Source organism: Conger conger, chromosome 10 (genome assembly GCF_963514075.1).
Source record: "Conger conger chromosome 10, fConCon1.1, whole genome shotgun sequence".
NCBI classification, from domain to species: Eukaryota; Metazoa; Chordata; class Actinopteri; order Anguilliformes; family Congridae; genus Conger; species Conger conger.
Window position 1 is genome coordinate 39547193 of NC_083769.1, and position 60948 is coordinate 39608140.

Genomic DNA, 60948 nt, shown 5'->3' on the forward strand with positions numbered 1-60948 from the left:
ATTTTAGCATCACAGTTAAATTAAGATGATTTTAAGAAAACATGACTTTTTTTTCATCATTAATTTCCACAAACATATTTCTATTAATTTATTTCAACACAGTAATTAAGGGATTTTTCCTTTACCTATAAATGAAAAAGAAGACATTTTTCCATTTTTGCCCTTTTTTCACTTTTTGGACATAAAACTATAATCTTCTGTATTTTTATTTTTATCACTGAAACACATTTTTAATAATTAATTTCAACTTTTTTGCAATTCATTAATTTTAGCATCACAGTTAAATTAAGATGATTTTAAGAAAACATGACTTTTTTTTCATCATTAAGTTCCACAAACATATTTCTCTTAATTTATTTCAACACAGTAATTAAGGGATTTTTCTATACCTATAAATAAAAAAAAAGACTTTTTTTTTTTTTCCTCATTAATTTCCACAAACATATTTCTCTTCATTAATTTCAATGCAGCAATTAAAGGATTTTTCCTATACCTATAAAAAAAAAAGACATTTCAAATTTTTGCCCTTTTTTCAGTTTTCGGACATAAGACTATGATCTTCTGTATTTTTATTTTTTCCACTGAAACACATTTTTAATAATTAATTTCAACTTTTTTGCAATTCATTCATTTTAGCATCACAGTTAAATTAAGATGATTTTAAGAAAACATGACTTTTTTTTCATCATTAAGTTCCACAAACATATTTCTCTTAATTTATTTCAACACAGTAATTAAGGGATTTTTCTATACCTATAAATAAAAAAAAAGACTTTTTTTTTTTTTTCCTCATTAATTTCCACAAACATATTTCTCTTCATTAATTTCAATGCAGCAATTAAAGGATTTTTCCTATACCTATAAAAAAAAAAGACATTTCAAATTTTTGCCCTTTTTTCAGTTTTCAGACATAAGACTATGATCTTCTGTATTTTTATTTTTTCCACTGAAACACATTTTTAATAATTAATTTAAACTTTTTTGCAATTCATTCATTTCAGCATCACAGTTAAATTAAGATGATTTTAAGAAAACATGACTTTTTTTTTTCCTCATTAATTTCCACAAACATATTTCTCTTCATTTATTTCAACACAGCAATTAAGGGACTTTTCCTATACCTATAAATGAAAAAAAAGACATTTCAAATGTTTGCCCTTTTTTCACTTTTTGGACATAAAACTATAATTTTCTGTATTTTTCTTTTTTCCACTGAAACACATTTTTAATAATTCATTTGAACTTTTTTCCTATTCATTCATTTTAGCATCACGGTTAAATTAAGATGATTTTAAGAAAACATGACTTTTTTTTCCCTCATTATTTTCCACAAGCAATTAAAGGATTTTTCCGATACCTATAAAAAAAGACATTTCAAATTTTTACCCTTTTTTCAGTTTTTAGACATAAGACTATAATCTTCTGTATTTTTATTTTTTCCACTGAAACACATTTTTAATAATTAATTTCAACTTTTTAGCAATTCATTCATTTTAGCATCACAGTTAAATTAAGATGATTTTAAGAAAACATGACTTTTTTTTTCCTCATTAATTTCCACAAGCAATTAAAGGATTTTTCCTATACCTATATAAAAAATTTAAAAAAAGACATTGCTTCTAGAAGTGATATCTGTTCATGTGGGTGGTGGTCCTAAACCTTCACATATACCTTCATAAACTTCATATTGGTACCTGAGTTCCATGACACCCTCAGAGTTCCTGTCAAAGGGGACAGTGTACAACTGTTCAATCCTGATCTGATGTTTCTGTAGCACTCTTGAAATGGTTGTAGTCCTTACACTGTCAATGTTTGGAAATATGTCGTTGTCTTCGATTATGTTGTTGCATATTTCTCTTAGCCTGATGCTGTTGTTGACAATGACAATCTCAACTATTGCATCCTCCTGTTGAGGCATAAATATTCTACCCCTTCCCCCTGTGTGAGGTAACGGCTGGGTCCTGTAGTGAGTGAAAGACAAATGTGCACTGATACATCTGTTTTTTCTGGAGACTTCTCAAATCACAGTACTGCTGAAATATACACATCAATTGAACTCCTTCAGTCAGAATGCTGTAAATACTGTATAGTACCTGTTGGTTTGCCTGAAAATCCTCACTATTGAAGCCACTGTGGATCTAGGCAAGTTTGGTTGAACCCTCAACCTGCATCCCTCAGGGACAGACCATGATTTACCACATGATCAATGACTGTGCCTCTGATTTTATCAGACACAAATGTTCTTGCTCTTCCGCGACATCTTCTTCCTCTGCTTCTGCCTCTGGCTGCATCCATTTCCCCCAGCAAGCCTAAAGAATGCAAATGCCAATCCAAAGGTGGCCCCTTTTGTATATGTTGTAACGGAGCACAAACAACAAACACCTGGTTGCTCACTGAAATGACAGCCAGGTATTTCAACAGTACATATACAGCAGTAATAGTGGAAAAATCTCTTCAGTGACAACTACATCTATATGCCTATATGCACACACATTTCAATGCAAGTATGGTAATTTTTGTAGGCTGCAAACAAAAAAATTGAATAAACTGAATAAACTTTCTGCTCAAATCAGAATGATCTGTCTTACGTATTTCAAGCATATAGTTTCATTTTTCTGCCAAAATGCAGCATATTTCCTTCCACAATGATCAGAATTTCATTGGGTTTTGACCTGACAGTTAACTGTTTTGAACAGAGTATCTAAATGTCTGCAAAATGTGCTGCATTTGTACAAACTTTTGCTGGTAGTGAACACTCACTGAGAGAGGTATTCATGAATTTTGGAAGAAGTGGTGATTGAATGCCTTTAGTATGAAAGCAATGCAATAATATCCACAGTTTAGTTCACATAGTCTAATGATATGGTGAATGTGTTAAGTGTTTTGAAAAAGTGGACATGGTATTGAAGTGTGAAAACGATTGTAAAAAAACCGTTTTTAAAAAATATGATACACACATATTTCTCTGCATTTATTTCAACATGCCTATTAAATCAGGAAGCTTTCCTATTTATGTAGATACAATTCTAACTCTAACCCTTAATATATGCTTCGAAGTTATCTAATACAACTTGAATGACAAACCAAAAGTATTGTCACGTCAACAAAAGAAACATTTATTTAACAAAATTATTAAATAGACAATATACCAAAATACATAAATCTATCATGATAAGTCCCAAAAGTGAATACATTTTTTCATCAAAATCAAGGAATTACGCATGACTTTTCCCTCATATACAGTACTGTGAAAAAGTCTTAGGCACTTGTATAACATCCTGTACAGATAAGATTCTCTCAAAAATAATTCAATGAAAGGTCCTAAATAAACAAACTATACATTTTACATGAAATTTTAGTAATTTGACAGAATAGTTAAAAACTGAATCAAATCAATATTTTGTGTGACCACCCTTCGGCGTTAAAACGGCATCACTTCTTTGAGATGTTTTTTCTCTGGCTTTTCTCTGTTAAAATTCATTCACAACAGCCTATATAACATCAGTTCAAGAAATCACATTTAAGAAAATCTATTTGAAGTAATTTATTTTGCAAAATGTATTTAATTAAATAAATACCAAAATACATAAAGCTATCCTGCTAGGCCTCAATAGTACAACAAACAAACAAATAAACAAATAAACAAATAAACAAATAAACAAATAAATAAATAAATAAATAAATAAATAAATAAATAAATAAATAAATAAATAAATAAACTTTTCATCATCCAAATCAAGTACTTTCCCTTGCTCCTGACCAAACCCTAAAAATGTCCTCATCCCCAGCACTTAACCTTTACCTAACCCTTACAAGGAAATAGTAAACCTGTTCACTCCAACAATGACGCAGTGTCACCAGCCCTGATTTCATGGGGTGGGGGACAATTGATCAAGTGATGCCTAAGGAACAATGACTCTGAAATAGATGCATAGCCTGCCTAGCACACAGCTTGTTACATTTGTAAGTAAAAAAATTATATATATATATATATATATATATATATATATATATATATATATATATATATATATATATATATACGTATATATATATATATATATATATATATATATATATATATATATATATATATATATAAAATAAAAATAACTCAAGAGTCTAATTAAGAGTACAAATAACTCAAGAATATAAAAAAGTATAATTGCAGTTGTACAGTGTTTATTTTAAATAGAAACTGCTCTGCAATACTATATCAAGTTAATAGATTTCACACTAAAAATGCCCACTTATCACTTACCACTATCCCCACAATGAATGACAATAATAATGTGCCCAGCTGTATGTTGTTAAGCGAATGCATTTCCTACATGTGAACATTTATTGAATTTGAACTTGTATTTGAACTTGAGCTTGAATTGGTAATGATGAGGAGCACTTTGGATTTGCAGAGCAGTGAATATAGAACATATTTACTCCTTATCTTGAGATACTATCATGCATACACACATACATGCAGATTTGGAATTGCTACAAGAAACATCTTTCTATGTCTGTGATTCAGATTTGTTTTGTGTGGCAAAGAGGTTTCTTATCTGGTTCCAAAATGATGTTGCTGAGACAAAGTGTTATTCTGTGGATAATGAATGTCATGTTTTTTCATAGATAGCATTGCTATCTATATAGGCACAACTGCTCTAGACACGTGAACAACAAAAGGCTAGGTGCTGGAATAACAGAAAGCAAGAGGAACAAATAATTTCCAATAATAGTAATAATAATAAATAGGAATAAATATTATGTTATTGTTATTATTACGTTATATCAGCTTCTTATTGTAGTACAGTAGCACTTATCGCACAACAAGAAGGAATATTTTATTGAGAAAATTATCAAAGTGAAGGGATATGTGCAGATAAGGTGCCACTGTAAGAGAATAATGAGACACATGACGTATGGCACAGCGGTCCAGCAGGGATATTTATGTGCTTCTGAAGTAGTCCTCTGAAGAAAAAGAATAACAGCAATCACAGTGCAACAATCCAAGGAATTATACAGGAGCACGACAATAATCATCACATTGTATCCTGTCCAACCTTTTTTCCTCTGAAAAATATTGTATATGGATACAACAACACAACAAAACAATAAAGTAGACATGGTTTATAGATTTACGATGGCAGTAAAACATTTCCACTGTGCCTACTCCCTCTTTTTTCAAAGAAACCTTTTTTTTTTTTTTCCTGGTTCCTGGTTCAGATATCCCAGGTGGCCATTGGCCATTTTGTTGCCATTAGTTTGCGACAAATTAGACCATAAACAGGAACAGGAAAACAAGGCCCACGTATAGCTCCAAAGACAAAATGATGATTTCATTTAACCAGACCACAGGGCTTAACATCCGAAGCAGAATTTTGGGTGCAAGATTTTGTAATTAATTTCACACTCTGACATTTTGACTCCACCTGCAATGCCATATGAAACTGTACCATTTGTTTTTTTTTTTGTATTCAGGCCGGGGAAAAGCAGGATGGGTAGAGACAGGATCACAGCACAGAAAGAGCTACGGCATGGGGGGGGGGGGGGGGGGGGACCGCAAACGGGTCCACAGTTAGAGTGTATTTGGAATATCATTCTTTCACCATGGTACCACGGTAAAACTGCACATACAAAACTAATCAATCTCAGCATGGGCAATCAACATTGGACAGACAGTGAAAGTGATTAGTCATCCCCAAAATCCCGCCGAGTCCACACCTCACGTGACTTACACTGTAAACAACAATAAAGCTCTGGGCTGTGCTCGCTGCCAGACCAGCACAGGCCCCGCATTGTTCAGACGGAGGGTCAAAGTTCAGCTGAAAATGTGACTGCGCCTCATTCGCTCGTCATAAAGCGGTGACAGGATGCGGCCGCACTGCAGATAAGAACGTCAATAGGCTCTTATAAAACAACAGCATCGCCACCCAGATCGTTCTCAGCGGGAAAAAAACGGAATTGATCAACAGAAATACGCAGCATGAGGAAGCCAGTTCCAGTTTCACTCCTTTTCCACGATTTAACATGTCTAGACGGTTTCCACTGACCTCTGACGCTGTATTGTATTTGAGGACCTTCAGTTGAACACTGGTTAACATCATTGTCTCCTCTCCCTATCCCATTTTTACTGCCATCCCCTGAGTCAAATGACAAAAATGCAGTATCATTCCTTACCAAAGTACTGGTCCCTTCCACTCCCCATTGATTCAAAATATGTTTTGGACACGTGACTACTCTCCAGGAAGTAATTTCCAGTATAAATCAATATCATTACACTCAACTATACAAACAACACGTTGATATGCAAATAATTTTATAGTGCACTATTCCCGGCTAAACACTCCCTAACCCTGACAACACTAGTATGGTCACTGGCCGCAGTTAGCACTGATGTGGGCGGGATCAGATCCGACCACGGGCCCCATCTACAGCCACCCACCAACTCTACTCAACCGAGACATGATTCAGCCAGATTCTTAGTTAAGAGGTTTGATTATTTATGCTTATTATCCTTTTTTTCATGGAAGAAAAAAAAAAAACCCAGACATATTAACTAGAGTTAAATTATTGTCATTTTTTTAATCTAATATTGATTTCAGAAACTAAGAAGAGACACAGACTGAAGTCTCTGGTATCCAGGGACTGTTGTGGTGGTGAACGCACTTACAGGACCCCATAATAACAACAAGGAGTGAATTATGAGTGTTGATACTGTATGCAAATTTTACATTTCTTTCGGTATCACTTATTGGAAAGTATGTGCACTTCCTGGTTGTGTAATGAACCAATAAACCTTGCAAGAGTTTCCACAGTAATCCTTATCTTGCAGCAAAGGGCAGTTTCAGTTAAACATGAACCATTTTGCGGACTTACTCACGTTACAGTAAATAATAAACTTTATTTCCACACTTACCCATCCAATACATGCAGCATGTTAATATGTCACTGCAACCTGTTTATTAACATGCTTAATAGAGAGCCTGCTATCAGCATCTGCCAGGATAGAGAGATCAACTGATCAAAGAGCAAATTGACTGGGATGACGGCCATCATCATAAATCAGAGAGATTTACAGTCCTGGAGACAAGATTTACAGTAAACCCACTTCAATGGAGATAAGAAAGATCTGTTTTAAGATTATTTTCCTTATAATAAAAGACATGTGCTTTGTTTGTGTGGAGTCTCCTTGTCAAACACGTTTTTTATTTGGCTCGATCAACTGAGAATATTGATGGGTTTGTTGTCAAAAGTTAAGAGCCCAATCAGCAAATCCATAGCCCAACCATACTGCACATGCAACCATCCCTGCAATGCTCAGCAGTGTTACATAGTAACACAGTGGTTACTGTAACACTGTAAAATTGTAAAAAACTGTAAAAAAAATAAATACATTGAATTGCACTTATGATGACTGTATGTTTAGAACAGCACTTCATGTGTATTTTACTAGTTATGGATGTGTTGCTTTAACTTGTGGAAGAACCTATGTACTTGTAAATCGCCTTGGATTAAAAGCGTCTGCCAAATTACTAAAATGTAAAAAAAAAAAAAATGTATTATTCATTTCAGAAGAGCACGGGTGTAGGGTAAGTCTTCTAAAGCGCAAGAGGCCACCTGCAGCTGGAATTCACTGCAGCCCAAAAACAGAGGGCGCAGTAATGCAGCAGAGGTCTGCACTGCGTACGCAGGCTCAGGTGGACTGCAGGAAGCCAGTGGCCCCTCACTGAGTCACAAAATGGCCGAAGACGCACTGCATAATTTAACTCCAGGCCGGACAGGTCACTGCACTGAGAACACTGCTTTAGCTGGATGTGCCACCATACAGGCCCTCATTAACCTCGTTATTTGTGGACAGGGCCGTGGATGAAGAAGATTGGGGACCAACATATGCAGGGTGGTGGGGGGAGTCTCTCAAGATATTTTGTCGAAGGCCTGAGAATTCTTAGCTGTGACCCCGCTTGTGGCCATGTTATCTTTGTGACAGACAGCTACAGTTGCTAGCTGGTAAGCTGATGTATTCTTCAAGGCTTCAAATTGTATCTATGTGGTCACGCTGGGAACCGTACTTTCCTCTAGGGTCCTCATCATCCCTGTGTTCGATTTGCACTTCATTGTACGTCGATCTGGATAAGAGCATCTGCTAAATGCTTGTACTGTAATGTAATGCATTGTGTTTCCACTGTGGCAAATATTCTAGAGTGCAGAGAAAAGCTGATGCAATTGCATCAAAAGTTATTCTCACATAGTTTCAGTGTAGCAGAGGCCACACTTTCACATAATGAGTAAGATAAACATTTGGCCAATTCCCTTGTTCAGTGAAGAGAAAAACAACCAGAGCAGCCTGGGGGCCAGTGGGATCAATCACATTCTCTCAGGCTGGAGTTATAGGGCACGTAATCAATATCACCTGAGGGGTGCTGTTAAAGAGCTGGCTGGAAAAAGTGAATTATTCTCATTCCATCTGGTGGAAGACTGCTTGTAAAATAAATACAGTGGGCTCCAGACTTATTGGAACGGCACAAAAAATACTTTGTACACGTGGTTCATTTTCCTCATGGCTTGCTCTTCGGGGAAAATAAACTTCATATCAAATATCAAGTCATGAGCTGAGCTGCCAAAGATTAAGGGAGGCCAAGATTAATTGCGGGTTAGTGTTTTGAAGGAGGGCGGGGGGGGGGGGGGGGGGCACATGCTTCCCATTCCCAGTCATGATACATTATTCCTTCCTCCTCCCTCTCCCCCTCCCTCCCTCCCTCCCTCTCGGACAATTTTTTTTTCTCTGCTTATCAGTCATTAACATACAGAGTGCTGAAAAGCCACAGGGTAGAGTCAGGCAGGTGAGACTAGAGAACAGACCATCAAGACAGCAGGATCGCAGCTGCAGCCACACTCCAAAGATTCGCCGTTTCACCTGGGGTCGGAGGTCACCCATAGGAAACACTACAGCCACTGCATCAAGACAGACCATCAACATTCCAGTCCGGGATTGACTCAGTTTGCTACAACTCCAAACTATACTACAAGAGACCAAACAGGGGAATTAGTGTACAATTTACCAATAAGTAACAGGTAAGCGTTTCTCCATTTTCTCCAGCATTGTTGGGATACATGGTACAGGGAACCAATTTTATGTTAAACCTGCTTAGTTTTGTTGCAATGTGTCTAATATGGTTCTTCCATACATATCTTTTTTTAGATCGAAACATTTAAATATATTTAAAGTTACGAAAATGTTACATAGTACATTGCTCTCTGGTAATATACACTCACTGAACACTTTATTAGGTAGGCCTGTACACCAGCTTGTTAATACGAATGTTGTTAATCCAGCTTGGCAGCAACTAAATGCAGAAAAGCATGCGGACATGAGAGCTGTTTGTCAGACCAAATGTCAGAATGGGGAAGAAATGTGATCTAAATGGCTGACTGTGGAATGGTTGTTGGTGCCAGACAGGGTGGATTGTGTATATCAGAAACTGTTCATCTCCTGGGAGTTTCATGCAAAACAGTCTCTTGAGTTTTCAGAGAAAAAAAAACAAAAAGCATCCAGGGAGCAGCAGTGCTACGGGCAAAAAAACACCTTGTTAATGAGAAAGGCCAGTGGAGAAGGGGCGGATTGGTCAAAGCTGACAGGAAGGTGACAGTAACGCAAATAACCACGCATTACAACAGTGGTATGCAGAAGAGTATCTCTGAACACACAATGTGCCAAACCTCTTAAGTGGATAGGCTACAACAGAAGACTAATAAGTCTAAATCAGTGGTCTCCAACCCTGGTCCTGGAGAGCTACAGGGTCTGCTGGTTTTCGTTGTTACTCTGCACTTAACTATAATCAACTGCTCTAATTGATTAATTAACTCACCACACCTGGTTACCTGGGTCTCAACAGGCTGCTGATTTTAAGGTGAAAACAAAAATCAGCAGACCCAGTAGCTTTCCAGGACCAGAGACCCCTGGTCTAAATAATAAGTCTAATAAATACCTAATAAAGTGCTCACTGAGTGTGCAATATAAAATAGTTGATAGGATAGTTGATCACTGAAATATTCAATTATAAATTTAGACAGTACAAAATAACCAACTACACAATTTGATTACAAAACATGTACGGATATGCGTTGGTTATAAATAGTAGAAACCAGATACAGACAGTTTAATATAGTATGCTCAACTTCAGAGCACTCTGCGATGTTAAAAATAAAAGTCCTCCTGAGAGACGTGACCCTGATAACGGAGTCAGTAGGTCTGTGTGTTGCACATGAGCAGAACACATTTAGCAGGTGCAGCTGAAGCAATGGGCAAGACTGTTTATGAATCAGCATGGTGTTTAGAGGCAGGGTCATGCAGTGCTACGGTGACTGAATAACCCTTTTTACAAACACTCCCAGGGAGATGTATGATATGTTTTTCCTGGACCATTTTAGATATTATAGAAGTAACTTTAAGGATATTTAATGAACTATACTGTATCTGTATATGTTGTAGAACTTTCAGAAGGCATTGCTGCAAAAGAGCATGTGTACTTAGCCAACCTACCCGGTGAAAGTAAAGTTTAGTAAATAAATGAAGTATGCAGTGAGATGGAGAAGGCTGTTCTCCTCAGTGAGTGCCCTCCAGTCACAGGAAAATCGAGAGTAGCTCAAACTCTGAATTCTGTTCCAAACTGCTACTGTAGATGCAGGTGCATGATGGGAGGTGGAGTCCTGGGAAACAATTTAAGGAGTAGGGTTTTTGGAATGTTTTTTAATTAATGAATACATTTTTTTAAAAGATATTTTTTAGGCCTTTTTCAGCTTTATTGGACAGTATATAGAGACAGGAAGAATGGGGGCGAAAGAGAGGGAAAGACATGCAACAAATTGTCAGACGGTCGGATTCGAACCGTTGACGTCGCGGCTCGCAATGAGCATGCGGTCAGTACTCCACAGGCTGCGCCACCGATTACCCCACCCCAATACATTTTTTTGTGAGAACCAGTAGCCAGTTACACTAGCATTAGAATGTTCAGTGAGAAGGTGCATCTTTCTGTATACCTTAAAGGATAAAAACATTTTTGGTGGGAATTCCAGTCCGCATGTACTGTACACCCCACACTCCAAGGTCCGTACAGCCGGAATGTTTTCAGAATTAAATCAAAGCTACCCATTGATTTTTCAGCGGCAAACCTTAATTTTGGGCTCACCTGTGACTCCACTGCTGACTTCTTAACTAGCAGCAAACATTTTATTTGATCTTTCTGACCGAAGCAGTGTTTCAGTTGTCAGCAGCGAGTCACATCCAGGAAATACAGGCAAGCCCCTGCCCTCCGGCACTGGTTATTGCTCTGCTTTACTGGCATTGCACACGGTTCTTATCGGCATCAGCCACCCAGCATCTTATCAGCCTGGCGTGGCTGCATCACATCATGTCTGCGAGCACCATTTCGTGAGATAACGGCCTCTATGACTACTCAGATCTGCTCACAAATGACATTCTTGTGAAATGTTTGCAAGAGAAAAACATTTGAACAGACTGTCATTTCTGAGAGATAGCAGTGTCTATGACTGTTCAGATCTGGTCACAAATGACAGTCTTGTGAAATTTTTTGGAAGAAAAAACATTTCAACAAAGTCCCCTGTTAATCTGCCAAGTGCGCATCGGGAGTCACCCTTGTCTTTTCAGAAACACAATGTTACTTGACGGCAATTTATCAGCTGCGTGGGAACAATACGCTGGTATTATTGTTCCTTAAACCCCATTATAAGTGTAAAAAATTACAGTTAGCAACTTGACAATGCCCTGCGGTTTGAATCGGCAACAAACAAAGCCAAAACACTCAGTGAGTACCGCAACAGCAACACAAAAATAAACCTTTTTTTGGTCTGTTTTATAGGTTCTGACATAAAGGAAAAGAGGAGGAGAGGGGGATTTGAAGATGGACCAGACCACGCAAGTGTGGCACACCCAGGCACCCATGAGCCAGGAGGAGGACCTGGACAAGGGTGCGCCCCAGCCAGAGTGCTCCATCTGCTTCAACACCTACGACAACGTCTTCAAGACGCCCAAGCTCCTGGACTGCACGCACACCTTCTGCCTGGAGTGCCTGTCGCGCCTGATGGCGGTGAGCGGGGAGCCTGATGAGAAGAAGATCTCCTGCCCCTTCTGCAGACAGCCCACCTCCGTCCCGGACAACGGGCCTCCGGCGCTCACCACCAGCCAGGAGGTGCTGGAGAGGCTGCCGAGCAGCCAGCAGCAGGAGCAGAGCCTGTGGATCGAGGAGCGGAAGCTCTGCTACAAGAGCCCGCTGGACCCGGAGAACCCAGTGCAACGGTGCATCTGCATCGACATCGGCGCGGCCAAGCAGCCCGAGGGGGCGCCGCAGACGCATGCCCGGGCCGGCGGGTGGGGCGTCCTGGGCCGGCTGACAAACTGGAAGCGCATGATCCTGGTGGTGGTGCTGCTGCTCCTGATCGTCTGCATCGTCCTGTGGCCCCTGCAGTGCGTCTTCACCACGGGGAACCTGCGCTGCGTGCGCTTCGGCATGGCGGACGAAGGCCCCGCCCTCGTCACCACCGTCAGCGCCAGCACCGGAGAGCATCACCCCCGCTGAGCGCGGAGGGACCGACACGACACGACACGACACGACACGACACGACACGACACGACACGACACGACACGACACGACACGACACGACACGACACGACACGACACGACACGACACGACACGACTCGACTCGACTCGACTCGACTCGACTCGACTCGACTCGACTCGACTCGACTCGACTCGACTCGACTCGACTCGACTCGACTCGACACGACACGACACGACACGACACGACACGACACGATGAAGGATCTTCAACTCAGTATCTCAAATGACCAGGGACGTGTCACTTTAAGGCTCCAGTATGTAACTATACTCCTCTCCTGAGAAACAAGACAGGGATTTTAGCATGCAACAGCTCATTGGCCATGGAGACCTGATTCGATCCAGCCAATCAGCAGCTTTGAGACAGGCATTTTGTCCTCATAAGACACCAATGCAAAAGCTTCAAGGAAGTCAAGCAGAAAGGCCGAACTCTATTCTGGCAAAGACTGTATCGGATCAAAATGCTGGATCACAACATGAGTGATTCTCTGAAAGCATGGGCGTCAACTGCTCGGGGTTTACCAAAAAGCATTTTAAAAAAAAGAAAAGAAAAATGAAACTTAAAAAATGAGAGAATAATGTTGTTCTAATTGCTTTTCTTTTTTTTAAACACAGGATAAAACAAAATAAAACAAATAAATGTATTAGCATCTTTTAAAAAAAGAAGCTTGTACTAAACAAAAAAGTAATTGCAGGTATGATGCAGAAGGAAAATCCCAGAATGCCATGCAAGAGCGTACATTAAGCAGGGCCTCTGTCCCGTTCACAAACAGACAAAAATAACAAAATCATCCTCACAGCCTGTATTTCTGCTTGCATGTCCAGTGCCATATTAAATATTCACTGTGATGCCTAACACTTTTACCACCCCCACCTCCAACCCTGCTTCTACAAGAGAATCAATTAAGGCAACTGATATGATGTTGATATGATTTTGTACATTTTGCACCCTGTAAATTATGTTAATACATATAAACTTTGCACTTTCTAATATATTTTGTTTACGAAATGTCAATAAAAAGTTTGTCATATTTTTGAAGGGTCTTTTTCTTTACAAAACAATCTTCCTTTGAGTAAAATGGTACCTGGTTTAAATCTCCAGTCAATCGCTATAATAACCTATTTGAAAGTATGCTACCATCATTGCGGTGGCATTGTGGATCAAATTATTAAATAGTACACACTGGTGTGCAAAAATGTGGGAGCCCCGGTGAAAAAGCCTTTCACAATCAATATCTAAGTGAACAGAAGCGACTCTAACCTTTAAATGGTACAAAGTTAGACATGACACATTTCTTCAAAATTTAAAGCAAGATTACTTTGTATTTACATTTTTTACAGTTTCAAAATAATAAAAAAAGGAAAAAGGCCCTGTGCAAAAGTTTGGGAACCCTGACAGTTTGTAATCTGTAACAGCTATTCTCACTTATGGAATTTTCCCCCATTTTTCTCCTATTATTTCTAGCTCAGAAATATTCTTTGGCCTCCTTATTAATATTATTTATGAACAGTAAAAAAAGAAGCTAAAAGGCAACCTTGCTTTAAAATTGGCAGAAAGGTCAGTGTAGTCATTTAGTTTAGTCAGTCAGAATGAATGAATCTAACTTGTTCCCCAATTAAATGAAAATGTGTAAATACTTAAATTAAATATACTGATGCCATGCGCATTTACCGTACTTAAGTGTCAGATATAAATGAAATATCTCCTGCATGGTTATAGGTTATCCTTCAAAAAATACATGAATTACATAAATTATTCTTCCTGAATATCAAAAATATGGATTCAAGAAACTGATTAGTCATCTCCTAGTTAAATATGAATAACTGAGTCCTGTCACTACAAGAGTAAAAAAAACCAGACATTCAAATGTTTATATTTCAAATTTTCATTTAATATTTTGTTTTCATATTTCATTAATTATTGGTCGCTTGTGAGACAAAGCTATTGCATGGACTGTGTCTTCCAGGGCTGAAGGCGTTTCAAGCTGAGCCAGTAGGGAAACATCACATTCAAAAACAAGGGCACAGTCAACACACCACATCGCCAATCAAGCATACTGCAATCAAAGGAACAAGGGTAAAACTAACAGAAAATGGTCATAATATCAACATACTGTAATGTTCAAGTAAATTTGACTGAATTAATATAAATAAAATTACAGCGTCATAGTTGGTTTTGGTTACACGTTCTAATAGTTCTTAAATATACAATGCATGAATGATACCATAATAATAATAATAATAGTAATAATAAAAATAATAATAATAATAATAGCACTCACAACATTCTTACAGAATACAAAATGTATAATATATCATTAAAAAATGCTACACAAACACTTCAGCAAAACAAGAAAATATGCTAAATAATGAAACACTGAAAGCATAAATCTATTGAACAAGTAAAAGTTCTTTTTTCACAGCCTACAGGCATTCTGGCAGCTACAGAGTAGATTAAAAACTGAAGTGGTTTAGTGGTTCAGCAGTTCAAAAACATATTTCAAGTATATAAGTCTCAGTAAATGGCCTATCCTAGTGTATTTAAACGCAGACCTCTCAGAGGCAAATTGTAATACAATAAAAGTAATTAGCTTGGTGAACTACGAGAACAGAGATGAAATTATGAAACTAAAATATTTTAGTTTATCAATTACAGGCCTAAAGGAGACTTCACCATTTAGAGTGCTTTATATTCTATCTATAGTGAAGCTTTTATAAAACCATTTATATCATCATTTATAAAAGCTAAAAAGCAAGTATATTGGTCAGAATATACTTAATATAATTTATTTTTCCCTGCTATTTATATTGTCAGGAGTTCAGCGTTGGCTAAATTAAAGAATATTGTGCCAGAACTAAAATCAAAAATCAAAAAACCCAAGAAACAAAGTGCACTGTGGACTGAATTGCAGCAGCATCCCTAAGCAGTTAACAACATATAAAAGAATATGACAGAAAATGAATATGATCTTATATGGTATACCTGATAAATACCTGACAAATATATGCATTATTGAGACCGACAGTGATTTCACACCACCCTCAATGGCATGTTACCGACCTTCTTCACAGACCCCTTCAGACAGCAACCTTTTCAGTCAACTCAAGTGCTCCTCCACATAGAGTCCAGTACCCTACATATGCACGCACACACACACACACACACACACACACGTACGTACGTACGTGCGCACACACGTACGCGCACACACACGTGCGCACACACCTGTCCTGCTGGTGTGGTGACATCACAGCAATCGTCTGCTGCCAGGAGGAGGATTAAGGTCAACAGTCACAGACAGAAGGTCAGAGGTCACACGCTTGAGCTGGCGGAGAATATGGTGAAATCTCCCGTAACAGCGAATTCCCCCCCCCGACATCGTCACCACCGTCCGCTTACTCCCGCTCTCATCAGGCCCGGATTATGGCCTTGTGGTAAATTAATATTTTCTTACGCAAATCTGCTCCTTAATCCTGGGCTTGGGGCCATCTGGTGTGGCTATGTCGCACAAAAGCTTTGTTCAGTTCAGACGTCACACGCCCAGAGGTTAGGGCTAGGGCCCACCAGGGAGATGTTTCACCACAACGCGCCATCCAATTCGGTGACATCATCCGGAGAATTCCACAGGGTCATGTGACCTACAGGTATATTTCCCACCACTGCCCATTGGGGTGAAGCCATAAACACACATTCTGCTCAATGTACTCATGTAAGCTGAGTGTTGTAACTATACACAGCCCCTACGCATGTCTTTATGTTGCATAGTCGGCTTCTCTGTAAGAGGAACTGTATGGATTTCACTGCTAAAATAGCAAGGAGATTTGAGTGTAGCAGGAAGCAGCTGCTTTCTCATTTCCAGCACACTGACACCTGCACTACACTGTGGGGACAACAACTCAGCCTAGAATCAGATACTCAAAAATGAAATACCAACAAACACTAAGGTAAAAATTATAAAACAAATACTTTTTTTGCACCAAAGATAATGAATGGGGGGGGAAATGGGATTCATAAAAAAAGAAAAGAAAAAAGAAAATGAAACAAATGGAGAGAGTGGAATAAGCCTTAATAAAAGCGCAGTGGTTTAGTCGGTTGCTGTGGTAGGGGAACCCTCAATCCACTAAGAGCCCAGCATGAGGAAAGGCGGATATGTCGGGGCACAGACAGCCTTCAGACTATTCACAACTTCCTGTCCTGACAGGAAGTAGGCTGCACTGCAGTTGGCAGAAGAACCTGGAGGTGCACCAGATCACCAGAGCACTGCAAGCTGTAAAAACCCCACACATTCACTATATTTATCTTACTTTTCAGAAATAAAAGTGCAATTTTCCAAAGTTTGCACAAATATCTCACGCAAGGCCAGTGGCCCTTATCATTCTAATGGCCAACTTGCTGACGCTTGTTAAGAAAAATATTCTCACACCCAGACTGAAGGTGGGGACTACAATGTCAGCACTTTTGCTCGCAGGTGTGCCAAAGTACTTGGTAAACAACTGCTCTGATCACCTCACTCTACTTAACCACTCCTGATCACCAAGAAAATGAAAACCACATAAGACAGAGGTCTTTGTGGTCATGCTAAAGTAGAGTCCAGTATCCAGTAGGCCGGACAACATGCTGAGCAGCAGTGGATAACCCTTTGGATAACCCCAGTAATACAATAAATATAGAATTGCATATATTTCTGTTAGTCTATTACAACTAAGGGAGACTAGTTGGGTCAGAGAACAAGTATTTCTCCTAGGTTCACTGTTAGTTGGACCAGAGCTTAAAACAGGCTTAGCTGTGGAAGAGGCACTTTCATATGCGAATGCAAGCTGGTAAGGGCATGAGATAGAGACAGAGAGAGGGGAGTGAGAGACAGAGAGAGAGAGAGAGAGAGAGAGAGAGAGAGAGGGGGAGGGGAGGGGGAGAGGGAGAGGGAGAGGGGGAGGGAGGGAGAGAGAGAGAGAGAGAGAGAGAGAGAGAGGGAGAGGGGTCACCACACTCCTTTCTGTGGTGGGAGACTTCTGCATGTCAGCTCGTGTCTCCATAGTATCTTCAGATCTTCAGCCCTTCGGCGTGCCCTCGGCAGACCAGTCCGTCAGTCGGGAGTTGACAAACAGCTCTTATTTTGCAGCTATAAGCACAGACAAAACAAGCCCCTGACGTTAAACCAACGCACATTTTACAGTTTTCCATGGCAACACAGTAGCTGCCATTGCAGCTATCAGGAGAACACACAAGGACACCTGCTCTCTGCTAGCTTTTTGCGACATCAGCATAACAACCAGCCCTTTGTGTTTTGGCAGGGAGAGCCAGCCAAGAGGAAACACTAATTCTGTTAAGATGGGTCATTTGTATCACATGTTGGAAAATAAATGATAAACTTCTTCTGCTTTTCAGCCTCCTTGCCTAGTTCCTGCCCTCCCCACGTGTCTGTGTGTCCTGATTACTGTGAAGGAGTGTACTCACGAAGAGGAGAACGACAGGGCCCCCACACCTCTTATCTCCTGCTGTTAACGCTCCCAGACTTCTTTGGGTTTTTGATGGTCAGGTTCTCATACACGGACGCAGAGTCATCAGTCATCCTGAAATGGCCAGTTTTCCAAATGAAAAGGGTAGTTTTCCAGGTGAAAGGGGCAGTTTTCCAGGTGAAAGATCACTTTTCCCCACATATAATGACCATAATGAGCATCTGGGATAAGCATACATCAAAGAGGAACTGACCGGTAAGAAATTCATAATTCACATGGAGCCTCTCAGAACCCTCAGTTGTACCCCTAAATGTGCCAGTGCAGCAGGGATAATCAAAGCTGGCCCTCAATGCAAATCTACCAAATGGTTTTCTTTTCTCCAGGGTCTATTAACTGAACAATTAAAGCCACCGATTGGCCAGACCGTCGACACACCTGACTCCCAGGTAAAGGGAGGGTGGAATGCCAGCAGTTCTCGGCCCTTGAGGACGATAGTTTGCTGATCCCTGCAGCGCAGTAAGCTACCGTAATGTCTACTCTGCTCCATTTCACCCAAACAGCCATCTGTTCAGTCTCAATATTTCAGATCTTCTTTTACAGGGAAAACCTGCAGTTATATCCACATCACTGCTCATAAGATGCAACTGTACAACAAAATAGCATATAAATGGCAGTCTTTTGTACTCCACTTCAACTACCGTATCCTTGGTCTTACAAATGCTACATAATATTATACAAAGATTCTGCCAAGAAAAAATACTTTGGAAAGACCAATGTACAGACTATACTTCCAAGGATGTTTAATAACCTAAAAGTGGATAAACAGAGGCAATTTCACTGAAATGGATGTTCTGTGGATACTCAGTCCATAGACATACACTTAACAGAGGGCTCATGGAGAATGCTTCATGTGTGATCTCACTTTCCCAGGCACATAATGAGACGGGGAGTTGCTGTTCACATACACTCAGTGAGCACTCTATTAGGTAGACCTGGACACCAGCTTGTTAATGCAACTATTTAAATCAGTCAATCATGTGGCGGCAACTAAATGCATAAAAGCATGCAGACGTGGTCAAGAGGTTCAGCTGTTGTTCAGACCAAATGTCAGAATGCCTAAGTGTCTTTGACCATGGAATGATTGTTGGTGACAGACAGGGTGGTTTGAGTATCTCAGAAACTGCTGATCTCGGGCAAAAACATGTTGTAAATGAGAGAGGTCAGAGGAGAAGGGTCAGACTGGTCAAAGCTGACAGGAAGGTGACAACAATGCAAATAACCACACATTACAACAGTGGTATGCAGAAGAGCATCTCTGAACACACAATGCGTGAAACCTCTAAGTGGATAGGCAACAGCAGCAGTAGAGCAATACCTAATAATGAGCTCAGTGAGTGTACGTTAGCACAGCTATTGGCCTGTTGTACTCACACAGAGGAGGATGACCGTGAGATGGTGATGGTCGTCTGCCTGGAGTTCGTCACTTGAGGATACTTAATATTCGAGTACTCTCGCTCCATCATTTTACTCCTCTGCAACGCAACAATTCACAGACATGATATAATTAGGGTATGTGTGGCTGGCGAGAAGTTCAAATGAGTTCAACTGCAATTCCAGTGCACGGGTCAAATTGCAATTCGGAATAACTTGAGCAGACAGTAAAGCTTGTGAACTGTGTGATGGAATTTGACAAACAGAGGGCACTAGTGACAATTGCCTTCACCAGCTCTTAAACAGCAAATGTGGAGCAGAATGAACACTGTTTGTATTAAAAGCAGGCGCTGGACCAAACGCAGAACGACAATTATCCAAGCCTTCTTTTTCACAGCAAGCATTCTACTGGGCCACATGTCCAACCAGCATGCAGCGTACCAAATTAGAGTGGAGAGACACATGACAGAGACTCAATAGCGTATCGCTGATGTAATCTCCCCACTGGCAATCATAGTAATGAGTATGTTTGTCAGGAAATCAGAGCAGCTATATGAGAGGGTAGCTTCAGGGTATGCAATAGCAAAGTTTTCCTAGCTGTACATGCCTTTAGTTTAAAAGAAGCCTAACTTGAGTCTGAACTAGAGAAGATGAATCTAAATATGAAAAAACTTTTTTATTAGACTTAGACATGCAGACACCATAGTTGGGCGCCACAAATGCTATTTTTTTAAGCGTCTAGCTATAAGATATCTGAGCTGAATATCTACCCAAGGGAAGCTGACAACAGACCCCAATAATATGCAAGCAAGATTGAATGTTAATGTAATTTCTAACTTCCCGTCAAGGTCCCAATGTTTTCGTACTTCACTTTTGTTGAGAAAGCACTTGATTAGATTTTATATTAAAAACTAGAACAAGAAATGAATTGTTCTCTTCCCCCATCAATGCACTCACCTGACAAAACACCTTGTTCTTATACTGTATACCATCCCATCCACCCTCATTATTTTTATTCTTTCTTTTTCCATAAGGACCTTGTGGAGGTCTCTGTGAGAGATAATGTGTTTGAGATCAACGTGTAGAAAGGAAAGACTTTACATTTCAAACATTTGCTTGATCTAGTCTGCCCGAGTTGTGCGTGTGAAACACGTGAAAAACAATTTAGCATTTCATAACACCTGACCATTTTACAGGGGTTTACCTACACAGCAAAATGTTTCATGCAAAATCAACTCTTAGAAGGGAGCCTTTAGATGTAATAGAATTCTTCTGCTCCATACTGGACTGTTAAACATTAATTTAACACTAAGAATGTATGTTCATTTTCTTTGGTCTCATACACATCCTTTCTATGGAACATCTGTACAAAACACTCTGACTAGCTGATTCACAGTGTTGCGATGAATTTGTCATACTTCCAACTAATGCTACCCCTCGTCATGTTAGAGCGCTGGCAGAGCTGGTTTTCAGCATAGGTGACATAGGCGATTGCCTAGGGCCCCATCGGTCTGAAGAGACCCCCAGAGGTCTGCAATCGTAAAAATCACCCCCCACTAAAACAAGATTGGGCCCCCGAAACAACATTCTGCCTAGGGCCTAGGTACCTGCTCCTCCTCCAGCCTCTTCTGTGCAGTGTCGATGTACTGCTGGACGGCCATGTAGATGAACTTGTACTGGGCCTCCGTCTGCACCATGCCGGAGCGCTGCTGTCGCACCATCTGGATGGTCTTCGGGATGTCGATGTCACAGTCCAGCCCTGGAGTGCCGAGGAGAGAGCGGTGAGGGTGAGGAGACAGGGGCGGTAACACCCAGTGAGAGAGGTGGCCACTGATCCCAAAAACCAGAAACCTCTCTAGAAAGATTAGATTCCCTCTTGAAGATTAATAGCGTGGAATGTACAAAGGCCAGAACATCTACAGCATTAGAACTGTGAATGGATTAACACAATCGGCAAACAGACATATGACCTCTCTGGATCAGTGTGAGAAGAAAACGTGTATGGTATTTTGAGTGGCAATCCTCACCTTGTCTATTAATGATGTCGATGAGAAGGTCAATGACTATGATGGTTCCAGTTCTTCCAATCCCTGCACTGAGAGTGTAGAAGAGAAGCCATGTTCAGAAAGTACAGCAGACATTTTGAAGAAGAGCAGTAAGTAGATGTAAGATGGCCGCTCCCACCTGCAGTGGACCACAATGGGGCCGGTCCGGGGAAAAGCACTCTGGGCCCGGTTCACCTGGTCAAGGAAGCTCAGGACCCCCCCTGGCTCATTCGGGACACCGTGGTCTGGCCAGGTCAGGTACTGGTAGTGCCAGATGTACCTGGGAGGGTCACTCTAAAAGCAGAACCAGAAATAAAACTCAGAATACGCCCCGGAGCAGGATGGACACATCCAAACTCGTTCCACAGCATAATGATTTTCACTGCAGCAACGGTGCAAAGAAACAACTTTTGGGAAATGGCACCTTACAAGGGTTGCCACATTTAAAATTTGTCAAAATCGGACAACATCCCAGAAGCGTAATAGCAAATTTGTTTTGTTTCAGTAATTGCTTTCTTCCAACAATTACTGAAACTGGACATTGTCTGGTTGAGACCACAAACTGGACAAATAATTTAGAAACTGGACATTCTCGTCAAAAAACAGATAATCCCAGCCCTCACCCGGTCCAGTCGAGTGACCTCCAGCTCCCGCAGAACGTAGTCCTGTGCCGGCCGCTCCTCAATGTTCTTCACCCGCACTTTTCCAAACTCCTTTGTGCACTTGATGTCCGGCCAGTACCGCACACACTTGTTCTGTTCAGGAACATTTTCAGTCAAACAGCAAAAAAAAAAAAAAGTTATAAAACACTTGGGAGAATTTTCAACAGTTGGTAATATGAAGAGATGGTCATGTTCAATAACAGATTAGATAATAGTAATTTTATGAAGATCTTCTCATGGCCATCATGGTCAGGTTCAATATCAAAACAGGACAGATACTGAATAAGTCTACCCGGCCTCGCTCCATCTCCTTGGTTGTCATGACGATAACATGAGTGTTCTCTTGGTACACCATCTTCCAGAAGTCTACAATGGTGTTCTGCAGGCAGCCCTGGGTGGCAATGTATACTTTTCCCTCATCCACAGAGTGTCCTTCTTCACTTAAGTTCTGCAAGGGTAAAAAGAAATGGATAAACTACACAGAAATGGATGAATAATTGCAAGGACAAGGAGCACACAAGGTGCAACAAGTTGAACAATTTAGGAGCACACTAATGCATCCCAATAAATAGATTAAAAGATCCCAAAGTTATTTCACCAGTTAGCACACATCATTTCACACTAACCAACACCTAAAATGGAAGCACTGTAGAGCATTTTATTTTTGTCCTGACAGACACAAGGAAAGAGCACTGAGACTGAACTCACTTGGATGTAGTTGGCGTTGATGTAGTCAGAACCAGGCCTCTCTGCTTCCACGTCCTTCAGCTCCACCCGAGTGGTGTCGACTGAGACATGGACAGAGGGATGCAGACAGAGGTAGGTCAGTCACAATACTAGGCAGTCACAAGTCTTCTCCTCTACTCTAGCTGTTTTTTCTTCTAAAATATGGCATCTCCAATCCCATCCCATCACCCTGAATTTGAGAGGTCACTGGAGCAATGAACACTGCTATCGCAACCAACTCAACCCCTCGCATATATCCCTTGGGGCGACACAAAGCCAACCGTTCGGCACCCCAGCAGGGTCTGCAGTCAGCACTGGCACAGGCCAAATTCAAAGACCATGGTGCTAACTCATGGACCACAAACACCACTTTTACCAAGTGAGCAACCCAGCAGCCTAAAATACCCAGCATTCATTTTTCCTAGTCCTTGTAGCACACTGTGGTATCCTACAGTAAGAGCCTGGAAATCGTCACTCACAGGGTAGGATGTTCTTGTATCTGTTTTTGCTCTTGTTCTCTGGCCTCTGTCCCTCTTTCCTAGGGTACAGGAGCTTACATTCCTGCTGTTGCAGCACCTGGGAAAACAGGAGGAAAAGCACACACTGCACATGGAACAGCCACTTGGGTAAAATCCATACCACAGACCGACATTGTCTAAAATTATTAGCGGCAGTTAATAGGACTGTGGAGCTGTTGCTCAGGGCACTAAACTCAGTGGAGGCTGTATCCAGCATGTCAGAGCTAATGTGCCACCCTAGCACCCCCTAGAGGAACCTAACATGTACTGCAGTGATGATGACAAACAATGGTTAGGAATGACTACTGTATACTGTGCTGAGAGCCAAACTAAAACTTGCAATTAGAACACATCAACTTGGCAAGTGACCTCAGTCTCACAGGCAGTGGAGGCCTAGGGTACCATAGAGTTTAACCCCGAAGATCAGGGTAGACATCCCCTTCTCATTAGCATTTAAAAAGTGAGCAGTCTCCATGAGTTGAAATAATGCCATCATATTGGGTCACCCAAGGATAAGGAAGCATGGGATATTGGAACCATATTAACTTTTAATAACAAACACAGTGGTAACAGAGGAAACAGGAATACTTTACTGTAAGTCTTTTCTCAATGACAGACCCACCTCAAACTCCTCCCAGAACCCTTGTTTTGGCTTCTCAGAATTGTCGGCCATTTTGTTGAGCTCTCGGACCCTGTTCTCAATGTTGGCTGCATTTATCCTGGTGGCGTTGAAGGGCTTCAATTCAGAAAAAGGAATATGAATTAATGTCATCACAGACTTACCCATTCATATTATTAACAACCACACATGTTAGTTACATTTGATGCCTTGTAGAACGGTATTTATTAGCAGATAAACAGTATAATGATGAGGGCAGAGATATGTATTCCATACAGAGACAGTTCGTAAATAGGCCACACTCCCACGGTAGGGAAAAACAATCTATTGCACTCTATTGAGTAAGTATTAGCAGTCAGTGGAAAAATAAAGATTACTATAATGGCGAGTCGTTTTTGTGTGTAGTGAAAATAACAAATTTCACATGAGTGCACAAGTTTTATGTTCTCCCATACAAAAAGACAGAGCCAATGAGGAGAAAAAATTTGGATTCAGGCCATTAGACATGAGGGGAAAGGAGGAAAACTCTGCAATTTTGAATCTAGACACAGCAAGCTGACACGTGGCCCTTTCTCACCTGTTTTAGGTGCACCACAATCCCACTCTTCTCCACCATGGGGTTCTTCTTGTAGTGCTCCACCAGGTCTGCCAGGGTGTCAAACCTCTCCCCTCCACCAACGTCATACTTCCCATCCTACAAAACAGCGAAAAAAAAACTCCTATAATATGCCATTGTATAAATGGACTGTATGAAAGTTAATGGACGCAAGCAGTGAAAGCCACTTTGATTAAGAGCGTCTTGTGTGGAGGCCTGATGCGGCCGTATCTGATAGCAGATCATGATATACATGCCTGTACTGGATAGCGGATCATGGCACGTTCCTGGAGCGACATGTGTCCCTACCTGACAACTAATCGTGACATGGGTGTGCCTACCTGACAGCGGATCATGACATGCATGTTCCTACCTGACAGCAGATCGTGACATGGTTAAATGGTAAATGGTTGGAAGTTATATAGCGCCTTTATCCAAAGTGCTGTAAAATTGAAGCTTCTTGTTCACCCATTTATACACACACTCACCCAACAACAGCAATTGGTTGCCATGCAAGGTACCAATGCACCAATGCAACTTGTCAGGAGCATTTTGGGGGTTAGGTGTCTTGCTCAGAGACACTTCCACACAGCCCGGGCGGTGGATTGAAGCGGCAAGCCTTTGACTGCCAGACAGCTGCTCTTACCGCCTGAGCCAATGCCGGCCCCGACACGACATGCGTGCCCCTACCTGACAGCGGATCATGACGTGCGTGACCTTGGTCCTGCGGTCCATGTTTTCCTGCTTCTCCTCGTTGGTGAGGACGGAGAGGACAAAGTCGCCAGGTTTGCTCTGGCTCTCTCTCACCAGGAAGCTGCCCGGCTTGCCCTTCTCCATCAGCAGTTTCTCCGCATCGCGCCCTGACAGATGCCCGTGGTACCATCTGGCAACCGAGGAGGGGGAGAGGGGGTGCCAGACAGAGTATCACACCATGGCCTCGAATACAATCGCTGTTCTTATTCCCTTAAGTTTTAGTTAAGACAACAAGAGCAGGCTGGGCCATATAGTATGGAGTCTGGGCTATGCACTCTCGAATAGGATGTGTTAATATCCAACACGATTTTTACACAATTGTTACTCATTTGTTACTTTCAACACGGTTTGGATCAAATTTACAACTTAAGATACATTACAAATAAGATACGTGGTACAGAGGGAGGTTGAAAGTAACACAGTACAGTGGCCTTAAATGTGTCCCTAATGAGACATAGAGGTGTGTTAAAGAAAAGACAAATTATGCGCTGCTTTTAACATGTCTGTGTCATTAATGGACAATGGCTGGAGGTCAGCAGTGGATATACACAACCGGCTCCACCTCATCATATGTAAACTCATGTTATGTTGGCAGCAGTTGCCCCTGGATTAGCTCCATCCATCTCTGAACAATCTGAGGTATTGTCCCTGTCTTAATCTAATCAACTGTGAGTTGCTCTGGATAAAAGCATCAGCTAAATAACTATTGTAGTGCAACGCAACTAGGCGCCCACAGGAAAGCAGTTCCGAGTGAGATATGCCTCTAGCTTGTTGTGTCCACTTTAAATCAGAGAAGTGACTGCACTGAAGCCGAATAGCTTTCTGCATGGGTGGAGCAGTGCTGACTAAAGAATCACCCCGGGGCATTTGTGAAAGTAATCACACCAAATGGAGTGAATGTCTAAAAGACATCTTTCGCCTCAATTTAAAGAAACAAACAAACCAGGCCAGAGTAAAAAGCTTGTGGCCTGACCTACATCGACAGACCATCTCATCAGCCGAAGCACAGAACCCAAGCTGAAAGGGAAGTGTATCTTTCACTGAACTTAAGAATGGCACAGCTAAATGAAAAAAGAGACCTTAATATACACAGACTAATTGCGAAAATACCTGGTTGGAAACCATCTTATTTTGCCCTCCCATCAGTTAATTGGGGAAGCTCAATTAAAATAATAGGATTGAATTGAAAAGAGTTACTTGCATTACACACACACATCTTCCCCACAGATCTTACAGGATTTGCATGTCTTTATTCTTGTAGTGACACAGTAGAATTAAGCCTCTTTTGATTTCTCAGTGTGGCGTCAGTGGCATGCTGTCCGCCTGTGTGCTGGTTCCTGGTTGCAGTGATACGGATAAATCACTAGGTGGAGCTTGTGAATTACAGTGTGGTTTCTCTGCGGAAGACCATGACACCTAGAAACAGAGCAAGCTAATTCTAACTTAAAATACACAGAAAACTCAGCTTGAATGTTGAATATTACAAGAGCCAAAAGCTCTGGGGGGTTTCCAAAGCAACACGTGCACAGCATCCAATGGCCGCAAAATCAGCACCAGCTTTGCACCCCCAGCCGAACAAAGTCCCATTATGTCACCGTTTAAGACCCAGATCTCTGATACCCAGGCCCCAGGATGGGGAATGAAATCTTAAGAGCTGCTCGTCACCAGAGATTTCACTGTGGAATATTAAGGTCATTCGCTGTCTTGTCACCATGGTTACCAACATGAATTCATTTACACGGTAGTTTATGACAGATGGTTGTCGAACAATCCCGTAACCGTGTGGTTTCTTTTAGCGTGGGTCATGTCGACCCAGGGCACAGGCATTCAGCTGGAGATGTGGGTGTCCCACACTGGCCTGTGAATTAAGTCTCCATAACTGCTGGCCAGTTAGCAGGAGGAGAGGCTTTTGATTCATATCCATCTGTGGTGTAGGATTTCATACACTTCCCATTGATATAGTGTTACCATAGCAACTCATTGCATTACCCCAAACTCTTGATTGCATCTAAGATACATTAGACATCGCCCCTGGACTAAATCCACGCTTTTCAAGAAAGACTTTCATGTCATTTAAAAATATATATATTTATCTCTGGTGCTGCTAAATTAATTCTATTTAACTTGAACACTCATGCACACACGCACCTGAAGTATGGGAAATATTAAGAAACCATATTACTAGCAATTACAGAATACAACAACAAATGAATCACTATTCCACATATTACCTGTCAGAAGGAAAAGTAAAACAAATCTGTGGCATGCTGTTCAAACCTCTTTAGAGGCTGGCGAATCTGTGCAGTAAATGGAGGCAGGAAATGTGTCTTTTTCTCAGTAGAATACACACCCACCCACCCATCATTCGCATTCTGCTCTGACAACCTTGTTTGCCAAGCTCAGTCTATTTGTCCAGCTGTCTGACTTATTCTGGAAGCACTTGGGACTGACATAGAAATACACATTCATTACTCTGCAATTACTGTGTTTGGATCTAAGACACCGCTTTCCTGACTCCGAAAATCTCAGAATTAAAGCCCTGAAGCAGACGTTTATGAATCTGCCAGGAAGGTCTTCCGGTACAGCCACTTGTAAATGGACAAGATGGAATGTAATTAGCTCAAATAAAGAATTGTAGATGGTTAATCTGAAATGTGATATACGTTATGAGTAGGGCGCACAGATAAGAGATATACCACTGTCCATTTCAAACTATGTTCAGACCTACTATATGGTAAATGTGTTATTAGGGGTGCCTTCAAGAATTACAAAGAATGTTTGTTCATGATAAACGGCTGCAGCTAGGGCGTTTCCCTGAATATCTAATGTAGGTACGCATAAACTGGGATATAAGAGAATATTAAATCCATAATAGGACAATATTAAAAGGACAAGAAGAGAGACTTTTCACTCTACTGGTGATAAGAATGTTGAGAATACTAAAGTAAATTTGCTGGAGGAGGACATTCACATGCTATATAACGCGACACACTGATACAAAAAAAAAAGCAATGGCTCACAGTTATAAAAAGGATTATAGGACTATAGCAAGCTCTTCAAGTAGAAGAAACTCAATAAAAACTAAAAGTGGTAATATTTTTGATGAAAATGCCAGAACTGATTCATAAAGACTGGCCAGTATTCAATCGATATTTGTCCTTAAGATTGACTTACACAGATTTTCTGTTTACAGTACCATCTCAATTTGGTGACTCACAGGAAACATTTATTAAACTAAGCTCTTCATTGTCTCCCATATCCCAAGTCCACACAGATGTGACATTGGCTTAACCCTTTCCACTGGGGCAGGGCATCAGGCAAGGCTGTCCTCTGTCTCTTACTGCATATTCACCCCACCGTGGCTACTGACCTATCAGAAATCAGATGTTTATGGATGCAATATATCGCTATATGCAGAATGATGTCTTACTGAGCTAAATACTGTAATATAACCTGACAAACCTTTACTGCAGCCAGTTAAAACATTTAAACTTTACAGCCATATATTAGGATATGAATTAGCCCATGAAAAAGTGATGTCCTTACTGTAAGTTGCAACGTCCTTCATAACACTCAACGATCATTATGTCATTTTAAATGGGTCCATGTAACAAATAATTCATATCAATTTAATAATTTTCATAGAAGTCATTATACACCCCACAGATTACATCAGTGTGTCCTCATTGCATCGTCTAAGTGTCCTTGATGTACGTTGGAAATAAGGGACTTGATACAAATCATCTGACGACGTCAAAAAATGAAAACTTACTGGAATGATCAATTATTCAGAACAGCAGAAAGATCAGCCTCCAGAGTCTCATACAGCGTATCCATTAACTAACTTTTACGACTGCAGTGAAAAAAATATAATTGAGCTTCTTCCGCAATTAAACAGTGGATGGAATTTCTACCTTACTGCACTCTTGAGAAAATTATGCTCTATTCGAGTGGACTAAACATTGAGAAAGTCAGATTTACTTTGCTGTTGGACTCTGACAGAAGGGAAATAATAACCATCGAATTTCTCACTGTGAATGCATATGCAAAATTGTGAATGTATACTCTACACACAATATGCACACAACCACTATCGGCTCACAAATAGCAGTGCACACATATTGACTTAAAAATAACAATCCAGCTTCTAACCATGTGGTGCTTTAATAAACATATTCCAAACCCAAAGGCATCAGCAGACTGACTGTTTTCACAAAACGAAATTAGCCAGCATAATGTACACGATTTTGTACAGTGGGGAACTGTTATTGCAGTTCTCAGAAAAAAAAAATTCAGAACTCAAATATTACAAATAGAAACAGTCATATGTACTGTGTTGCTTCATGATAGAAGATTTCAGAAATGTTAATAAATGAGCTGAAGGTTGCCAGTTTTATTCAGTGTCACAATAATGCCAAGGTTGTTGTTATTTATTAAGAGGTAATAAAATTCTTGATAAGGGGTTTTCAAATTCTACACATTATCTTTACATTTATTACATTTTGAGATTTTCAATTTACATTGTAGCTTCAATAGAACTAAACTTGAATGAAATTGAATTCCTGACATCGAGCTACATGGAGTCCAGAAGTACTTCTAAGATTTCTACAGCCTTCACCGAGAGGATGGGGAGTCCATATGTATAGTAGATGGCAGGATTTGCCTAGCCTTTAGTCGTTCCATCAAGCTTTGAATGAGCAGTGGATACATTCTCAATACTAGCTGACAGCTCCTCACTAGTTCTCCTGCCTCTCAGCTGTAAAAACCCTGAAGCCCTGGCTGTCGTCTCTGCTGTAAAACCCTGAAGCCCTGCGTGTCATCTCTGCTGTAAAACCCTGAAGCCCTGCGTGTCGTCTCTCTGCTGTAAAACCCTGAAGCCCTGCGTGTCGTCTCTCTGCTGTAAAACCCTCAAGCCCTGGCTGTCGTCTCTGCTGTAAAACCCTGAAGCCCTGCGTGTCATCTCTGCTGTAAAACCCTGAAGCCCTGCGTGTCGTCTCTCTGCTGTAAAACCCTGAAGCCCTGCGTGTCATCTCTCTGCTGTAAAACCCTGAAGCCCTGCGTGTCGTCTCTCTGCTGTAAAACCCTGAAGCCCTGCGTGTCGTCTCTCTGCTGTAAAACCCTGAAGCCCTGTGTGTCGTCTCTCTGCTGTAAAACCCTGAAGCCCTGCGTGTCGTCTCTGCTGTAAAACCCTGAAGCCCTGCGTGTCGTCTCTCTGCTGTAAAACCCTGAAGCCCTGCGTGTCGTCTCTCTGCTGTAAAACCCTGAAGCCCTGCGTGTCGTCTCTGCTGTAAAACCCTGAAGCCCTGCGTGTCGTCTCTCTGCTGTAAAACCCTGAAGCCCTGCGTGTCATCTCTCTGCTGTAAAACCCTGAAGCCCTGCGTGTCGTCTCTGCTGTAAAACCCTGAAGCCCTGCGTGTCGTCTCTGCTGTAAAACCCTGAAGCCCTGCGTGTCATCTCTCTGCTGTAAAACCCTGAAGCCCTGCGTGTCGTCTCTCTGCTGTAAAACCCTGAAGCCCTGCGTGTCGTCTCTCTGCTGTAAAACCCTGAAGCCCTGCGTGTCGTCTCTGCTATAAAACCCTGAAGCCCTGCGTGTCATCTCTCTGCTGTAAAACCCTGAAGCCCTGCGTGTCATCTCTCTGCTGTAAAACCCTGAAGCCCTGCGTGTCGTCTCTGCTATAAAACCCTGAAGCCCTGCGTGTCGTCTCTGCTATAAAACCCTGAAGCCCTGCGTGTCATCTCTCTGCTGTAAAACCCTGAAGCCCTGCGTGTCATCTCTCTGCTGTAAAACCCTGAAGCCCTGCGTGTCGTCTCTGCTATAAAACCCTGAAGCCCTGCGTGTCGTCTCTGCTATAAAACCCTGAAGCCCTGCGTGTCATCTCTTTGCTGTAAAACCCTGAAGCCCTGCGTGTCATCTCTCTGCTGTAAAACCCTGAAGCCCCGCGTGTCGTCTCTGCTGTAAAACCCTGGGTGTCGGTCGTACCTCTCGGAGGTGGGGTCTTTGCAGTTGAGGGGGTACTTGAGCTCGATGACGTCACCGTTCTTCTCCCGCAGCAGGCCGTGCTGCTCGGTGTAGTACTGCACCAGCTCTGCCAGCGTGGCGAACGTCTCCCCGCCATACAGGTCGTAGTAGTCCCCCGAGTTCTGGATCTTGATGTGAGTGACCTCATCGTTCCGCCTAACGGGGCACAGCGATAGGGGGGGGGGTGGGTGGAGAAATGATCAGCGCTGGATCAAAATAACAGGCAGACAGGAGCCCTTTCAGTTTTTAGAGTTTATTAAATAGTTATAGTATGTGTAACTCAAAGTTAAGCAAATATGTTGATACATTGCTCAATGCTGCTCATTTCCAGGTGATCCAAAGAGCCTACTGAGCCCTGTGATAGTTATTGGTAAATGGTTGGCATTTATATAGCGCCTTTATCCAAAGCGCTGTACAATCGATGCTTCTCATTCACCCATGCACCCATGCAAGGCGCCAACCAGCTCGTCAGGAGAATTTGGGGGTTAGGCGTCTTGCTCAGGGACACTTCGACACACCCAGGGTGGGAATCGAACCGGCAACCCCCCGACTGCCAGACGACTGCTCTTACTGCCCCATATTACCGGGAAATGTAAATAACCACAGCCATGCAAATAATGTCCCTGTTTTTTTCCAGTATGCATTTTCAGACTGTTAGACCAAAACTGAATTAAATCAGGATGCAAGCTGTGCATTACTTCAGCTGGTTAATTTTATGTTTGTGTTGCACCTGTGTGTATGCCTGCTCAATGATGGCTCTAATTTAAATCAACTCAGCGGAAAATGCATTTTAATGGATTTACAGCAGCCTAAAATACTTATATAACTTCATATACCCACCAGTGCTTTCTAACCGCGGTTTTAGGACATAGTTAGTCTGCAATGCTCTAATTCCAGACTAAGATGAGCCATAAACCATGTAAGCATGGTTAGTGTAAATCTGTAGCATCAAAGATGTTAAACTGTCACAGTACATGGAAATCTTTCTACACTGACAAATACTTCATTGGATGAACCAAAATTCTTAGGCTCATTCAAATTAATCTAAACATTTTAAATTGAGAAACACCTACTGTATATTTTTTAGGTTAACAAATTTTAGGTTTAGCCACCGAAGCATTTTTTCAGTGTGTAATTCAACCTTCTTTTAAATTGATCAATTAATTTTATTTTAAATTATTATAATCCATGCACAGTACACACACACCAATTTTCCAGAAAGAGTCAATCAGTTCCACTCATGGAAATGACGGAGGATGCAGAACGCATGAAAAGCAGAGACTAAATTTGTGTTGACAAGTCCGGGGACGATATCATAGCCAATGCCCCCAGCCGGGAGCACTTCTGCTACGAGACACGTTCAATGCTGACAGCAGCACCCAGCGATCCATTCTGCCCTCACTCAGACTCAAGTGTGAAAACAGTGTCACTTCCCTTAGCCGTGAATAATGTCTGCGTCCACCAATAACGCAGGGCCCATAAACCAAGACGTGACACGCTCCCTGACCTGAGGACAGAAGCCCATATGCTCGGCCTCGTCCTGCAACGCCCAGACCGGCAGTCTCAGAGGGACAAGGCACAGCTAAATGTTCGGTGTTAAATCAACTCTTAGAGAACGATATGGTCCCAAGTTGGACTCGAGTTCACTTTTAGAGTTGAATTAACACTGGACACTTCACTGTGGAAACCACAAAGGAAATCGATCAGTCTCATTCGTCATTAGACCAGGGCTGCCCAACCCTGGTCCTGGAGTTCAGCCATCCAGTACGTTTTCACTCCAACCCTAAGAAAGCACACCTCATTTAACAAACAACACACATAATTCAGCAAATCTGACCTTGTTCTTTCTGGAGATACCTGTATGTTGGGGGATATTTTATTGCATGTAAATAGCATGGCTATGTAAAGATGTGGGCTTTTGTCTTTCAGCACAAGACCACTACACAGCATCAGATTTGCGGAGGTCATAATATTGCAAAATTTAGTTCTGTCCACCCAGGTGCACAGATCTACACACTCATTACATTTATTTGGCAGACGCATTCATTCAAAGCGACGTACAATAAGTGCACAGCAAAGGTCGTTGAACAACTACAGAACACAGGTCAGATCAAGTACAATTCACATAAAGCATCAGTAACCCACAGCCACGAGCATCAAGTTTAACCACGAGGCTAGACTTAATGTTGAACTCAAACCAATTATTACACAAACACAAACAGAACACATCATTAAGTAGAACAAATCCCAACCCTCTTCTCTGCTTCTCTCTCTCGTAATTCTGCACTCTCTCTGTAATTGCATTATCAATGTTCCTGGCGTGCCAGAAGACAAAGCCTCTCATCAGTGTAATGTAATGGGCAGCATTGCTGTAGATGGGCTGTTTACCTTGTAATGCAATTCTGTAAGACACAATGAGAGTTACATACTCCACTGGGTTTGAATCTCAATGTTTTATTTGTTTTGGATTTATTCTTTCTCTCTCACCCCCCCCCCCCCCCCCCCTTGTTTCCATGATGATTCTAGGAAGCAGCTTGTTGGAGGACAGTTAGAACTGTTTTAGGCCGCAAGTTTAACAGTCTTGCATTACATAGGCCTACGGTAAATGAATGTGCAAAACCTGAAGTCATCCTCTGTTGGTTTGTCTTCACAGCAATTTCAATCTCCGGTACTATCCATTGGTGACACTCAGAAAAAAAGATTCCAGAAGAGCCCTATCTAGTTAAAGTGTTCTTTGTTAGGCAAAATGGTTCTTTCTTTGGGATCATTCAAAATTTACACATACGATAGAGGGTTCCATAAAGAACTAAAAAGGGTTCCTCTATCGTGACAAAGAACCATGTTTTTTCTGAGAGTGAACGGAAGAGCAAATATGGAAAATGAGAAAATCGCAGAATAACAAAGTGTTATTCAAAAGAAGAGGGAAAAAAAAATACCCACACACCGTTAAAATGCTCTCAGTGATTCACTGCAAATGAACAATGTTTCATCCCTAAAGATCTTTGCCGCGTTGCATAAAAACACATAAAATGTGGCCCCTTCTAAGCCACGCCCCCAGCAACCCACTCACCAATCATACTCCACCACCCTAGCCCCTTATTGGCAGTTCGAACATCCTGGTTGGCCTTCCCACTCAGATGGGCACAGCAGCCAAAGGAGAGCTCATATACCCAGCCTCCTATGCCTGGTCTGACCCCATTTTTACTCAATTTGCATATTTCTATCATATTCTGTTGAACCCGGTGACACACGGACAGGGAGGGGGGGGGCACTGCTGAGATATTTGACTGAACCGGTGCGCCTCCAGGACGCCCTGTGCTCGTTATCTTCAGAACAGCATGAGTTCATCACCAATTTCACTGCCAAAGCAATGTTCTTTAGAAAAGCTTAAAAACAAGAACCAACACACAATCACTCTATTGAGTCTGCTGCAGATTGCCATTTAACCGTTTCTATTCAGTGCCCAAGTCAGTTCTGTTAAGAGACTGATCGCACAGACACACCACTCCAGCTCCTACCCTGCCGCATTATTTAACTAAAGGTCAGAATGTAGAGGAGGGGTCTGGTGACCCAAACTCATTTCAGCTCTGATTATTAGTCAATCTACATAATAAAGATAATCTGCAGACTAGAGATGTAATAGGTTAAATTAGTCAATTACACTGCATAATGAAACCCCAAACCAAACTCTAAGGGCCTTTTGTGCCGATTTTCAGGTGCACACGACGCATTCTGCCCAGGAAACATGCTCCATATGTATGAAATTGACGCATGGGGCTGGAACCGCAGCATGCGTGTGATCTAGGCGAGTGACCACAAGGTTCGCTTCTCGCCATGGGTGAATATTATAAGTGTGGAGATATTATAAGTGTGGCTTATTCCGTATGCCACACTATTCAAACTAGAATCACACTACTTAAACTCCCAGAGCACCAAATCGTCAAACAGACTATAAATAGTAAATATTAATTAACGTTTGCAGCCATAATTAAGACAAACACCCAGTCACAGAAAATATTTACTGAATAATGTATGAAATGAACCAATGTCTCATGCGAAGCAGTTGGAAGTGACTGAAATAACCTGCCCAACTGTAGTGACAGTAACAAGTTTAAAAAACAGTGTTTGATGGATTTTGTCCATCGCGGAAAGAGTGTGCGTTTGTTTTTAGAATCTTATTCAGCTCATGACCACGGAAAAGTAACAAACTCATCACTCACTTATCAGGTAAGATGTCGAAAGGGCTACCTAACCTTTTGCCAAATAAACCATGGCTACCTCAGATAATACTTGACACTGCCACTGTAGCCTTATGGGAACTTACACAACAGTAACCAAGGCTCAGAAGACTAAGCACAGTTGTTGCGCAGCTTAGCAAGATACCAGTGCAAGACTACAAGTTTTATGGCCCACCATGGTTCTTAGTTGGCATCCAATTTTTGTCAATTAGCAACTGAAATTACAGAGTGGGCCTTTAAGGGAGATCACAAATACGTGATTAGAATGTTCTTAACTGAACATTTTGATGCTGATGGAACGCACTTTTGGTCATTGAAAGCAATTGAGACCTAGAACACAGACTTGGAATTTAAAATAAATAAATAAAATTCCAAAAAACCTACTCTTCTCCCAAGCTCAGTCTAATGAGTCATGAAGCACGATGCGATCTCCTCATTGTTACAGAGCCGCTATCCAGTAACCCTCCAGCCAAGCTCTTCTCAAGACTTATATGGCTCGGTTTGGCCTGGTCTTGCTTTAGCAACAGTGCATGCTCCATCCAGCACAATAAAGAGATAAAGAGAGGGGGGGAGCAGGGAGGATGAGGTAATGTGGTAATGAGATGACGGAGTCCCTTTGTTTGTCTGTTATACCGGAGCACAGCACCAAGCTCAGGGAAACACAGCCAGCTTTATCTAAAAGGGGTTCTTGTTTGAGACGACAACGGGGTCTTTCTTTACGGCCGAGCCATTGCCTCTGCATCCCTCTCAGAGATAGGGTGGCATAAGAGTCCTGGAGACTTTCCACAATGAATCTATGATAGCTCAGCAGTGGACAAAATTATCGGCTCAGAGAGACTAGGTGCATCTGTGTTTCAGTCATAGAGGTTAATAGGAATGCAATGATTCCTAATGGAACAAAGAGGGCTAAGAGGACCAGAATCCCTGGGGACTTATTGGCCAAGTCAAGCCCAAGTTGAAAGCCCAGAACACCACTGGATGAGGCTGCAGATTATGCAGGTTCTACAGCCTATTTTGAAGACCCATTAACTTCTCATTAACTGCTGCTGAGACAGGTCAAGACCGTGATCACTTCGGTTAGGCAGAAAAAAAAAAAAAAAAAAAAAAAAAAAAAAAAATATAGTTATTTTACTCTGGGATAACAAATGGAAAGAGAGAAAGTTTCAGGTTAAGAACAATTTGAGTATTAGTAATCTGTATTAGTCCAGTATGAGAGGCTTTTGTCTGACCCTGATAACATACAGTACCATACTTCACTGTGGAGGACAGCAGAATAGCGCTTTACATTGAGTGACTACAAAATGTCCAAGACTGAGGCTTGTGTGATTCACTAACCCACTAATTCACTGTTCTACCGTGAAAAGGGAATATTATTTCCTTTACCACATGATGTGCAATCAAGACTAATATCACCACGATCCATGCACATAATGACACATAATGATTACACAAACGGTAGAAAAAGGCTTAACTATGGGCAAGATGATTGAGGCTCTCTCAGTAACCAATGCAACATTAATCAGATTGTAGAAAAGGGTTTTAATCAGTCAGAGCTGATGGCACCCAAGTGCCCTCATATGCTCTGCTCTCGTTCTGGTAGGAAATCAGAATTAAAACCAAGAGAAAATAAATATTTAGCGACAGCACTCTGGCCGGTCACTGTTGACTCAGATCTCAGATCCAGCCCGGTTCACGGCACCAGCTGGAGAGGGCTGAGGGACACAGGGGTGTCCAGGCCTGGCAGCTGCTCCAGGGATTCCCCCAGCATTGCTGGGACCATTATAAATCAGAGCCTGGCTTGGGTGGTGGTCAGCCTGTGTGCCTGTGGTCAGCCTGGGTGCCAGTGTGCGGTCAGGCTGGTAAACAGCCAGGTATATTCACAAGGGCGAGGACCGCGGACAGTAAATACTAGCCGTACTGTCAGAGACTCAGGACCAGGGTTTTCTATTCACAATCAGGCTGAAGCTTCTGAATCAGCTATCTGCTTCTCTGCTTCTGTATCTCTCTCACACACGCACACATGCAGACACACACACGCGCACAAGCACTGTGTAAACGGAAGACACGCACACATGCACAAAAACATACATACTCTATAAACATTCACAACACTCATCTCACTCCGTCTAGGCCAGCACCCATTCTAGAAAAAAAATGGGCAAAGCATTAAACAGCAAATTACTTTTTCAGAACCGCTTGAACAAAGTCTATACATGCGCGTCTGTGCTCATGTACCAAGAAATAAATTATAAATATTCTGATAGGTCTTCAGTATAACTGCAGGCAGGCAGGCAGGCAGGGAGAGGGAGAGAGGGAGGGAAGGAGTCTTTGGGGTCTCGACTACAGCCGTTCTGGGACAAAGATCTCCTAAACACTCTTAATGAAAAGCGACACCCTCTATTAAAAACAGAGATATTCCCGCACTGTCATCACAGGGGGTGTCTGGGGCATGATGTCTTTAGTACACGGGGCCGGGGGCAACGGGGGTCTCTGGGGGAAGCACCCCCTCTTCTCGGGTGTCAGCCCCCTGCCGCCCGCAGCTGCCTGGGGCCGTCAGAGGGGTCAAACGTGGTTTCGGGGTCAGACAGGGGAACTGGAAGATGATACCCATCGGACTCGTCGGTTGACATGCAAACACTTCCAGCCACGAGACCCAGAGGGATGATCTACATCTTCATCATGATTTGGGTGCGAGAGAAAGGAGGTTAACACGCAGAGCCTTTTTTCTTTTGCCCCTTCTTCTTTCATCCTGTTTTCCTCCCATGTGTGTCTCGACAACATTACCCAATTTCCCCTTTCAAGTGCGGCACACACTACTGGTCACAGCCTGTAAATATAAGCAAGCATTACATTGCCTTGAGGAAACACATCCTGAGAAATGTAATCAACATTGACTCACTCAGCTATTGCTGGTGGCGATTCTCAAACAACGTCTCTTAAAGAAAAGGGGGAAAAAAAAAAAAATACGAAAAAAAAGGTCCAACTGCAACTTTAGAACTGTGCTTACTGCGAGCCAGTCAATTTTCCACCTCAGAAGTTTATGTGAAGTCGGGCTTCAGGGTGAATTTCACGCCGAGGCAGAAGGCGTTAGTTTCCATTAGCCCTTCTGAGGCTACTCTGTCACTGCCAGGTGCAGGACTGGTGCCAGAGTAACGGGTCACCAGTGCCATCAGCCATTAAAGCTGACCCCGTCAATCCTATCATTCCCCGACGCTGCTCTTCGATCATGTCCGTTCCGTATCCCGCAATGCATCCCCCCCTCAAACCCAAGTTCTTACGTAAACCTGACTCCGCCTCCAGTCCCCCACTCTGCCTCAAACTCCCCAACTCGCTCCACACACCCAACCTCACATCCCACTCCCCCATTCCCCCAGCCGTACCACACATCCTTAACAAAACGCCCCAAGACAACACACCACCATGACCCGTCATGCAAAAGCACTTCAAGTGCATCTCAAGCTTTTGAGCTGGCAAATTCCTGTACTTCACAGCTAGTGTTAGTTCCAGCAGAATGACAGCAGGGCTAAACACCACCGTTTGTTCCAGTATAAGGGTACCGGTTAATTTAAGGTTCCTCTTAAACATACACCCAGCCATCTACTTCAGGTGCTAGGGCTGTTCACTGTGCTTTTACCAGCTACCACTGGAAAGACGACTGCTGGGACAGAATGGAACAAACCCCAAGGAGCTATCTGTCTCTGAGAAAGCTCATTGCTTCTAAGCACCACAGCCAGTCTCAAATATGTTCATCCAATCACACTATGCAGCCAATCAGACGTGCATACAATCACCATTCCCTAACCATCCAATCAGACCGGCCACCCCAGCCGAACATTCACAGTAATTGGAGGGTAAACTATTGATAGCCTCCATCTAGACCGCCTACAGCAAGTGACCTTTAAGAAAAGGCAGAATACTCCAAGTGTGTGATTCACCGGCTGTGTACTCTTCTAAGCATGCTAAAGGTCAAGTCAGATTTGTGTACATTTCACAGGGAAGAAATCCAGCAAGCTAAATCTAAAACAAACTCAATACAAAAGACAGGATATCCAGCTGTATGGTTGGATGAGTCGGAACGCTCAATTTCCACACAATGAAAGGCTTTTCTGCCATGCTCATCAAGCAGTATATTCTTGCAAGCTGTGATATTGTATTCTGTTCAATTACGACAATAATTACACTCACTGCAAGCAGGTCATGGGGACTTCCACTGAAGCACAGTCAAATGAGCGAATTGCACTGTGCATCAAGAATGAGCTTTTTTCAACTAGGAAGCAGAGCCAATAGATTACAGTAGACCTCATCTACAGTATGTCACACAAAAACACAAATAAGAACCATCCCTTTATACAGGCAAATTATACTCAGGGACATGCACTGTTGCACAGGCTCACAAACACAACTGCGCACACACACACATTCAGCAATCAGAGAAATGAAAACATCTCCCAAAGGTTTAACCCTGGTTTAACCCTTTAAGGTGTACGATCCCAAACATACGACTAGAATGTTGTTCTTAAAGGTACAATAGGTCATATTTTTGTGTTAGTACATTGCTACAAGACCACTGTAAATCCCTTCCTATCATTGAAAAAGGCTCACTAACATGTTGACTCGCCCTCTGCCTGTGTTTATAGTCCTCTCTGTACCATTGTATAGCTGAACAATAATTGAAGCTCATTGGTTGAAAATTGGTTCTAATTGCCACAGCCAATGGTGTTTCAACGTCAGCGCATTTACAGGGAAGGTGGGGGGGGGGGGGGTGTTTCGTGACCTACTGTACCTTTAACAGAACATTCTAATGCCAATGCAGCAATCACTACTGGTAGTTCTAGAACACATTGATCTTCAAAGGGTTAAGCCAAAGGGTAGGGTTATGAAAGGATCGACGTAGGCAAGGAAGGACGTCCCACCTGACGGACAGCGTGAAGTCCCCGGGGTTGCTCTTGCTCGGCCGGGCCAGGAAGCTGCCGTGGACACCCCTCGTCAGCAGGATCTGCTCCGCCTCCATTCCGCTGATGTTGGGGTGGAACCACCTGGAACCGCAGAACAGAGACGCTAGAACGCACTGCACTTCCACACTGAGATGCACAAAAACGCCATTATCTCACGTGTGCTGCGACTAGGACTTCCGTTTACTGAAGAGACCTCTAGACGGCACAGATCTGAGGTCAGCTTCTAGATGGTCTCCACATACATGCTGGGAAATAACACTACCCACTTCAAATGAATTTCAAATCTATTCAGCTATCTACTCAGTCTAAACCAAGCACTCCATGAAACGAATGAAAACTAATTCCACAGACATTACGTTGCATTGTGTAGTGGGTACTGGGGAACTTGTCACAGGGTTTTGAGTGTGCATAAAATGAGAAAGCGACACAAAATCTATTGAGCAAATAAGCAATAAATATCCCAATAACAGTAAATGGAGCACTTCACAAAATGTCATGCCATGCCCATAATGTTTTATGGTTTCCCAAAACCATTTAAAGATAAACTGTAAATCAAACTAACTTCAGAAGTGTTTGAAAAAATGTCCCAAGAATCCTACTGATTCTAATATGAGACCAATTCACTTTGGATACATGAATGAGATATTTATACAATATTTCTCAGAATCATTTGACAGCTGAATTATAACAAGGCCAACGTATCTGCTTCAGAGGTACAGGCTCAGACTGTGACAAAGAAGGCCGCAATACTGAAGAAAATTGTACATTAATTAATCTTCGGGCTCCTAATTCAACCTCACATTTCATGATCTTTGCATCTGTAACGGGAGGGAAATGTTCTTCACATGATTCAGTCACATTCACTGGCAGTGAAACACTGAAAGAAAGAAGGCAGAACTAAAAGTTGAGTAGAAACGAAAGCCCTTCATCCCAGGCAAATTGTAGGGGCCAAGGGCTAATCCGACTTAACCCAGTGATCTGACCAAGATCTCCCCAGGGCAGGCCCTTATTTCAGAGATTACGGCTTTATCCTGGCCCCCGGAGCCTCCCAATGGCACCCCAGCAGCCTCCACATTATGTCAGGGGCAGGACTGTGTGCGGGGTCACACGCCAAAGGGCAGGAAGTGAAGAGACGGAAGAGGGTGAAGGGACAAAATTCAGCCAGTTGGGCAGACTAAAAAACAACAACAACAACAACACAACAAATCAAATATACACAAACAAGCTTGCAATTGCCTTGAAATCACAATCCCAGTGGAGTGATATTGGCGATGAAGGCAGAATGGTAAGTGAGACTGAAACAAAGCCTTCCAATGTCATTGAAACTGCGAACTCATATGACGAAACCTGTCCCATCCAAGGCCACGTTCCCACACCGGAGCACGTGAGAACAGAGCACGGGAAGACAGCGGACAGCTCCGGCGTGAAGTGCAGAACGGGGGGACAACACACGACGAGACTCATCTCCGTTTCCAGACCACTGGAGCGCGTCACCTCTGTAACAGACATGTGAGGAGCGGACAGTGTGGATATTTCCCAGTGGTTCTGCAGACGAGATTACAGCTTCTGGCTCACCATCAGAATCAGTCCTGCTCATCTACTAATAGAGAGAGTAATGCGGTGGGAGTCCAGGCACAAAGGACCCTGCCACAGGGCTAGAACATATGATCTAAACACACTGAGTTGAACAAATCAGAACAAACAACCTGGCAAACCAAGAGTGTAAAAGTGCCGGACCCGAGGGAGGGCCGCGGACAGACTCTGCCCCCAAGCTGACATTTGCAACCCCACACAAACAAAGGAATGAAATCCTCCAGACAGAGTGCCAAGTCATGAAGAGGTGTGGGTGGGGTGGGGGGTGGGGGCTGGCTGAAGCCCCATATCTGCCATTGGTTGTACTATGGGGTGATTAATTTGACATGGCCGGGTCATGAGTTCTAAGAGATTATGGTACGTGGAAACCCTGCTTGGGCGAGTAAGCTTCTGAGTGTTAGAAAGACACAGCTGAGCTTGACTGCTGAAAGAGACTGTATAGGTTTCACAAGATGTCGACCCACACAGCAAAGTGTAAAGGCACCTTGACAAAGACCAACATGGGAAATTATATAATGCACAGAAAATTATAAAACCGAGTGTGAAGCCTCTTTTATACTTAGGCTAATAAATGATGTGGATTTCTTTATGTCTCCATTCAGCATTGTAACAAGAGCACCATCCAACAGCACATTGGTGGCAATCCCTTAAACACACATACACACCTAAAGCCAGATAAAATCCCTCAATTTTTACTAAATCCCTCAAAATATTCAACTTTGAGCGCCAACAAATGAAGGAGACACGCGGCACATTTGTATTCACTCTGTGGCCATTTTAGGCAGCTGAAACAGTCACAGAGACATAAAGAAGGTTATACACATCGCCTGAGTGCATGAATGCGTTCTACCGGAACTTTCCTGTGACAAAGCCTAGGTATAGAATTCAGTAGTAGTAGTAGTATGAGTGGTCTGAAAAACAAAACAAAGAAACATGGCATACTGGAAACACTTCATCAGGATATGACATCTATGGTTCATAATTTTCCACCCACCGCCATTCAAATAATATCAGGCATCCATCAAACAGTATAACTGAAACAGGCTCCCCCAGCAAACAGTATCTACTTATCAGACAGCTGTAGGGTTCATTCCCAAGCCCGAGTCTGTTCTATAGCAGCACAGTGCAACGTTCCGGGGGGGGGGGGTTAGGGTCCAGTTAATTCCTTTGTAAGACAGCATCCTTACATAAATCTCAGCCAAAGGATCTGTGACAACATCAGCCTGCAGAGGGGAAATAAAGTTCTCAATCTACAGAGTAATCGATCATGAATAAACATGCCAGTCTACAGGGGAGGCCAGTCAGAATGGAGGCATTACTCTCGGTCATGGATGCTAAGAGTCAACAAAAGGTCAGCATGTTAGCACTTATTTCATGTCAAAAAGGGTTAGGAACATCCATTTTCCATTTTTCCTAGCATAACTGTAGGCCAATTCTTGGCCTCGAGGCAACAGTATTGAGGACATAAAATTAACTATGCATTAGCCTACATTGAGCCAATAATGAGGCAAAACGATGTTTAACTTCACTTGAAAATGATCTGAAGCAATGTTATGCTGAGCTTTCCACATTTAAAAAATAAATTCACACTTGCAAAATGTGCCTAATGAACCTGTGAATCACACAGATAATGCTCAGTGACTCAAGCTGAATTGGAAACGTTTTGGTGGAGAGTCACAATGCATGAATATCGACAATATTACCAATATAAAGTGAATCACAATGCCCCAAGATCAAATATTGAATATAAAGCATTAGGTGGTAAGTGTACAGATAACCACCCCTATTAAAAATAAACGACAAGATTCAGGGCTGCCAAATTTGTGCAAAACTATTTGGGGCGAATTGACCCCTTGAGGGTAGCACTGAGGTGGTAGTCAGATAAATTACCTTGTTAGTACATTACAAGACTGCGTGTGTAATGAGCCACCAAGAAAGTAAATTGTAAAATAAATAAAATAAATGAATAAATAAATGGGAAAAACATGTGCACAAGTGGCTGAACTGGAAAATATTTGACTTTGGGCTTTGATACTGTGTTCTGGAAGTGTACAGAACAATGCCCATGTGAACATACTCAATATTTCAGATAATGGTCCTTACACTGGTTAAGGTCATATTCTGAATAAATATGAAATATAACAGCCAATGTGGTTTCTGCACACATTGTACTTGAAGTCCTCACTAACTATACTACTCTTTGGGAAAGATGTCAGGGTTAATGTTAGGGTTGAACAGCATTGTGTTCATTTTTGGCACTTCTGCAAAACTGATTATTGCTGACAATTGCTTTCATTCATGAGGTCAGCTATTTTCTCGGTCCAGATAATAATACAAAATTCATGGCTCTATTTACAGAGACAGACTTTTTCTGTCACTTTCTCTTTTTAATTGCTGACAGCTAGCCATCAAGCAATTTGTGACATGATGGCTTGCAAAATAGAATGTACAGATTAAAGTTTATTTCTATATTTATGTTAATGAGGCATTTCCATTGGAGGAATACCCCATGGCTTATACCTGAATGCTGGCTGATTCTACTTCTGCTTATCAGAATAATAAGGGACCTGAATAAGATCCCCTGGGATTGAAAAGTTGTCTTAAATGAAGGCGAGTAAGAAGCAGTTCAGTGTGAGCTTCCGTCATTTCACATCAGAATAAGGCGGAAACATGTTTCATGTCATCATCAAAACATCAGATAACATTGTTATATTAGTGTGCATGTAAGCATAGTCACTGTAAGACTGTAAGACAACACAGCACAGAATGTGATTAATGACTGTACATTACTGGACTAATACGCCAAGCTCAACAGCCATCTTATGATATTCTTGAAAAATGATCTCAGATACTCTGCTCTGAATCCAGCCTCCAAATCCGCAGTGAGTGATGACCGATATAGAAAACACAACATAAATGTTTTAATTACAGTACATTACTGTACATTACTGGCCTTTAGAAGCCGCTCTCAAGCAGAATGACGATGCAAACAGGACTGCAAAGAATCATCCTACTCAAGAAATCTTCAGTTAAACAAACCTTATTCATAAAACATTATTTACATTATTTTTTCCCCTCATATTTCTCCTTCTGAGTGATGGGTAATTCAGTTTGGTGCAGAGTCAGAAGACAAGGACTCAGGTCTGCCCAGTGGCAGCTAGGGAAGACACATTATGAGCCATGAAGGAATGTGAACCTACTTTTTAGAGAAAGCAAACACATTACTGGCAGGATAATATTTTCTTCAAATCAAGATGGACTGGTGAGGATCAGCCGGTCTAGCCTTGTGATACTGTAAAATCATTATTTAATAAAGAAGATGTGCCAGTTCTCAAGGCCCAGTGCACACAGTCTGACTGTTAGAGCGCCGTGCAGATGAGCCGGTCCAACAGCAAACCGAATATGGATTGAGTGCCCGTAACTTGCAGTGTGGAAGTGAACTTTTCGGGCTCCGCCATGTCGTACAATTTGGAGCCAGAGACTGGGCAATAGGGAAATGTGAAGCACTTATATGGGCATGAAGTCCACCAAGTGCAGCTCCTCCATTAAGCGTGTGAGATAGAGCAGCTCAGCCGTGACTTTCCCCATTCGTCCACTAAGTATTACCATATTGTCCGAACAACTTAAAGAAAAATCGGCACACATGAAGAAAAACACTTGACTGTGAATACCATTTCTGCTGACTTCATACCATTGTTACAGCAACGGGGGCGACATGGCTCAGGCAGTAAGAGCAGTCGTCTGGCAGTCGGAGGGTTGCCGGTTCGATCCCCGCCCGGGCGGTGTCGAAGTGTCCCTGAGCAAGACACCTAACCCCCAAATGCTCCTGACGAGCTGGTCGGTGCCTTGCATGGCAGCCAATCGCCGTCGGTGTGTGAGTGTGTGTATGAATGGGTGAATGAGAAGCATCAATTGTACAGCGCTTTGGATAAAGGCGCTATATAAATGCCAACCATTTACAGCACCACTGATTGATTGAAAGGGCTGGCTGAAACACAGCGGCGTCAAGAACAGGAAATGAGCCTCAATAACGGAGCCTGGGTTCGACCCTGTCAATGCGAGTCTGTGAGAACAGACGGGCGTGGCTGTCAGGACAGCTGGGTCCAGCGTTGGCTCCCTTCCCCAGGCAGCCATGGCCCCACAGATTCTCATTCCCCGCAAGAGATTAGAAAAATGACTTTCCAAACACCGCGAACTGGAGCGGATTACAACAGGCGCGCACCAGCAGATTAGATCAGGAAACATGCGGAGACGAGGCGGGAGAACCCACTGAATGGCGTCACGGAAATGAGAATATACGGATTTCAGCAGAAACCAGCGCAGCCACATTACCATGGACTCCACAATACACTGTAATCATATCACACTAGCTCTCCTCAATGATGAAAACCGGAATGCAGAATGGACACAGAAATAGGATTTTGTCACACCTGAAACGTACAGATACTGCTCCTGTACCTACTTCCGAATGCTGAAGATAATATATAATTGCATTTTATACTGTAAATTGCATTTCCGTCACTGATTTGATTTGGACAGTAGGAGCTGAATGGGGCGTTTGAATGGGCATCACTGCGGGCTGTACGAAGCCACATCCAGCTGGTTCTGGTCATTCTTCTGTTGTATCACTGCATCAGGGTGGACTCTCAACGCACATAAACAAGCAGCAGTCCTAGATTCTTAGTTTATATAAAAGTTATGTTTCCCTTTACCGCATTACATTAAAGTTACAGTATTTAGCTATTGTTTTTATCCAAAGCGACTTACATCAGATTAGACTAGGCAGGGGGCAATCCTCCCAGGCACAATGGGGTTAAGGGCCTTGCTCAAGGGCCCAACAGCTGTGCAAATCTTATTGTGGCTACACTGGGGCTTGAAGCACCAACCTTCCAGGTCCCAGTCATGTACCTTAGCCACAAGGCTACAGGCCGCCCCTACAATTGATTCTCAATCTCAATTGCCACAACAATAATTCACAGACAATCCTAAATCATAAATTTCAAACATGCCATTCAATATATATTCATATGACGTGGTTGAAAACCGCATGCATCCTAAAAGAACCTCAGAGGAATGGTCTACCCTCTGTATTTATGTCCTAGGTGCAATGTCCGTTATACACCCCCAGGAGGTAAGTACAGGATGGTACATTCTTTTTTAAGCATTAACGTAACAAATTCTTATCCATTTCAGTCCAATAAAAAATTAAATGCACTTAAACAGAACATAGCTCAAAAACAGGTTCTGGCCACAGTAATAGGTCACCCGATGGTCACCGATCAAATGCTAGACATTGTGAGCAGCTTGAGGTGCTACAGGGTGACATAATTGGCCGCAGCATTGCCAGAAAGTAAGGGCTTCAGTTGGCAAGGTAACCAACATCCTGCACTGACAATCTCAAGGGCTAATCCGGTGACTTCAGTCTGCCCGTCTACTCAAGACAGCCTGCCATGCAGTGGCTGGGTAGCTCAGGATATAAGGACAGGTGTGACAGTCCTAGAGTGATCACAAAGATACAACAGGAACCCAAATACAACTTGTCAGTTGGAATACCACAAATTCTACAATAACTATACATAAGTGCGATTATAAGCTTATTATAAATGCATATATACTGTTGCGAGAGACCTTACATGATTTTCTATTCCGTCTGACAAACTGTCCACTGCACTATCCACCAGCAATGGAGCTGATGGCAGAATAATCATTTGGGTTTTTTTTACACTACCACAGCCACAGATCTACCAGGCCAGCATTATTATATTACATAAATGGGAATGTCAGCTCTCAACAAATTATTGTCACCATCACATTTTTATTGGATTTTGTATAGCTTTAATAAGACAATATTGAGTTCGTATTTCTGTCTCTCAGTAACACCGACAGTTTCAGGGAAAGCACTTCAGGGGAAGGCACATTGTAAGAGAGCGCAGACTTGAAGCTTTTTCTACTTTTCTGCTGCTGTAACCAAGAACAAGGTGTTCACGAGTGTTCAAATTACTTCTTAAAGGGGTTATTCAGTTCACTCTGTCAAGGGCTATTCATTTCCCTATGTTAACATGAAATTATATCGCCGCTAACTCGCATGCCTCATGCAAATGGGCCAGACTTCATTTTATGTTTACGGTTACCTCGGCGTCATCAGGAGTGTAGACCGTACGTAATGTGTGCCAACTATTCAGGGCTGCAGACTAACTTTTTCAACTGGTCCCGCAACCATAGAAATTGGGACTCAACATTTTGACATGGCATCACACATTTTAGTTCTATATACCCTCCCCCATGCCAGCCTGTCTGTCAGCCATCAACACAACTCCATCTGCACACCCTCCAATGCTGCTAGTCAAGCTAAAAATATCATAGCAAACAGGAAACACATCAGTGTGTGACATCAAAAGAATGAATTCATATTTTATATACTATTAATTGCTTGCTTTGTTATTTATTTAGCCAATTTAAACTAATAAACTGAAAAACAGAAAGATGATATTGCACATCTGCATTGAAAGTAGGGCATTTTTATTTATCAAAATAAATTGCACAATAGACAGAGTGCACAGATTGAACCATTCAGAACAAATCACACTCATAAAATATAAAACACTATTGCATGATAACAAAGAAACAATGCGCACAACTCCAGCTAAACTGGCCCGTTTTCACGCCCTTCCAATTATCATAGGCTGCCATGTTATTTTCCGACTGTAGTTTTATTTATTACGGCTTATTTATCTTTATTCGTTGTCATTTATTTGTTGACTTTGTGTGGATTTGCTTTTGATTACAGAACATTCCCACCAATTTCTGCATGGAAGATTGAAGCGCTTGAACCTTAATCACTAATATAGTTCCATTCATTTGAGCCTCTAAATAAGCAAACTTTGAAAGGACGCAAAATGTAAAGGCATGCCAAACCATCATTGGACGCATCTCAAGCTGAGCAAGTGCTATTGAGCGTTTTTAACATACAGATTTTTGTACTTTTTTCCCCCCACTATGTGAAATCTCTCCATATACTACTGACTCATTCTACAGGGCAGTTGACATGCACAATCACTGGATGTTAGAGGGTCTCAATCTACACCCCATGGCAATTCTGCCATTGCTTAGCCTGGAGGTGGTGCTATCGTCTACCACAATCCTGATATTCTGCACTTTCAAAGGTCATAACATTTCACCAATTTTCCCCAGAGACAAGAAACAGCATGCGGTTTCCCAGACTAGACAGAACGCTGTAACCCACAGCCCTGTACCACTGATGCGTGCTTCTGCCCCTCCATCACCAGCTGTGGCTATCCCTGCTATCTGCTATTGATTCAAAATCATCTTTAAATATTTTAGCAACATTTAGCTACACCGCACAACCTGAAGATGACCGTAGAGTGATAAACCATTTTGTTCAACAGCAAATGCAGTTAATAACTGTGCACCAGTAAGAGAAATTGCTCTTCACTTTTGTCTGTGCAATGCCTTGATAATGCTAATTAAATGCCCAACAATCTTCAGTATAAGCTAGTGCTTTAATCATCTTGTACTTCCAAATTGGGACTTCCAAATATATTGATATTGGAGAAAACTTTCAATGTAAATGTGACATGTAAAACACCTGAATAATGAGCCATTAATATCGGTCATATCTAGGAATATGTGCAGTCTTTAGATTAGTGATACACTTTATAGAACAGGACCCAGAAACCAACCAATACAGCGTCAGAACAGCACACACGAACCAAACTTGTACGGTTCTCTACAGGTACAAATCTGTAACAACAACAAGAAGGAGCGTGTGACTCCACTCAGTTCCCCGTGCCAGCATCACTCAACACGTCACCCACTGCGCTGACCCTAACGTGTCTGCATCCTGTGACCACGCGGCCGCCCGCCCCGCTGTCCTCACTTCCCGCTGTCACAGGGTGGAAATCTCCCTCCACAGGGGGGAAGCCAAAAGAGACAGAGCTTCAGAGCCACCCAACACTCTGCAGAGTGGACCACTCACAGCAAGCAAGCCATTCCTCAACACAAAGAATACTTTTTTTTCTTTGTATGCCACTTACAAATACAGCCAGACAGCAAACACTCTTAATGAAAAACATTTCTAGGGGTGGGAGAAAGGGGGGCCCCATCAAACGTTAAACTGCAGATCGTAATGAAATAAATTTCTCCTACCTCACCATTCTGGTCGGAGCTTGTCTGAGCCGGTAGCTCAGAGTAATCCACGATCAGTGCAGTTACACAAGGAAGGGTGGGGGGGGGTGGTGGAGGGGCAGGGAGTGTTGGAGAGCTCACTGTGGGAGGGGGAGGTGGGGGGGGGTGTTTAATCTGGGATTTGGATGAGCGTGGGCTGTCCTGGTAGGAGCTGCAGCCAGAGTCAGCCTCGGAGCGACAGCCTCTCCCAGAGATGGACGTGATTGAGCGTTACCAAAACAGGAAAAAAAAAAACTCATCTGACGCAAGAGTGACAGGAGACGCACGAGTCTGTATTAAAAACACACGTCTGCAGTCACAATACAGCACAGAAGATGTACAATTTGAATGCGGCAAAGAGACCTGACAGAAAAAAAAGACTGGGCAAAGAAAATTTCGTGGAAAAAGGTGTCTTCACAAACAGCCCTGTGTAAATGTGCTGTTGTACCCTTAATGCCAACGCTATCCATTACATTAAATGTGGACATAAAAGCGATATATTTTTTGTTCAATCTATGTTGTTCATTACTGAACTGTTGATATCAGTCCCTGGGGAGATGATTGGAGGAAAATTGTATAATGTAGATAGAGCACATATTGATCAGGGTATAAAGTGCTGGTCCACTGATGCAATGCATCAACAGTCCAACATCCACACCCACAAAACAGATGGTCTGTGAGAATTTCTTCCCAGAATCACATTCACTGAACTACCAGTGTGCAGCAGGGATGAGAAAAATGAACAGTTTTACCGACAGCGCTTCTGCACATCACCATGTCGGTTTGTGTCAAAAGTCCTTACCCCCCTCCCCCCCTCCCCCCCTCCCTGTGACACGTCACTCAGCACGGCCTCAGTAAAAGACACCCTGTAGCCGAGCCCCCTGGTTCCCAAACACTGGTCTGTGAACCAGCGCCAGTCGCTATCAAAACATTACCAGCAGACCCCAGCAATTACACTTAGTCATAATAAAAATGCATGATGTTGTTGAACTTAGAATGTGCGGTGGTCCCTGAGACTACTGGTCCACAGGCCAAAAAGGTTTGGGAACCACACAGGCCAAGCCATTCAATATTAGGCCTACATCTCTCCTCTGCACACAAAACACTTTACTGCTAACATCCAGCATTCCATATAATATCTGTTTTCTGGGAAAAACATATTTTAAAAAAAAATAATAATCTTATGCATTTTTTACTTTTAGGGGGAAAGTATTGTGCTTGTAAGCCAGTGACTGATATATGACCAACTGGACGAGAAAATACTGCCTGAGATTCGGACGACAGTTCTTCACTTTCAACTAAATTAAAGAGGACACAAAAAATTTTAAAATAAGTAAGAAAAGGAACTAAAAAAACATGGAAACAAAAACACACCGCAACAACATATACTGTATCATACCTCAGCAGACCACAAATTCTACATCCACATACCCTAATCAATTATGAAAGCAATCAAGTGACAGTATCATCTAAATAATCAGAGAATGTTTAATGATTCTATAAAAGACTTTGAGTACCCCATTAAATGTAACACCACACTGTCAATGTTCAAATCTGCAAGCTATTCACACTCTCAGCATTGTGAGTGCTTTCTGAGCATCAGGCCATGTCTCCAGTTCCACTTAAAACAATTTAATGAAATAATATAAAATCTTTTACAAAATGCTTAACACAGTTCATATGAAAAAAGATTGAAATGCTAGAATTAACATCAATAAAGGAACAAAGAATTCAGCAACACCAAAAAAGCAAAACAAATGATGCATGCATGTTTAGAGCAGGCGGCACGGATGGTGCAGTGGGTAGCACTGCCGCCTCACAGCAAGGTTTGAATCCCCGTCGGCCGGGGCCTCTCTGTGTGGAGTTTGCATGTTCTCCCCGTGTTTGCATGGGTTTCCTCCGGGTACTCCGGTTTCCTCCCACAGTCTAAAGACATGCAGGTCAGGCTGATTGGAGAGTCTAAATTGCCCGTAGGTATGAGTGTGTGAGTGAATGGTGTGTGTGCCCTGCGATGGACTGGCGACCTGTCCAGGGTGTATTCCTGCCTTTCGCCCAATGTATGCTGGGATAGGCTCCAGCCCCCTGCGACCCTGTTCAGGATAAGCGGGTTAGGATAATGAATGAATGAATGAATGTTCAGAGCAAATAAAAGAATGTGGCTAAAAATGTAAAGGGTGTATAAAAAAGTGCATGTAAAATGTATATTGTCTGTACCAGGGATATCAGAGCTGTTTTGCAATAATATAATGATATTTTTAGGACAAGTCGACCAGCTGGTCCAGGCTCTGGTGTTAAGATGAACCCGTATTCAATGTGATTGTACGTCATTGATTGCTCCATTTTTAGATTTTTTGCATAGACACAAATCAAAATCATGGGTGGATTTATGAACGCATAGCATTTTGGGAATTACAATGACAGAATCAGCCTACATTATAGAACGTGTGTGGCTGCCCCAGTGGCACAAAAGGATAGATGGATATCTAGAATTTATTTACAAATATTTCAATGACAAAAAGTGGGCCAGTTAAAGTGAAGACCAGACCCTCTGAGATCATAAAAGGGGACCTGACCTGACATTACCACCTCACCAAACACGCATCAAGTTCCCCCAAGCTACCATCAGTAAGAGATGTCCACAAGGTTGCAGGTTCAATTCCCAGATAGGTCACTGCTGTTGTACCCTTGAGTACAGTACTTACAGGACTTAATCAAATTAGCTGCAGTGTGCTGATCATCCAGCTGTATAAATGGATACCGTGTAAGAAATGCAAAAATAAGCTGTGCAAGCTGCTCTTAATAAGAGTCTTTGCTAATTGCCTGTGATGTAATGTAATGTAATGTCCGCTAACAGGGGCTGGCTTTTATACACTGAGCAGTCGATGTGGAAAATGGCTGAAGGGAGAGGGAGTTTGAGGTTTAATCTGCTGCAGTGCACTCTGCACGGAGGCCAGTGGCGTGCCACTGCTCTCACTCGAGAAGCACAACTGGCGATTCCAACTTGGGAGGGAGGAGGGCGGGGGAATGACATTTTTAATGAATTATTAAACGGTTAGACACTGCTCAGCATTTTAAACATGTTTTAAAGATCCAATTTCCAGGGCAAGCTCTTAAACCCAAATTCCAGCTCCATCAGGAAACTGATGTTCATATCTTGTCAATCAATTATGTTTTTTTAAAAATCGGACGCATTGATGGATCGAAGCGTTTGTGATGGCCTCAGCACTTATCCTTGGCTGAACTCCCAACTAGCCACTCTCATTCTGCAATCTACTCACCCCCTCCCAACCCCCCATCTGACTGCACTGATCACTGTAATTTAATCTTTGCCTTGCCTTTAAAACGTGTACTGTAATGGCATTTCTAGTGAAAAATGAGTGGTGTGCATTTTCACCACTTCTGTATCTGTTAGATGGAGAACAGAATTCACCCTCTGTCGAACACCTTCATATCCCAGGAATAAAGCAGCTACACTATAATTGTACAATAATTGTTATTGCCACACAAATGTGTGTCCTTCTATAATGTAGTTATTATATGAAATCGGCCTCCTTGATGCAAAAAAAAAAAAAAAACTTTCAATTCCTGAATTGCATGCAGTAATACATCAGTACAATGGGTTCCTGAACAAACACGCATTCAGGATACTTCTCCAGTTCCAGAACTCAAATGGCTTTGCTTACAGAAACTTTAACTGTATGGGAGGCGCCCCTTTGGCTATGCTCATCCTAGCATGCCTCTCAGGCTGTTTGTTGAGTGATTTATCCCCAGACATCCCAGCCATGTATTTTACAGTGGCCTCGCTCAACCTGGCAGTATGGGCAGCAGGTGTCCAAGAGACCGCCCTGTTCTGGGTACTACTCAGTACTAGGTAGTACCCAGGTATTGTAAGTACTATGTATTGTACTGCATACAACAACAACCATGTAGGCGTGGCTGGACAGGATTGGCACAGCTACAGAAATAGCATCCCACCTAATTGTGAATGCCCCTCTACTATAGGTCCTAAGCAACTCTGGCTACTCCAGCCCCAATATATGGATATTTCTGACTATGCTGCAAAAAAAAAAAACGGAACTAGAGGATTACAGGCTGGAGCAGATTCCACACTCCCATCCCTGGGCGATGCTAGAGTCAACCGTGTGCTTCACCCAGCAGGGCTGCTGGCCACAGTTGGCACCAGCACGGTCCAGACTCAGAAATAGACTGTGGTGCCCACACCAGAGCTTTCCTACGCTTTACTGAGCTTCTCCGGTGGACTGGAACCTATTATTACTCTCAAAAAGTGCAAACCCCAACTTCTAGACCTCTTGGTTGGCTCAAATACAGCAGGCAAGATCAATCGAGCACAGAAATTCGAATCCAAGGCAATTACATAATGAATTTGAGATAATGAAGTCTCGCCCATACCAGGGGCGGCATGGATGGTGCAGTGGGTAGCACTGTCGCCTCACAGCAAGGGGGGTCCAGGGTTCGAATCCCGGCCTCTCTGTGCAGAGTTTGCATGCTCGCATGGGTTTCCTCCGGGTGCTCCAGTTTTCTCCCACAGTCCAAAGACATGCAGGTTAGGCTGATTGGATTCACTCCCGTATGTGTGAGTGAATGGTGTGTGTGCCCTGCGCTGAACTGGCGACCTGTCCAGGGTGTATTCCTGCCTTTGAGAATTTAGCCCCCTGAATTTCGCTGTAATTCTTCAGCAGAAAGTATATCTAACAACATATTCCACTTATTACTTCATGGATGTATAAATTACTTGAATGATTATACTACGCTGTATGCATACCTAATAGGATTAGTCATTATAATGATAGGTCTAAACACATTTTATGGACTATTTTCCCTGTAAAACTAAATAGAAATTAGAACTATTATTTCAATTACTAAGATGAACTTGAAAAATATAACAACAGCTGGCTGTGGGTGGTCTCTTATTGAACAACTTAGTCATTATTCTGTGTTGGTTGGGCAGATGGGAGTGTTATTTCAAAAATGAATCATTCAAGAAGTAAATACTAGCTATACCCAGAAAAAAAAAAAAAAAAAAAAAAAAAACTGAGAATATGAATAGAAGCAGGGCTCTAGAGTGCTCCCGATTCCCAGTGCTATGTGCCAACTGAAAAAATTATTTAACTTCTTGGTGCTTCTACTAGGAACACATTTACAAACTGGGAGCCATTAGTGTGCTCCTAACTTTTTCCACTCGATGCACATATGCTCCTTGGAATTTATATTTAAACTTAGAGCCCTGATAAGCAGACCATTCACAGTATATTGTCAGGGCTGGTAGAATTTAACTTTCCTGCGCAGTAGTTCCAGTAGTAGATGAGAGCTGTCCTTGGCATGTCAACACAGTGAAACTCTGAAGTGCTGCTTATTTCCCTAAACAGCAGATTGATTGATTAGGCCTTTATGCTGGCCTGGAGCGACAGCCTGGATCCTGGATGTAGCACTGCATTAATGCCCTGAAATGTACCTCCACCCCCCCCCTCCATCCCATCCGGTCCCCATCCAAACTGCCCCAGCCATGAGGCATTAGGGCAAAGCCATCTCACCTGGGTGCACTTGCATTTCATGCAAGAATTGTTTTTTTCTTTTTCTTTTTTTAAATACCCCAATGACGAATTGAAATGTGGTTCATAATTTAAAGCTTTACTTACAGGATTCCAACATTCCGCTCGTCTGCAAAGACATTGATTTCCAGTCTCTAGCTGCCTGTTATACATGGATTTCTTAGTTTTAAGAAACATAATAAAAACAAATGATGTATTCACTGTTCCCCAGAGTCCTGCGGATTGATTCTCAGGTTAAAAGGTCCCAGACTCCAGTATAAAGTCACAGGGACTGTAGTGTTGATACCTACAGTATAGTCGGATTTCTAATCATCAAGTAGGCCAACGGTCAAGCATTCTAATGAAACCTGGCACTGTTTTCTGCCACAACTATTCTCCAAACCCCTGGCCAAATTCCAGGTACTAACATCAAAGGTCAAAGTCAAAAAGGTTCTCGATAAATCATTTGACTTGCATCTCCAACTTCAGCACTTCTGCATGGATTTGAATTAAATCATACGCATTGCCTGTTCTTTAAAAACTCTCCTTCAACTCATCTAAAAATCAATCTGTTTGTTCTGAATTCTCCCACTTAACGATTCGATGTAACTGAAGATTTACTTGATTCACATTACAACTTAGCCTTAGTCTTTCTTTCAAATTTAAATCAAAGCGGACTTATTTTGAGAGTTGTCACCGCCAGGACCACCCATACAGTTAATCAACTGCATATTCTTGAACTGATCCCTTATTGTAAAGTCAACTTTGTTCTGGACTTACTCTATCATTCTTGCACCTGCATAACCAACAACAACCTATAAGGTCCTGACCAACACACTCACAGGTCCCATCCACACAGTGTATGTAGGCATACCCTTTTATATACTGTGTACATTCAAAAATAACACATATACAACCATGCATGCACTTTACCAGTTAATCCAGTTAAATATAGGGCATATGGATGCAGTTAAATTAGTGACTTCCACAGAGTATTTTGTGAAACTGTGCAACACAATGACGGTAGCTCAAGTGCTTTAAGTTGTTAAAGATTGTATGTATAGACAATTTATTACTGTTATTATTATTATTATTATTATTATTATTCATTTATTTTTTTAGTGGATGGATGATACCAAGCTAACTGTATGGAAATGTAAAAACAACTCCACAGTTAACAGAAGCAAGCCACTAAGTCTTTATCCTACCTACTATGCAGGCATTACATCAAGGTAAGAATTAGGCCTTCTTCACCATATCAGCCATAGATATCCATGAAAGATGCTTCCTTAAGCCCCACTGGAGTCATATCTTCCCAAATAAAGTCAAAACGTCTACAATATGCAAAGGACAAATGCCAAGATGTAAAACAAATCATTTGCAACGGAGAGGTGTACAGAACGGTGGCTGATGTAATCGGTCTCTGTGATGAAGGCCTAATCTATCACTGGCTAACCTGAACTACAGTATATATCAGACTATTATTTACGTGTGCTTCTGTCAGTGGCAGTCAAACACACTATTTTTATTTAATTCAATTTACATCAAACTGTATTTGTATACCAAAGCAGGGTTAGTTTTCTAAGCGCAAATAAATCGAGAGCGTTTCCGCTTCAGAAAAAAACACAGATGGTCAATTTACATTAAAGTTAATGATCATATTATTGCATGCTTAATGGATGCTTATGTATGTGCAGTGCTCTTAAAACCAATCAGCCCTGCACTTAGTTCATAAATGCGCGCACCGCGAAAAACAATAAACACAACTCGCACGTGTATATGACGAAGTTCCACAAAACAGCGGTAAGAAGCAGGCAGATTGAGTACAGCGCACCCAGTCAGGCAGTAGATGGTAGCTATCCACACATCGTGCATAACATTAAGAGATCAAATATCTTAATCGGAGTAAAATGAATTGCTTCTCGTCACTGTTATAACACTCGTGACTTTCATGCCACATCGTGTAACAGTCGATAGCTGCAGTAGACATAACGGGGAGAAAACGAAATAATCCCACGCACATTATGCAGCAACCACAGCACATAAGAGATGCAATTCCCATTCATTACAGTATGTTTGAAAGCAGCAAGATCGTAAATAAATGTTTGGTTAAACAGCTGGGACCGGGGGAGAAACATGCGCCTGGAGTAACGCATATACTTCACTTGCTATGTGTGTACTTGTGTACGAGTGTACTTAAGTATGTAAAACACTCGAAGTTCGACGCACCACATGCAATCACCTCACTGGCTTACCTACGAGACGTCATCGCAGTCTCCCAAAACTGTCAAATTCCTGAGATGGGGCAAATTTTGAAAAAAAAAAGTTGCCTACAATCCGCCCCCCCCCTTTCACAGCCAAGTCCGTCTTTTATGTTTGAGCGCGTGCTGAACAATGCACAACTCAGATAACCTACCACAATCATAGACCCCGCCCCCAACGTCCACCGCAGAAAATTTAAACGGACAGCACTGTGCAGGGCGGCGTGTTACATTTGCGGGATAAGCATACATTTTACAGTAGCATGATAATGCAGTGGTAATGGTTAGTATTGCTCACCAGCGCTGATTGATCAGGCAGTTGATACGGTTACGAATGATCAGGTAACCTGAAATAGGTAGGCCTAATATATTTTGCGCAAAATGTTGAGCTATATATATATAAATTGTACATAATCTATTCCCTAGTGATGAACTGTAGTGCTAAAATTACAGCAAAAATTTCACGTCCCACGTAATTCGTGCTGCAGTGCTCTCCGTGAGCATTTACGCATTTAAGAGCTCGGCTACAATCACACTGGTTTTGACCCTCGCATCCTTGACATGCGTTTAAAAGCTTTTGTATTTTGTACTTCAAGTAGCCCTTTTCTCATGGCATTTGGGTGGGAGGCGAGTGAGTATACACCATACGTATACAGCTGAAGGGGCATATCCCACACCAGAGCACCAGAGTTTGGCACTCGTTCAGATATTCCAAATAAATTATTCCAGATTACAATAATTCCAAATAATTTTAATTAATTTAAATAATCCGAAATTCATTCATCACATTAAAATAAACATTAACATGTAACCTCTGACCTCACACAGTAAAGCTCCAAACATGGGTTGTTTTGGGTTTTTATCTTACCTCCTCATCTCATTATTTTAGAGCTATGCATTATTGATTCCATTCCTTCACACGCATCACAAGTCTGCACTACAAATTTCCAGTCAAGATGGATACTTACTGTATCTGGCAGTGGAATATTTTTGGCTGTCCCTATTTAGAGCTTATTTCAAAATTTGTAATGTCACCTGCCCTCCTCAATTCATTAATCCAACTGTCAGCTATTTCTTGTATGAACAATCTCCCTCCCCAGATAGACATTTCCATCCAATTGACAGTAATGTATATTTTTCAAGATGGCTGATAGCTGTGGTGCCAGGAGCCTGCAGGGGAGGTTATCTGAAGTGTAGCTCAATGTTTCCTCTCCTTATCCCCAGAGCTTAGCTAGGTAGCTACAGGTACTTGTATGCTTTGAGTAGGAAGGATGGCTTCCCAGATCAAGCCAGCAATTCCAGGCCAGCCAACATATGAAAACTGTTTTGCGACAGTTATTGTGCATAATATCTGTCCATAAAATGATTATACATATATATATATATATATATATATATATATATATATATATATATATATATATATATATAATCAAATTAAAGGGGCATATTGGGCACTCAGGCCAAATGGGCAGGTGCTGAGGCTTCTGCATTGGCCAGCTCATGTATCGTTCTCAAGATGGCTGACAGCGAAGGTGTTAGAGGCCTGCAGGGAGGTTATCGGAAGTGTTGCTCGCTGTTTCTTTGCATTAACCCCAGAGGTCAGCTAGGTCGCAACAGGTATCTGTCTACTTTGAGTAGGAAGGATGACTTCACGTTCATAATGTAGATAACAGAAGCAGCTCACCGTCATTAGCTCTGGCAGTAAGAGCAAGTCGGCAATCGGAGGGTTGCTGGTTTGATCTCCCACTATGGGTGTGTCGAAGTGTCCCTGAGTAAGACACCTAACCCCCAAATGCTCCTGACGAGCTGGTTGGTGCCTTGCACGGTAGCCAATTGCTGTTAGTGTGTGAGTGTGTGTATGAACGGGTGAATAAGAAGCGTCAATTGTACAGCGCATTTGATAAAGGCGCTATACAAATGCCTTTACAAAGTTTTATACAGTATGCAGCTGGCTAGCAACCTAAAAACATGTTATGAAAACAAGCAACTCTGTGGCAGTTCACTTACATTGAAACTAATAAAGTGGAGCTAGCTATTTATCCATTTAAACAGGACCATCTGTAACATTAGCAATACCAGAAGGTAACATTCCGAGCCTAATGGTTCTTCATCAGACTCTTCATCAAGTCTGATGAAGAGCCATTAGGCTTGAGATGTTATTTTCAGGTGTTAATAAATTAATGTTATTTTCGGAATGTATACAGCATGCAGACTCTTCCTCTCTTGCTCAAGTCACACATTTTTCAGTGTGGCACCTGTCTTAAGTTATGGATGTGTGTATACTTTCTGTTACCCCATCAATACGATAGCTAGATGGTCTGCGACAATGTTTGACAATGCAAGAATGAGGGAAAGGGAGAACAGAAATGCAATTTGCTGTTCATTGCCAGTTTCCAGTGCTATGGCCGTCTGATACAAACGAGGTTGTGCTGAAATACACAGTTGCTCACAGTGGGTGGGAATGCCTATATGAACAAGCCTTGAAAACCAGTGACATCATTCCTTATTCTCAGCAAGATTACAGCAAGCACAGCAAAGCCACGTTTGGTTAAATGAGCTCCTCTTCTGTTCCCTATATTGATCAATATGAACTACAGGATTCTTGTTCAATTCAATTCCCATATGCATGCAAGCGCACACACACAATATTAATTGGTTATTTAGGTAGGGGATGCACACAAATAGCTACTCTTTTCAATTTTGTCTGAG

At 42.1% G+C, this 60948-nt stretch overlaps 2 protein-coding genes across 4 annotated transcripts; one reads left to right on the forward strand and one right to left on the reverse strand.

Moving 5' to 3' along the window:
• The first annotated feature begins 8933 nt into the window (after window positions 1-8933).
• On the forward strand, window positions 8934-12590 carry LOC133139541 (RING finger protein 223). Its single transcript, XM_061259112.1, has 2 exons — window positions 8934-9069; window positions 11874-12590. The coding sequence occupies exon 2, from the start codon at window positions 11916-11918 to the stop codon at window positions 12588-12590; it is 675 nt and encodes a 224-aa protein (XP_061115096.1). The 5' UTR covers window positions 8934-9069; window positions 11874-11915.
• A 3197-nt stretch (window positions 12591-15787) lies between these two features.
• Window positions 15788-58360, reverse strand: ptpn11b (protein tyrosine phosphatase non-receptor type 11b). Of its 3 annotated transcripts, XM_061257351.1 has the most exons (17): window positions 58231-58360; window positions 57184-57309; window positions 40608-40730; window positions 31418-31612; window positions 25375-25567; window positions 24667-24783; window positions 24093-24206; window positions 23432-23528; window positions 22935-23014; window positions 22519-22674; window positions 22188-22319; window positions 21704-21858; window positions 21547-21614; window positions 21127-21278; window positions 19520-19620; window positions 18087-18202; window positions 15788-17751 (listed from the first exon to the last, which is right to left on the reverse strand). In XM_061257351.1, exons 3-16 carry the CDS (start codon window positions 40703-40705, stop codon window positions 18118-18120), a joined length of 1743 nt encoding a protein of 580 aa, XP_061113335.1. In that variant the 5' UTR covers window positions 40706-40730; window positions 57184-57309; window positions 58231-58360; the 3' UTR covers window positions 15788-17751; window positions 18087-18117. The 3 variants fall into 3 exon arrangements, with proteins under 3 accessions (XP_061113335.1, XP_061113334.1, XP_061113333.1); XM_061257350.1 differs by lacking the exon at window positions 57184-57309 and having other exon boundaries at window positions 18115-18202; window positions 58231-58348; XM_061257349.1 differs by lacking the exon at window positions 57184-57309 and having other exon boundaries at window positions 58231-58348.
• Between the last annotated feature and the right edge of the window lie 2588 nt (window positions 58361-60948).

Excerpts from the sequence above, each read along its gene's own strand:
- LOC133139541 (XM_061259112.1), top strand. The coding sequence starts at position 11,916 with ATGGACCAGACCACGCAAGTGTGGCACACCCAGGCACCCATGAGCCAG.
- ptpn11b (XM_061257350.1), bottom strand. Across the intron at positions 23,015-23,431 it reads ATACAAGAACATCCTACCCT|TCGACACCACTCGGGTGGAG; the intron begins GTGAGTGACGAT and ends TCCATGTCTCAG. Across the intron at positions 21,279-21,546 it reads CGACATCATTAATAGACAAG|GGCTGGACTGTGACATCGAC; the intron begins GTGAGGATTGCC and ends TCGGCACTCCAG.